At 32.7% G+C, this 64,132-nt stretch overlaps 3 protein-coding genes and 1 long non-coding RNA gene across 4 annotated transcripts; 2 read left to right on the top strand and 2 right to left on the bottom strand.

Moving 5' to 3' along the window:
* Positions 1-15,919: 15,919 nt before the first annotated feature.
* Positions 15,920-18,107, bottom strand: LOC134246672 (uncharacterized). The gene is made up of 3 exons (XR_009987677.1): positions 18,022-18,107; positions 16,241-16,414; positions 15,920-16,002 (listed from the first exon to the last, which is right to left on the bottom strand). It is a non-coding gene; the product is annotated as an uncharacterized LOC134246672 (long non-coding RNA).
* Positions 18,108-25,133: 7,026 nt separating this feature from the next.
* Positions 25,134-36,897, top strand: LOC134246699 (uncharacterized). The gene is made up of 5 exons (XM_062729062.1): positions 25,134-25,160; positions 26,189-26,243; positions 26,674-28,323; positions 29,211-29,282; positions 36,587-36,897. The coding sequence occupies exons 1-5, from the start codon at positions 25,134-25,136 to the stop codon at positions 36,895-36,897; spliced, it is 2,115 nt and encodes a 704-aa protein (XP_062585046.1).
* An 8,842-nt stretch (positions 36,898-45,739) lies between these two features.
* LOC134246707 (uncharacterized) lies at positions 45,740-48,922 on the top strand. The gene is made up of 4 exons (XM_062729073.1): positions 45,740-46,091; positions 46,583-46,752; positions 46,906-46,985; positions 47,844-48,922. The coding sequence occupies exons 1-4, from the start codon at positions 45,888-45,890 to the stop codon at positions 48,905-48,907; spliced, it is 1,518 nt and encodes a 505-aa protein (XP_062585057.1). The 5' UTR covers positions 45,740-45,887; the 3' UTR covers positions 48,908-48,922.
* LOC134246719 (uncharacterized) lies at positions 46,994-50,388 on the bottom strand. The gene is made up of 4 exons (XM_062729079.1): positions 50,022-50,388; positions 49,399-49,632; positions 49,081-49,222; positions 46,994-47,761 (listed from the first exon to the last, which is right to left on the bottom strand). Exons 1-4 carry the CDS (start codon positions 50,111-50,113, stop codon positions 47,012-47,014), a joined length of 1,218 nt encoding a protein of 405 aa, XP_062585063.1. The 5' UTR covers positions 50,114-50,388; the 3' UTR covers positions 46,994-47,011.
* Between the last annotated feature and the right edge of the window lie 13,744 nt (positions 50,389-64,132).

The following is a 64,132-nucleotide window of genomic DNA, read 5'->3' as shown; positions in this document are numbered from 1 at the left end:
AATTTTCATTTGATGACGTCATATTTGTGCAGAAAACGTCAAACAGTGAACTTTGCCACTTTTTATCAAAATTTAGCATTTATTTCGTCTTTGATTCAAATTTTTGCTGTGGCCACATCCTTTGAACAAAATAAAATTCACACCATGAAAAAGAAAATTAAAAAATGGACAAATGGAGTGTTATTTTATTTGTTCTAAAAAGGGGTGTGGCCACATCGAAATATTTATTTTCGTTCGATTCAAATCTCTTCGCATCGACCACCAAAGTGGAAATAATGGGGGGTTACCCATATTTATCAAAAAGAAACAAGATTCTATATTGCTTTTGTAAATGTTAATAAGTTTTTAAATGCAAATGTTCTATTAATTAAAGGTAATTTTGTGTTGTGTTGCAAACAAAATACGAAGTCTCTGAGTCTTTATAAGCATGACTGCATGAAGATGCAATAATGGTGACTCATTCCTAACCCAAGACTTTTTAGTCAAGCGCAGCTGATGGAGGTTTACATTGTCATTGATTATGCTGAAATATTTTTAAAAAAATGGATACTCTTTCCCCCAAATCTTACTTATTTTACAAACAATGTATTGATGTTTTATCTCCATTATCAATATGTAATCAAAAGGAGATCACCCGAGAAACTTTATTGTCACCAAGTCATAAATAGTCCCAGAATATATTTTTAACATACACAGTTACATCGGTAGCAACTACCAGGATGTATATATAAACTGAACAAGAAACATATTGACGCAAGCGTCAAAAATCGGCCGCAAACCAATTAGTGCTTTCATATTACAATTAGAAACTATAAATTCTTATATTTATCTGTTAAATATATATCCCTATGACATTAAACATTTGAATGCGACATTCCAGGGTTTTGTTCAGTACATAATACCTGTACATTGCTACATGTACAATGTACGAGGGTTGTCCCGTAAAATCGTGGACTAAGCGTTTTCTCGAAAAGTAATGGGCGCACTAAGCTGAAAATTTCAGTACATGTAATTGTTTATTTATTATATTTAAGTGCATGATAGTTTTTTTGATAAAGTATAGGCAAAAATAAAGAGTTTATTATGCTTGAATGTGCACGGGGTAGTGTCCTACGGCGCACGGTCAAAAAACCAAGTTTTTATTAAAGAATACACAATTAAGTTTGAATTCAAAATAAAAGTTCTAAATAGATAAGATTTGGATTAAAATTATCCTAATTCAATTCAACAATCAATTTTGTAGTCTTTGTAAAAATTTTAAGGCATTTCGTTAATTTTTGGCAGTTTCTCGAGCATACGAAATGGGAAAGTGGTAAACACAACACACGAAAAATAGCGACGTTTTATGACGTTACGGCGCACCGGAGAGCAGTTCAGTTTTAATTTGATGTTGTAATGACACTTTAGAGACTTGAAATGACAATAGAAAAAAAAGATTATAAAAATATCACCATATCTTAAGTATACAAATGAAATAGGAGTTTTCTTAGCGAAGTCTTTTTGATCGAGTCCCTGGGGAGAACAAAACATACGGCAAAACTCCTAATTTAATAGCAAAAGACGCTGTCACAGTAGACCGCCCATAAGAAATTTTCTATTTGTTGAATGGTGGTGAGAATATTGTCCATAACTTACTAATAAATCTTCAGAATATCGTATGAGGGTGCCAATTGGTTCTTCGACTGTTTATGGAGACTAAAGAATGTGTTTCAATAAAATTCCTAAATTTAAGTCGGACTCATCCAACTCCATTTTCAGCAAAGATAAAACGTGACGCTGTTTTAGATTTTGACGTTATAATCCATGCGCCGTACGATGATACAATACATGGCATAAAATCTCATAATTTGTTTATTTATGCACATATTTATCTGAAATTTGCTGTGTATATCACTAAAATATGTACTAAATAATAATGAAAATTTCAGAATGCAGTGATGTTTATTTTTCACACTAGACAAATTGTCCACGATTTTACGGGACAACCCTCGTATTTAAACAACTTACACATAGTCCTCTGCGTCCCCGCACTCAGTTTATTTGTACAAACGAACTCTGACGAAAGTTTGATGTTTAAGTAGTTTTAACTCTTTGCCATCAAAACCCCCAAATTGTTTTGGTGTGAGATGTGGCGGGAAAAGGCTTGGCATATTATAAAACGCGCTTTGTCCTTGTCTGTTGGAGAAAAATCTCCTAATATTCTGTCTGATAATAAATAAGATTAAGTCATATTTTTGAAAACTTTCCGTATTAAAAGTACATTGTATATTTATATTTACACGTCATTTTAAATTATATATACAACAAATCCTGTTGAAGCAGAGAAAGTAAATTTGTTTATACATGTATATAACGCGGCTCTTGCTTTAGACTATGCCCTACATGTCTGCTTATTATACCCCCCGCTTGAAAAACGGGAGGGTATATAGTAATCGTTAATTCCGTCCGTCTGTACGTCTGTCCGTCCGTCCGTCTGTCTGTCCCGTCCGTCTGTTACGCTTTGGGGTACCCATCTCTTATCCGCAACTCCTCTCATACCACAGAATGGAATTTGATGAAACTTTCACAGAATCTTTATTACATATTGCCATTGTGCATCTCCTATTTTACTTTTTGATCCGGTACATAATTTGGATTTCCCGGCCACAGGAAAACATGGACTTTTTCACCAGTTATAACCATATGGGAGGCGGGGGGTATCATTTAGTGAGCTCATCGCTCACAGTACATCTAGTTTCTCCGCACTTCAGTTACGTCGGAGTTTGTCAATCAGGATTAGATGAAACATTTAACCCATTATTTATAAAATTTTAATTTTATGATTATTGTGTGTTTTTGTTTAACATTTTAAAAAAATCTTTCTTAATATTCTATTACATGAATGTTAATATTTTTTATTCAAATTGTTCTAACTCCGCAGAAACGCACGGCGACTTAAAACTTTCATATCATATAACCGACCGCCTCCTGGCGGCCGGTAAAAATTATTGCTTTACCCCTTTACAAAACACAAATTGTGCATGTCGTGAAGTCTGCATCGACTGGCTTCATATACGATAAAAATGATTTACGTTTGGCTGAGTCAAGATACAAGCGCACAAAGCAACAAGTCCTATCCGAAACCAACATGCATTTCAGAAACTGCTGTTTGCATTTCAAGAAGACCGCTTAATTTTAAAAAGTTTATTATTAAAAATATTTTCCGATCCGAGAGTTTATAACATATGTAGGCCTAGCGAAGTATTGAACCTAGAAAATTCGAGTTGAAAATTCAAATAGATTTATTCAGAGACTTATACGTCTTTGATTTATTGAAATAAACAATTTGCAAAACTATATTGATTTTGGATCGCGTGTAATTTTTGTGATGGGCCTTTATTAGAACAATACAATGTACATTGTAAAAACGAATAACTTACTACATGTACCGAGGTAGTGACAGCTCTGAATGGTTGCAGGTAATTCCAGTCTCGCCTTCATGCCACATGAAAAACTAGATGTACTGTGAGCGATGAGCTCACTAAATGATACCCCCCGCCTCCATATACTAGTAGTTGTAATGGCAAACTCTATGTTTTGGTGTGGCCGGAAAACCCAAAATATGTGTCGGATCAAAATGTAAAATAGGAGGTGCACAATTGCAATATGAAATAAAGATTCTGTGAAAGTTTCATCAAATTTCATCCAGTGGTATGAGAGGAGTTGCGGATAAGAGATGGGTACCCCAAAGCGTAACAGACGGACGGACAGACAGACAGACAGACGGACGGACGGAATGGGGGGGGGGGGGTTGGATCCCCACAATATCACTGTATTGAATGACGTATGACAAATCATTGCTGATCTATCACAAATAACAATGTAGATAACTTTAGTGCTTGTTTATAAGACAATGATATATATGCAATCTGAATGAATATGCCAATAAAGAGACTACAGGGATACAGTAATATTTAAAAAGATATTAATAATTGAATTGCATTTTAATTTATTTTTAAAACTCGGTATGATAAAAATTAAGAACATTACTGATGTTTCGTGACTCGGTCTTTGGATTAATTCATTATACCGGTATGTCCCAATTGTATTACATGTATCATAAACGGATTGAACTGGTAATTTTACCTGTCTGTCATTTTTGTTTTCTTGAAATAACGTATAGAATATAACATCATAGATAGGGCGTTTTCTCTGATTCATTCAACATGGTATGCGGGGGTGGGGGGGGGGGGGTATGGTAAGGTAATATGTTGCTTGACATGTTGTCAGGATATGAATTACAGTGCCGAAATGTCTCATATACTGTAATAGGTTTTCTGAAAAGAAGTCCTAGATAAATTAGTTTCAAAAGACACAACGATTTTTTTCATCCCGCATATATTTTGAAAGAACATCGGCGTTGTCACATGACAAAGATTCATGATATTAGCACGTGAAGTTATTTTCGTTTATTATACCTCTTCTGAATTTTACCTATATAAAATTAAATGACTAGATCTGAACAATTCCATAGAAATCGCTGTAAATCAGCTAATATTCGTGCGTTAGTTTTTGAGCTAATCTCTTCGTCGATAGCTAGTCATGCTAATCCTTGTGCGTTAGTTTGTTTTTTTTTAGCTAATCCCTCTGTCGAAAGTGTTATAGATGAAAAGTATATATTTTGTTTTTGGTGTGAGCTGGGCTCTCGCTTGGCTAGTGAGGGATGGATTTTTAACTTGGTTTTCAGCCTCTGTGGTTACTGGCCTTAAAAGAAAACAAGTTGTATGCTTTTACTAATTTATTAAATTGAGAAACCGCAACTCGTTAAATAAAACAATAAATTTTACAAAACATTCTAAAAAGAAACAAATTATTAATGACATTTAACATAGGTTTAGTTGCGTTAACTTTTCAACAGTATATAAATATGATTAACATAAAGATGATTGAATTTTACATGTACGTACCTTAAAAGAAAACAAGTTGTATGCTTTTACGAATTTATTAAATTGAGAAACCGCAACTGAGGTTTTCAGGGCTCGCACGGCCATTATATACCCCAGGACCGGTTTCCATGCCAATTTTACAACTTGTTCACTTTTTCAGTACCCATGTGACTTGACTACATGTGGTCATCTTGTGATCAGTGTTTTCGTAATTCTCTTAAGAAATTAACCTTTGCCAAATTTAGAATTTCATATTTGATATCTTCAATTCAAGACATATTCAAAGTCAATAGGTTTAACCAAAATTCACACAGTTATCACCTGAGAACACTGACCACTTACATGAGGTATTTAATCTATTGATAGCGATTGATCTTATTACTCAATCTCCTGGTCCGAATACACAGTTTGTAAATAAGTATAAGATAATAAGCTGACAACATCTTTCAACATTGCCCAAAAAGTTATATAACATCTGGCCTTGTACTGGTTATATTGAATAACACATTGAAAATCAATAGATATTGGATTTGTACTCAACTTTCATAAAAAATGGAAAAATAACACAAAAAGTCTATATTAAAAGCTAGGCATGCTAAGTCGCGGTTATCCGTAACCCTCTAGTTTTTCAATAAATATAAATTTTGATTTTATTCAGTTATGAGAATATTGATTAGTTATATAATCTGTAAATATTAATTTAATTAAGCCCCCCCCCCCATTTCAACACGCACATGTTGCAGTGTTTTCAAAGAAGAAGAAGTGTAGATTATTAAATAAAAAGTGGTACTGAGAGAAGTTTGATAATATTTTTCATTTTGATTATATAACATTTTTATCGTTCATTGGTGGATTTATTTCAATTAAGTAATTTACATTAAACTAGAGGTACTGTGAGCAATGAGCTCACTAAATGATACCCCCCGCCTCCCATAATGTCGATGTGTTGCTATTATAATATATTGTTTTACTGTAATGTGTAAAGAGGAATAACTCGTCCTATCAAATATTATCCAGAAGCTTCTATCATGTGACGTCATAGGTAAACAAAAAATGGCAATGTCCATGTTTTGCTATGGAAAACCTAAAATACGTGTTGAATAAAAAAGTAAAATAGGAGGTGCACAATGGCAATATGTAATAAAGACTCTGTGAAAGTTTCATTAAATTCCACTCAGTAGTATAAGAGGAGTTGCGGATAAGAGAAAAAGCGTAACAGACGGACGGACGGACGGACGTACAGACGGACAGACACACATTTGGTTATATATTGGGTACATCAAGTCCAAGTCCTATTGGATACTGCTTATTGGATACAAAAAAAGTGTACACACGAGAGAGCATTATTTGGGTAGTTACTGTTCAAATCCTATTGGATATTAATCCTTGTGTCCGTATTTTATTGGGTTTTTTCTTTTTGCTTTTAATTCATTCCAAATTTATTATATATTTAATATTTGTTGGTAAATCAGGCAAGACTGAAAACCTTTGGTTTCGAACCCATATTTTTGTCAATTCCTTTGATATAGCTCTTTTATTGTAACACCTAACTAATTTGTTCTTAGCAATAAGGATAAACACCTGTATATTTCAAAATATCTAATATTAAAATATATGAATACCAAAGTGCAAAAAAAAAAAAATGAATTGTGCAAACACAAGTCAACACATCTCAGAATCTGTTCAACCTTTCTTGAATAACAAAAATAAGTATTTAAGGAGAAACCTTTTTGAGTCATGACCAATTAATAATAAGCAAATGCCCATAACATGCTGGGCAGAATGAAGGTATCCAACAGGCATTGGACAGGTGTCCAATACCTGTTGGGTTGTATTTTGACGAAGAGATTAAATTACCCAAGAACAATTGAACATGTGTACATTGTCCAATTCTATTTGGGTTTCTTGAATCTCCTCATCAAAATACAACCCAACAGGTAATGGACACATGTCCAACTCCTCTTGGATATCTACATCCCACCCAACAGGTAATGGACACTTGTCCAATTCTTCTTGGGTTTCTTGAATTGCTTCATCAGAATACCACCCAACAGGTAATGGACATCTGTCCAAATCCTTTTGGATATCTACATCCCACCCAACAGGAAATGGATACTTGTCCAATTCTTTTGGGGTTTCTTAATCTCCTCATCAATAAACCAACCCAACAGGTAATGGATACCTGTCCAACTCCTCTTGGATATCTACATCCCACCCAACAGGTAATGGACACTTGTCCAATTTTTCTTGGGTTTCTTGAATTGCTTCATCAGAATACCACCCAACAGGTAATGGACATCTGCCCAACTCCTCTTGGATATCTACATCCCACCCAACAAGCAATGGACACTAGTATAATTCTTTGGTTTCCTGATTTGCATCATCAAAATACCACCCAACAGGTAATGACATCTGTCCAACTCCTCTTGGATATCTACATACCACCCAACAGGTAATGGACACTTCTCCAATTCTTCTTGGGTTTCTTGAATTGATTCATAAGAATACCACCCAACAGGTAATGGACATCTGTCCAACTCCTCTTGGATATCTACATCCCACCCAACAAGCAATGGACACTTGTCTAATTCTTTCGTTTCTTGAATTGCATCATCAAAATACAACCCAACAGGTAATGGACACCTGTCCAACTCCTCTTGGATATCTACATCTCACCCAACAGGTAATGGACACTTGTCCAATTCTTCTTGGGTTTCTTGAATTGTTTCATCAGAATACCACCCAACAGGTAATGGACATCTGTCCAACTCCTCTTGGATATCTACATCCCACCCAACAGGCAATGGACAATTGTCTAATTCTTGGGAATCTCCTCATAAGAATACTACCCAATATGTAAAGGACACCTGTCCAATTCTTCTTGGATATCTTCATCCCTTCAATAGTATATAAATTAAAAGTTATTGGACATTCTTCTTGGGTTACTCAAATTTTTTTTCATAAGAAAGAAAACCCAATAGGTATTGGACATTGGTTCAACTCCTCTTGGATATTACATCCCAACACTAGAATAAAATCCAACAGGTAAGGTTTACTTGTCCAATTCTTCTTGGGTTACTCTTCATTAAGATAGTCAAATTGTAAAATTAGACTGCAAACCCGGACGGACGGACAGACGGACGGACGGACGGAATTAACGATTACTATATACCCTCCCGCTTTCAAGCGGGGGTATAATAATAATTGGTTTACGTGCTATTTCCGTTTAACCATCTTCTCAAGCCCTTAGCTAGCGAATATGGTGGTTATCTTGTTTTTTAACTTTTATGATTTTAATACTTTGGAAATCTTGTGTTTTCGTTTTGCTCTTTTTTTAAAAAATAGGATTTTCGAGTTTGAGTATTTTTTTTTCTTTTTTTCTTCTTTTTTTTTTTGCAAGTGAAAAAAAATTCTCTGCCCCCACACTTTCAAAGACGATGCTACGTGTGCCTGCTTTGCATCAATTTTGTTTAAAAGTCGACTATTGTTGTTTCTTTCCTAAATATATATTATGCTCTGTGTGCGTAAGATACATACGTAGCCTTCAATATTGTCACTATTTTTCATGTATTACATGTAAAAACTGTGTACATATCAAATGTTCAGGAAATGCCATAAATTAAGGAAGTGCAGCGAACTCTTTAAATGACAATATAATAAATGATGATTTAACTACAAACATATTCATTTCTAATTAAGAATTTTTTTTTTTGAGCATGCTGTTTTTTGGTTATTAAAGAACACTTGTCTATTCTTTGTCAAAATCTCTATTTTTTAAGTTTGTATGCCGTAGGACCATATAATAACTTATTTAGGGATATTAAAATCCGTTTCCTCCATGACTATACCATAGTATATATTTTACTACAAAACTTCAGTTTTACTGAGATATGATAGATTAGCACTTTGTGTTGGTGTTCAACTTAATCTGCCCCTTATCTTCATTTAAAAGGTGTTGCATGTATCCACGGTTATTCCACTCAATCATTATTTTATAAATATATAACAAAAAGTTCTCATTTCTTTGAATTACAGATAAATTAAAAAAAACAATCCATTTTTCAGAACTTCTTAAAAAATTCAGAGAAACATTGTCCTGAAATTTTAAAATTTTGAAGAATGGTCTACATTGTTGGAATTTTATTCCATAAACGTTTATGTGTTATTTTAATGCAAAACGTCAACGTCACGGCGTTGAAGCACATAACGTCAACGTAATGACGTGACAGCATTGATTAAGAAAACAATGCTAAATTGAAACGGCTGTAAAAAGAAAACCAGAAAAGATATTCTTAAAAATTAAAATGTTTTACAATATACAAATCTTCGAGTATAATTTCAGCAAGTTTCACTTATTTCGATGACTAGGCGGATTTTTGCACTTCGTGAACTTAGCTCTTTGAAGTTTCAATAAATTTTTAGATAAAATAAGATCTTTAATTAATATGTTTTGAGAAAATATGTCTATGCGCGTTTAAGGTCATATGCAACGTAGTTTGAACTTTTTTGGATTCTTCCCTGGAGTTGAAGAGTTCCACTAAATGAAGGACCTGTGTGCAATATTTTTAAAGTCTATATATATGGATTTGTACACCTCTTCTAAAAAAAATTTCGATGAAAAAAAAATCTGGAATTCATGTTTTATAATTTTTATACATTTTTATTTGAATAATGAAAAAATTTTCAAAATTCGATATCTTTTCAAAACCCCTGGTAACACATGCTGATTTTTTGTCTAAAAACATGTAATGATATTATAAGTTTAAATTTAGAATATCTTGGAAAATTATCAGTAGGTAAGGTACGTTGTGTATGTCCTTAAGAAGATCGAGGTCCATCGTTCATCGTTCACACGCATATAGTTATCAGGGTGGGGGGTCTATTCACTTCTTTCTCATCCCTCATCCAGTCCTGTAGCTTTCGCTGAATATTCAGCGAAAGCTACAGGATTGAGACTCGCAGTATCTCTTTTTCGCGATTCAAAACAGCTTACCGCGAGAAAAATCGTGCTTTCCGATGACAAATTACATGAATTATACAGCTTTTTTCCGCTATTGTACTCTTTGCTTTCTCGTGACATATTTTAGCCTTTACCTCTTTCGATCCGTTAGCAATCTAAAACCTGTCTTTTCTTTGCTTATCATCATGTTCTGTCTACTATATTCACATTATACTGAGATAGTCATAATTAGTGAAATTTATCGCCGATTAATAAGTGGGCGGGTAACTGAATATAACAATTTCACTCGATTATCAATTTTGAATGAAAAAAAATTATCTTGGATATGATTTCTTTTGACATTATTACACCTTTGGAATAATTGTAACAGTTTTAAATTTCATAAAATATTTCTTATATGTCTCTGTTAGGAGTAAATTAATTATTTCATAATTGGTACAAGAAACCATTCCGCAATCCTAGTACCGTAATTATGTCAAGTCTATAACTTTTTTTTAAATGTTGAAGAAACATGGTATTTTATGAAAGGACGAAAATAATTTGGGAATGATTTTTTAGTTATTATTCAAATATAGCATTGAATCTCTCTCTTTACACCCTCCCCTTACATTACGTTTCTGACATAGCCCTGTTGCTGTTTACCATGTTTACCTATCGTTGAAGTTCAGGCGTGCGTAATAGTGTATATACACTGTTTAGCCCTGTTGATGTTTACCATGTTTAGGGCTATCGTTGAAGTTCAGGCGTGCGTAACAGTGTATATACACTGTTAGTACTTCTTTAGTAATCCCAGCTAGCCCACTCGGCGCTACTCCCCAGGCTCATATTTCCCCTACTACCGACTTTGGTATAGACTATGTACTAATAAGTAATTATCTTACTCGTTCAAGTTCATTTATATTCACTCAAAATCATTTCAAATACATGGTACATGATGAGGATAATGAAAAACTATATATTTACATCAATGCAGGTCAGAGGTTCAAGAATATATGAAGTACATAATCAGAATATGAAAAGGGAGAGAAAGAAAAAAAGAAAAACACATATGAAACATGTAATTATGAAGTAAGCGCGGGGCAAAATCATGGAAGATAGACTAAATCATGTATTTTCAATATAAAAGTTCCTCACTGTGAACAATGATCCTTAATAATGACTATATGTGTTAATTTTGTAATTATGTATTTTGTCCTTTAATTAATTTTTTTACGTCGATGAAAAAGTAAAAGAGTGATGATAATATATTCATATTTTCGTTATTTTTCACCTTTCCATTAGGAATAAAGACAGACGTAAGAGGAAATTCGATTTAATTCAAGTACTAATTATAGCATAGTGTATATTGTTTCCATATATGTACTGGTATTTACGAAGATAACACATGCGAAAAGGGAATCTTTTGTAATTCAAGCCGTTGGTGATAATTTCTTATGTGTTATACATGTATTCCATTTTATCATTGGACTTTCAATTACGGCAAATCACTCACCAAAATTCAACATATATCTTGGACGACATATCTCACACAAGAACCATTCAGCTATATGAAGATTAAAAACATGTATTTAGCCGCAGAACTGTAGCGTTATGGTTTAATATCTTAAGATTTGACATAACGCTACAGACCCTGTAATGCAAAAAAAAAAACGTGTAATAAAAGTATTTTTCGCACTGTTGGGGAGAATTTCTCAACTTTCCAAAATTTGTAAATCACCAACCTGTCCATGCATAATGATTCTAGACACGTTTTTAATAAATATGTATATTTCAGACGCCTCCAAACCCTTTATAACCGTTTCTACAAGCAAAAAACTCGTTTGTGCTAGAATTTCTTTAATCTCTCAGACAATTCAAAATCAAGCCAGTTTATCGCGCACCTGTACGTAGACTTTCACAGAGGCGACAATAAAGGGTTGAGAAGTGTATAAAATATATAGATAAAAGTAAGGGTCGTTTAAGAGAACACTGTACCAATTGTTATTAATTATAACATGTTAATCAGTTAATGGTTGCTCTTTTTGAAAATATAAGGCTTAATTTTTAATTAAAATGTAATATTACAAAACATCCCAGAGGTATGTATAATGTATGCTTCTGATCATCTTCCTCCAACTTTAAAACATATATAACCAAACTAATATATACATTTGATATTGCATTAAATCGGAGGTTTATATATTTGACTTATCTAGTTACTTGCGTATAAATATGAAAAATCAGCAGTAATGCATTTCCGTAAACGAGGATCTACAATACAGGTCGGATTACAAATATCTTGGTGTTATATTCCATGAAAGCTTACTTTCCAAAATAATGCCGATACGTTGTCAAAAGCAGGAGGACGTGCTTTCGGAGGGATGGTTTCCAGAATTCCTCAAAATAAAGATATAGGGATTTCAACTTTCGAAAAAACTTTCTGAATTACGTAGCACCAGTTTTGGACTATTGTAGTGAAATATGGGGTCTTCGAAACTATCACTGCATTGAGATGGTACAGAATCGCGCACTTTGTTACTACTTGGGGATTCACAAAATTACACCGATACCAGAATTACATGGAGAATTCAGTTGGAAGCTGCCTTTCCATAGACACTGCACTAACGTAGTCTGGTCCCCTTCCCACAATTCCGTTCGCGCACTCTCTACATTGAGGTCAGGCATCGGTTGATTCACTGTTAGACGTTGCGCAATTTCAAAATGGCGGACAAAGTAAGTAACCATCTCGAGAAATAATTGCTCATACCTATTTGTTTTACATCATGACAACTTATTTCATCAATGCTGACTGTTAACCAATGTTGTTTTCTATTTATTTTTTTATTCATTTGATTTATTTTGCGTAAATTTACACTGTAATCACTGGATTAAAAAATGTTTACATTTTTAGAACGTGGAGGTAGTCAAAATTGACCCCCAATATTTCCTTTGTCGTGGACCGACATCAAAATTTTATTGTCTAGTCTAATGTATATATGAATGATCTATGTTAGGATATACAATGTTTTATATGTCGCTCCTTATTTAATACAGTAAAAGCACCCCAGATTTTTTATCATAATTCTATCAACAATTAGCATGTGCTCTGGCCTACTATTGCATATATTTGACATAAAACAAAGGTTTAACGCTTCATATCGTTTGCATTTTGCTGTCCATGCAATCATCATATAAGTTGAAAAGGGGGAGGGATTAAACCCCTGTGTATTATTTTGTTTTATTATGATTCCCCTAGCTGGTACCGTAATTTCCTTCCACTTTATCCAGCATAATATTTACATGATAGCATGAATCTAACATGTAATTTTCATGAAGGCTTGTGGAAGTGAATCCCACCACTATACAGATGTTTAGCAGTTAAAGGTGGTGCTAGTTTGGTAGGTCACCACAATCTATTAATATCCTTGCATACATAATAATTTTTCATACAACTGTAATGCCAACTTGCCAAGGCAATACATTTTGAAAAATGTACCAATCCTTTTTATATTGTAACAGGTTCATTATAGCTTTCAGATAATCATTAATATCTCTATTTTGTATGGGTTTTTTTAGGCTTTTCCATCGTTCATTGCATTTCATAAAATTTACCAGGATACTGAAAACATTTAATCCCCTGTATTAAAGACATGATGGTCAGCCAAAAGAGAGACGGAAGCCCAACAGGAACAACCCCTCTACAGCTTACAGTTTAAACTTGAAGAGTAATTCGTTTAAATTAATCTTGCACACCGTATAATGTTTGTCCTTTTCTCCAAGTCATTGCGTGGTTACAATCTTATTGTAAGTACAAATGAACAGACAACAATGATATTACCGTGAAACAGATTTATCAGTTCAAATGATATTAGCTACAAGGAGAGTAAGTCAAATTAATTATAAATTAATTATTTTACAGATTTACAAAAGGAATAATATGCAAATTAATATGGTGTATATCAGGACTCAAAAAGCAAGTCAAAGTTCATACAGTTAAACTTGTTAAATACAAATATGCGATGATGAATATTGTGAATTCACACAATAGGGAAGTTATTCTTGTATTCTCAGCAATATAAATTAAGCAAATTCCTTATATATAATGAATAAAATGGATGTAAGGAATTTTAAAAGGATATAGGATGTAATTTCTGTAAAACTGAGTTTTACTGTATTAGGTAATGCTTCTTCGCTTTATGTTCAGTTTACTATATTCTGTTTATAGGTCTGAAGTGTACCAGTTTTCTTTTACCTGTGCCACTTGGTAACCCCGCTTTTGTCAAGGACACGTGTACTTGTTTGCTGTCCCGAGGGTCTGGATCTCATACCGGATGTCCGACCCATTTTGATGGGGGGGTATTTAACTTAGTACACATACAACTCTCTGTTATCCTTGGGCTTTCAATAAGGTGTGGTGTTCTGAATGTTACATATTAAAGCATCCCTAAATCACAAAGCTTTCATTCACTGTTGTAATATATATGGGAAAAAATTTGGGAGAATGTCAACGAGTGTAATAAATACTCATTAACAGCATTTCGCACAGCAAAGAGGTACGACTTAGGTCATTTCATCGTCGTCAACAAAAATTTAAAGTTCTGATTTATTAATTTCTTAACAAATGAGAATCTATTTGCCATTTGGGATACTTTAACTACGTACATGTAGTGTCGAGAATGCCACACTTTTCTGAAAGTCCAGTGATGATAGAAAATTGTACAAACTTTAAAATTAAAAAATGTTCTTTTATTTTCAAAAATTCCCTTATTATTTTACATCAAATTGAATCTGCATACTTGGCATAAAAGTTTGGAGTGCCAAAAGCTCCATCATGACTATTTTATGTTATTCCTCCAAGACACGGTCAAGGTCAAATAAGTCCTTACTTCAGCCTAGCCAAACGGAGGCAAATGTAACAAAAATACATGTATATCTTATAGAGATTAAAGAATAAGATGAATTAATTTCAGAAAAGCTTTTGGTACCTAATATTTATTTCTTCAGATCGAATGATTTCAACAAAATGGCCATCTGACACCTTTACCAGATTAAGTACCTGGATACATGTAACTGGCTGTCCCAGAGGGTTTTATGAAGGCAGTTTTACTCATCATATTAAAGACACCAGGATGGACCACACAAGTTCCACATTTAATGCTGACATCATTTAAAGCCACCTTTACATTTTACAAATTTTGTACTAAGAAGAAAACGGAAGAAAATACAATTTCGCCAAGCTGGCCTGCAGGAAAATATTGTATCTACCGGCAACCGCAAGGAGGGGTTTTTCCCATTGGTAAAATAATGCAGAAATAGATTTACCGCTATTTCTAATTATAATTAAATTTTCAAGCAAATGTAAACAAACAATTGTAACCATTACACAATCAAATTAAATCAAAAGCTGTGGATTCAATTTTTTTATTCACAAAATACTTAAAATTTGCTGTCACAGTGGTGCATATCAATAAAAAAAAGAAGATAAAACCATTTTTTTTAGGAATACCAGAAATATGATCACTATAAATACTTTGTAACATTTCATATCTTAGGCTTCAGTGGTGGATATATACAGTATGATGAAACCATGAATCCATAGCATTCAGATATTCGCCGCATTCTTCCTAAGGTGACTTCACGGCCGACAGAGGTTCTATTTCTGTTGTCCCAGTGACTGATCTACATCATCTGGTTATCCTACCATCAAAAGAGCCGTTTATCTTATTTCTGGAACACCTCTGCTTGACAATAAGTCGCAGGTTCTAATTTTCGCAAGAGTTTTAATTTCATAAAATAATTAAAAATGAAAAAAAAAGGGTAAATAATGACATGTTTTTTTTGATATTAGCCTTTTTATCAAGTCTGTTGTTTTAGTTTATAAAAATTGTCTTTGTATTTTAAGGAATGCAAAGTTTTGATGACAATGCAGAGTCAAGATATTGTGACAAAGACATGGCCAGTCCAAGAAGACCATCCAGTGATCATGGTGTTCCACTCAATTTTTCAGAATTATGTGTCAGATTGAAATTCATCTTATGGTACACAAAAGCAATCAGGATATTCTTCTGGATCTAAGAAGTGTTTGTAAATAGGAATGAAAAAGATTTTACTCTTCCCTTGTATACTTCAGATTGGAACCTGAAAATGAGAAATGACCATGTAAATGCATTTTTTTAAATTGGTAAACAGTTCATGTTACTTGTACATGTAATATGATAAGCATGATCTGAATTTTATTATACCTTGAAATTTTTCTTTACATACTGACAGACTTTCTTAAAGTATTTTCATACACTGAAATCTGTATGTCAGATTTAAAAAATGTTGAATCAATATTTTTTTTCAGGTCCAAAGTATTGACAGAACCAAAGAATACCTGATAGTCTGCAAATGGAGTGATCATTCTGATTCATTGGATGAACCAGGCAACACTGATTATCTCAAGAAATTTTAGGCTAGAGACTCCATCTTCATTCATAAATGATTCATGTTGACATTTTCTCACGGGCTTTTGTTTCATATCTTCTTTTCACATGCAGCATCAGTTATCCTGTAGTGTCAAGAAGTTTTATATTCAAAGTAATTGATTCTGAGACTTATTTAAAATCTGTTATTAAACAAGCTGTAATAAAATCATGATAGCAAAAAGCACAGTATTATTTTACTTTGCATAGCAGAAGTCTTAATTCATGAAAAATAATAGGATTTACTTTGTCTATTTTAGACAGGTAGAGCTCTATTTTTCTTTTTTTATTAGCTGCAGAACTGTAGCTTGAAAAAAAATATTGGGGGCAAACCTGAGAGCTACAGTGCCACCAATTGAAAAAAAACTATATATATTGCGCACAAGAAATGTTTCCTGATTTATTTCTCCATGTTTTAAAACTGTCATCTCAAAATATTACTAACCATGTGTTCCTTACATATTCTTTCACTGTTTTCACAACAAAACATTCCTTATAATTGATGTTAGTAGCCCTCCTGGACCTGAAATTGAGATCATCGAAAATTTGGTCTATTTATACTACCATTTTGGTTTGCATAGTATTTCGGTCTTGCAAATGCTTCATGCAGTCGTAAACTACGAGAGTACTTGATACTAAGAAGTAAGGAAGAATTAAAACAGAAGCAAGCACAAATTTTGTATAATATATATATATATTTTCAGTGGGTGGCACTGTAGCTCTCAGGTATGTCAAAATATTTTTTTGGAGAGCTACAGTTCTGCAGTTATTCTATCTATGGAATCATCATTGTTTGAGGAAGGAGGACTAACATTTTTGGATTTCAAGTGAATCAGCTACATTTTTATATCCACAAATGCTTATTTGGATATTTTATAAGTCCACAGATTCATTTAATTATTATTTGGTTAACCTTTATAAATTATGTCCTATCCACAAAACAAATTTATATATTTATGTCTGTCCTATAAAAATGACCTCCACAGTCACATCAAAATAATTCCACAGCATTATACAATTTAAAAAAATATATAAAAATATCTAAGACAAATATAAATGTATGTGTATTATTTGACTTATCGTCAATAATTTGTAAAATATTTAGAAAAATCTTGCAGTAAAAATCAAACTCAAGATTATAACATGAAAAAATTTGTTAGGTGTAACACCTTCAGAAGACAGTTTCTGACTGGATGCTTTGGATAACAGTTTGAGATTGTGAGTGTGAATTGTTGTGATGTGTGTAACAAGCAAAATGCAAACAATACAGAAGCGTTAAACCTTTGTTTTATGTCAAATATATGAAATAGTTGGCCAGAGCACATGCTAATTGTTGATAGAATTATGATAAAAAATCTGGGGTGCTTTTACTGTATTAAATAAGGAGCGACATATAAAACATTGTATATCCTAACATAGATCATTCATATATACATTAGACTAGACAATAAAATTTTGATGTCGGTTTGGACGACAAAGGAAATATTGGGGGTCAATTTTGACTACCTCCACGTTCTAAAAATGTAAACATTTTTTAATCCAGTGATAACAGTGTAAATTTACGTAAAATAAATCAAATGAATAAAAAAATAAATAGAAAACAACATTGGTTAACAGTCAGCATTGATGAAATAAGTTGTCATGATGTAAAACAAATAGGTATGAGCAATTATTTCTCGAGATGGTTACTTACTTTGTCCGCCATTTTGAAATTGCGCAACGTCTTACAGTGAATCAACCGATGCCTGACCTCAATGTAGAGAGTGCGCGAACGGAATTGTGGGAAGGGGACCAGACTATGCACTAACGCTGTAACCTTTCTTTTAACAAAGTTTCCTAGGCAGACGTCAAAATATTTAAACCTTTCATACATGCATGCACAGGCAATCTCTGTTGTATAAAAAATGCCATGCGTAATATTTGTGTATATATTTCATATATTTTGTTAAAAGTGACATATAGGTCCGATGGTCCATCTTTTTGAACGAGGCTGTCTTAATTATATATTTGTCTACATTTTAAACGTCTAAGTCTACAATTTTATTTCACAATGAAATGGAAATATAAGGAATCACTGTCTAGTTTGAAGAGTATATGCCAGGGACATCAACAAAAGTGGGAAACATGGGATAATTTAATATATATTAATGTACATGTATACTGAATGTGAATTTTTTTGTGTTCTTTTCACCCGAGTTGGATTTCACGGAAATTTAATCAAAATTCTTGGTTTTATCTTATTTTCATAATCTCAAATTATATTTGATTAATATCAAAGCAACTAGAGTTTGGAGTTAAGTATACTCATCCCCTTCTGCTAACTTCCGAGAAACAATATCTACACGCCCCAGATATATATTTAGATATTCCACCCCCATCACTTATTGCTTTTTACTTTTGTAACGTGAAGCGGTCACCCATCCAAGGGTTAAACAGGCTCGCCTTTGCTTAACTTGCCTGAAATAGAGGGAGACTCTACCGCATCACCAGAAAAGCTAGCTCACTAGTGAGGCATTATAAGTTCCCTAAATACTGTCCGCTACACTTTTGAACAAACTGACATTTAAAATAAAATATGTCCAGAGTTTAAAATCTATGAAAAAAAAATAAACAGATTTAATTGTTGATTTCAATTTTAAAAACAAGCAAAACATGCTTGCAATCTTTTGTATGCTTCCTCAGTTGAGGTAGAAATGATATCTATTTATATTATTAGAAACCATAATTTTAAAATCTGAAATTAACATTTTGAAAGTACATGTATACAGTGCTCGAAGACGGGACTGGACGACTATTATTATGCAATATAAATAAGAAATGGCAGGTGTCAGTATTTATGCGTGGATCCGAATCCTGTAATAATTTATATACGTACACATGTGCGTATATGTATACCCCTCGGAAAACAGCCCTGAGGGTGAATCTTACAATAGATTTTCTATCCTCTGCATGTGTATAGAGTGGTTCGAACATTCTCTGTGCGCCGAAGTAAACAATGGTTGAATATATGTGCCCCTCTATCATACCTAATATATATGCGATTTCCATGCATTAGCAATATGGGATTCAAATTATTTATATAGAATAAAATGTATAAAATTTATTCTATCAAAAAGCAATGTAGCATGTTTTTACCATCTGGCACAACACAAAACATTTGATAATTGATAGTTAAATCTTTCAATTAAAAAAAAAATCATGGAAATAAAAAATAAATAAACTGATGTTTCAAGCACGTGGCATCGTTTTTCAAACGGGAAGTTAGACAATTGATTTTTATTTTTTACTTACGTGCACTGGAAAAGTTGACAAGCAAAAAAAAAAAAAAAAAACCAAAAAAAAAAAAAATTGCCTAAACTCGAAAATCCTATTGGGGGGGGGGGGGTGTTAGAGGCCACTTTTTCAGATGCCAACTTCTTTCTGTACCATTTTTTTTTTGCATACAATTCTACATTTCCCTTATATTACTTTACCGTTGTACATAGTATTAACCGGGGGGGGGGGGGGGTAACTATACTTCAATGAACATTTTCAATAGAAAAAGTAACATATGCTTGTAACGGTAAATTAATCATGAGAAAAAAAATATTAAAATGAAAATAGACCAGATTGAGCAGTTAATATACATTTGATATAAGAAAATTTAAATATTCAACAACAAAAAATAAAATAAATCTACTGCTTTTGGGTTATCATCTATTCGGACTGAACACTATGTCAAAAGTCAATTCGGCCTTTTAGTGAACACTTGGTCAAAGTCGAATGAGTGCTTTACAAGAAGACCACCTGTCTGGGATGTCATGGAAGTAAGAAGTTAACTTTATTTTAACAAGGGTTAATTCACGCAAGTTTTTAAATCAATTTGATTGATTTAGCGTGTGTGAATTACTCCATTTACATCATCCAATGTCCATTGGAATTCTGCTGTCAGTCAGTGTCTGAAGAAAGTTTGTGTACGAAACTGATGGTGATGCAAGTATTACTAGCCTATTACATATTTTCTTTAGAGAAGTGGACAGGCTTTCGCCTACATCCAGTCCACTTCTCTAAAGAGAATAGCCTATTACACTGTATTAGCATGCTATGAATTTAATTGGGGGTTATTTCTGGCAAAATGGAATCAGGGTGCTGTCATATGTGGTAGATATTACCACATAGAGACTGGAGATTTTTGGGGTGTATACATGGTCAAAAATGAAATTTTTATCACGTTTATTAGTTTACTGTCTTACCCAAGGGAGGAGGAATATGTTTTGGCATGGAATATTTTCCCCACAAGTTGCAACTTTGTCAACTGCAACTGATATCTATCAGTTAGATCATAATGACACATTGTGCCTGTCTAAGGTTAATCAAGTTCAAGTTCATTGTATATTTATGAATTAATTTAATAAAAGTCAGTCTTTGGGAATAAATTCAAAAAAATTAAGCCCCAAATGGGGGAGGGGGGTGTACTTTTATGGGGTACTCACAAGGGTGGATCTGTTCAACTGCTGCAGTGGTATGAATGTGAAATCTCTAATTTTTCTTTTTTTTAAAAACTGTATGAACCAAAAATTATCACATCAAAAACAAAGAACCAATCATACGATATGTATGGAAATACCTTATTATGGAATCTTAATTTATTTTTCTGTATCATGTGAATAATTCATACCTGGTGAGATGTTATTATAATAGTATTTGGATTAAATGATCAGGAATTTTGGTGCTCTCTGATTGGTATAGACACCATTTCCTGAGACGTACCTCGATCAGAGTGACTTCACCTCATATGTCTACATTCGGGGGGGGGGTTGGGGTATTCATGTTTTTCCTCTTAATCAACCATAGATGTGTTTACAGTTTTTTGACCAATCAGATTGCATGTTTTTAAGCATGTGTTGTGTGAATGTAAACATGTGGACACACAGTACCAAGGAGATTAAACACTTTTGATAATAAAATAAAATGGTGGAAGTATTGATTGTTTAATAATATTGTTTTCCATTTTTAGCTAGTAGTTGTTATAAGCTATTGAAGTATAACAACATGTGAAAGTTTTGTTACACTTTGCATTTTATTATGAGTGTTTTTATTTGATGTAGACAAGAACGAAAATGTCAAAAGTGTGGTAAAATTCCTGATCATTTAATAAAACGGTTATTGACTTCGGCCTCGGTCAACCAATACCTTGACCAGGTCTGTATAGTCACGAGTAGACCTCATCAAAATTCAATAATTGTATAATATATATATTACGTCAAATATGAAAGCCCTATCATATGTCATTGAAGAGTTAATTCAATGTAGCACCATTTTTTTAATTAGGTCAAACATGAAGGTAAATATCAAGGGGTCAGAAATCATAGCATGTTCAGAAATATAATGCCACAGTTAATGCACATGTATAATATGAAATCCCTATCTCTTCTAAATAAAAAGTACCATGGAGAGTTTGATTATTTTTGAAAAGTAGGTCATACTTCAAGGGTAAGGTATCATGGACAAAATCATAATTAAATACATACATGTACTAGTTCATTAAGAAAGGAATTGCCTCAGGTAATGCATGTATAATCTGAACATTTCGAAAGCCCTATCTCATCTCATTCAAAAGTTTTGACCAAGGTTTTAAGTTTTTGTATAGATGAACAGACCAACAGACTTACAGATGACAGATGAATATTAAGATACAATTAATAAACTCTTTGTATTCGCTAAAGTGGGTAGGACAAAAATCAAGAGAACCATACAGTAAAAGGGATTGACTGACCTTGACATGATGATGTATATGTTCTGGATAAAATTTTAGGGTCTTCTTTTAATTAATTAACAATAAATGAATAATTTATATTTAGAAAGTCTAAGTACCGAACAGAAAAAAAAATCAAGTTTGACGTGCATGTAGATCTATTTTAATTAAAAAAGCGATATTGATGCAATATCGCCTGACTGCACCATGCAGGATGAAAATTCAGTTTTCTTATAAGGTCATACCCAACATATTTTGTTTTGTTATATAGTTTGAACTTTATTAGGTTCTTCCCTGGAGTTTAAGAGTGAGTCTACACAAAAATGACTTTCATATATAAACTTAAATATAAATTCTAATATTAATTATTATGAACATAATTTATGTAAAACCTTAATTGATTTGTTATCCAATGTAGTTTTAATAGTCGAGCTGGTGGATGTGATCATGGTGATAAATTTCAAAAACTTACTAGTAGTAAATAAAGTACCGTAGTATATCTATGAATGCTTTTATAAAAATGTTGTCTTATTTCATCATGTTCATTGTACCTGTTTTTTGTTTGTTTTTTTTTTTGTTGCTGATATTAGAAACATACAGATGCAATTAAATTTCATTCTTATTATTATTCTAATTCATTCTAATGATTATTGCAAATTTATTTCAAACATTTAGGTAATTTTTCTTTGTGTGATATAAAGTGGTGGATCAAGGCATGTATATTTTACCGATAAATGTTTTGATAGTTGTGGTGGATTCAAGGGGCGTGGATAGATATATTTTTAGATTTTTGTAATGTGTCAAAGGAATCAATAATGATCATGTGATGATTATGGTTAATTGATTTAAAACATTTAACTTATATTTTATATGTGATCAAAATCTAATCTTATAAGTGGTGGATCCAAGGGGGTGGATGTTAATCTTTTTAAAATATTTGTGGTGGATGCAGGATCAAAGAATATTAATGATCAATGATTATGGTTAATTTATTTCAGACATTTAGCTTATATGTCATGTTTGATCATGATCTTAATTTTAAAGTGATGGGTCCAAGGGGGGAGTGGATATTAATTAATGTTATATAATAGTTGTGGTTGATCCAAGGGGAGCTTCGAGTGGATATTACTTTTAAATATTTGTGGTGGGTAAAAGAATATTAATGATTATGGCTAATTGATTTCAAACATTAAGCTTTTATGTCATGTGTGATCGAGATCTAAACTTATAAGTGGTGGATCTATGGGGAGTGGATATTAATTTTATTTTGTTTAAATATTTGTTGTGGATCAAAGGATATACTGTAAATCATTATGGCTAATTGATTTCAACATTAATCTTATATGTCATATGTGATCAAAATATAAACTTGTAAGTGGTGGATCCATGGGGAGTGGATATTAATTTTATTTTGTTTAAATTGTGGTGGATCAAAGAATATTAATGATTATGGCTCATATTGAGTTCAAACATTAGGCTCATAATTGTCATGTGTGATCGAGATCTAAACTTTTCAGTGGTGGATCCATGGGGAGTGTATAATAATTTTATTTTGTTTAAGTTTTTGTTGTGGATCAAAGGATATAAATGATTATGGGTAATTGATTTCAACATTAAGCTTACATATCATGTGTGATCAAGATCTAAAGTTATAAGTGGCGGATCCATGGGGAGTGGATATTTATTTTATTTTGTTTGAATTGTGGTGGATCAATTAAGGATATTATTAATTGAGTTTAAACATTAAGCTCATATGTCATGTGTGACAAAGATCTAAACTTGTAATTGGTGGATCCATGGGGAGAATATTAAACCCCACTGGGTTTTTGTGGGTTTTTTCATGGGGTAATTTTATGTACATGTTTCCTCATAGGGGTTTTTATTTTCGACACTAAATATCTCAAACACCGGCAGAAAATGTTGCATTTTAGCTCACCTCGACGAAGTCGAGATGAGCTTGCTATACCCCCGGCGTTTTAGCAGGTTAAAGTTTTAGGAGCAAGTCCATTCCCAAGTAAATAAGCCCTAGCTGAACCAAACTTGCATGGATGATGCATCTAGGGATGTACACTACCAGACTTGCTTCGGATGCTGGATCTGACCTATACTTTCTAGACAAGTGACCAGGTTAAAGTTTTTGGAGCAGGTTAAAGTTTTTGGAGCAGGTCCATTCCCAAGAGGAAGCCCAACTAAGACCAAACTTGCATGAATGATGCATCTAATGGACAAAGACTTGCTTCAGATGCTGTCTGACCTACATTTTCAGGTTGAGTGACCAGGTTAAAGTTTTTGGAGCAGTTCTATTCCCAAGGAACTATAAGACCTACCTGGACCAAACTTGCATGGATAATGCATCTAGGGATGGACACTACAGACTGCTTCATGCTGGATCTGACCTTCATTTATGTATCTAGGGATGGACACTACCAGCCTTGCTTCCGATGCTGGATCTGACCTTCATTTTTCATTCCCAAGTAACTGTAAGCCCTAGCTAAACCAAACTTGCATGGATGATGTATCTTAGGATGGACACTACCAGGCTTGCTTCAGATGCTGGATCTGACCTACATTTTCATTCCCAAGTAACTATAAGCCCTAGTTAAACCAAACTTGCATCGATGATGTATCTTAGGATGGACACTATCAGACTTGCTTGGGATGCTGGATCTGACCTATATTTTCCATACAAGAGACCAAGTTAAAGTTTTGGTAACAGATCAATCCGAATGAACTTGAAGTCTTTGATATCTGCAGTTTTAACACTAAATGTGTATATGCCATGTAGAGGGTTAAGCACAACTTGCAAGAATATTGTTGTTGGGATGAATACTTAATATTAAGAAAATATGATGTAGGATTTGCATTACTTAAACTGATAACATTCGTCGAGGTGAGCGTCGTAATCTTTGATTACCTATGTTTTTATGCCCCCCTTCGAAGAAGGGAGGGCATATTGCTATTGAGTTAAATCAAAGGGAATTAACTGTCCGTCAAAGGTCGGTAGGTAATTAATTAGGACATCGTCCATTTAGTTTCCGTTCATTTTCTTTACAACCGCTGCATATACTGACATGAAATTTGGTATACAGGTTTATCAGGTAAATATCTAGGTCAAATTCTGTTGGGGTACGATCACACCCTTTTTGACAGAGTTATGCCCCTTGGACTTAGAAAAATTCCATTTATTTGCAGTTTCCGTTCATTTTCTTTGCAGAGGTTGCACAAATTGAAATGAAATTTAGTATACAGATGTTTCAGCTGAATATCTAGGTCAAGTTCTGTTTTGGGTACAGTCGCACAAATTTTTTTAGAGTTATGCCCTTTGGACTTATGAAAATTCCACTTATTTGCCGTTTCCATTCATTTTCTTTGCAGAGGTTGCACATATTCAAATGAAATTTAGTAACCAGACAGATTTTTTAGATTTAATTTTTATTGAGTTAAATCAAAGGGAATTAACTCGTCAAAGGCAGGAAAGGGTAATTAATTAGGACATGTCCCACTCTTACATTCTTAAACTAAAAGAAGAAAATGAGTTCTAAATACACTGATTATTAAGCCTATACATATCTATGTTGCATTCAATTCCATTGAATCTGAGGCTAAATATGGATCGGATACCTTAAGGTATTAAAGTTAAAATTTGTGAAAATGCAAGGATGTGTCAATCAAACCCGCCAAAAAAATAAAAATTTTAATAACTTTTCAATGAAATAAAAATTTTCATTAATTTTTGTGTGAAATGCTATTAAAATATATGTCATAATATCATAGAAAAAATATTAACTTCAAATCTGTGTCCAAGTGCCTTTATGAAAAATCCAAAATTTCTAGGACTCCTACATATAAATCAGACCTATCTTTTGTTTCAAAATTTGACACCCAAAAAACAACTAAGAGGCGAGTATATACTGTAACTGGAAGAGAAAACACTTAATATGAAAACAAACTGTAAATTGGAACAAATCTTTAAAAAAAAAAAAAACTAGTGAAACGATAAATAATTATATTAATAAGAAATCATGTTAAAAAGAAAGCATTTTCAGGTTGTTGAAATTTGTAGGAAGATGTGAAAGTCCCTTTTTCTGTAGCTATATATACATTTATTCAATTTCTTTCATTAAAGGAATCAAGTTCTGGAAATACATTGCCAGTAGAGGATAAAACTACTGAATCAACAGGTATGTCATACATGTTGGTTTTTGAGTTTATTTGCACATGTAGTTGCACATGAGGAATGGCTCATTGAATACTTATTCAACCTTTGTATAATTTCCAGTCTTATTCTTCATTTAAAAGTCTCCAGACTGTCATGGGATTGGAGGCCTTGAATAAAGGATACATTGTTCATTCATATTGTTGTTAGTCTGTGCTGAGATTTATACAAAAGACATTGTCTAATTTAGATTGAGATTTAAGAACATGTGCAGTGAACCTAATCTACTGAAATTTTTAAATGTTTTGGGTACTTATAAGCTAAGAATCATCAAACTCAGTCTGTCATTGATGCATTTTTTGTCCTCAGAATGTGTTAAATAAAAAGAAGGTCGTTAAATATCACTTTGTATACTATTTAATCTCTCTTATGCCATTTTTGTATATGTTTTTCAGTTCAAAAGAGTAACACTAACAAGAAATCAAGACCAAGCAGACCATGTCCTTTTTGTGGGACTTTTGCCTCAAGACTGACTGAGCATATAAAAAGAAAGCATAAGACTGAAGAAAGCGTCAGAGTTGCACTAGAACTACCAAAGGAACTAAAGGACAGAGAATTCCAACGATTTAAGAGAGAAGGAATTTTTAAATTTAATTCAGATATCCTGATGGATGATAATCCAGATTATAACAATCTTTTAAATGAACGAAAACAAGGTAGTGAAACTTTAGCTATGTGCTCTCTCTGTAAGGGATTTTTCAGCAAGAAGATTATTTGCAGACACAAGATAAAATGTGTTGCAGCAGAAAACACAGCTGACTATCCCTCCACTTGCAGTGTTAGGCTTTTGAGATCAAATCCAGCTTTTTCTAATTCCTATAGACAGGAAATACTAGAGTGCTTCCAAAACACTAAGATTGGGACACTGATCAGGTCTGATGAATGGATTCAAAGATATGGGTATTTTTCTTACAAAAATTTTGAGGGATCCGAAAAGAAAATGGAAAAGAGAGCATCACTGATGGCCAACCTGAGGCGACTGGCTCATCTCTACCTAGAATTTAAGAAAGTTTTAGCTACAGTCGATCCGCCCATTACCTCTGAATCATGCAGTGAAATGTTCAATCGGGATGCTGTTGAACTCGTTCAAGATGCCATTATTAATATGACTACAAGGGATGATAATACTGTTAAGGATGCATTAAAAAAAAACATGAGATACCTCATACAAGATGTTTGTAAGGTAATGAGAGCGAATTACCTCCTTTCAAAAGAAGATGACAAAGCTGATGAGATGAGCAAATTCCTCACAATTATGCAAACTGTTTGGCCTTCATTCTTTGCTGCATCTGAGGAAGCATGCTTAAAGAAAAGACAGTCTCATTTGAGAAGGCCGGAGAGATTACTTCTTGAGGAGGATCTTGCAAAACTTAGGGATTATAGCAAAGAAGCAATGGAGCAGTTGGCATCTGATGTATATGAGATCATGGAATATAATAAATATAGCCAGCTGAGAGATGCTGTTGTGTGCAGATTGACATTGTTCAATGCACGGAGGGGAGGGGAACCTAGTCGTTTGACACTGAAAGAATGGAATGATGCTCTTAGTGAAGCCTGGATAGATTCCGGTAAAGTTCAATTGATTGAAGATGCGATTGAAAAAAAGCTTTTATGTGAAACCAAAATAGCATATATACATGCATCGAAAGTGGCCAAGCTTGTGCCCCTTTTAATTCCCAAGGACTGCTGGAAAGCAATGTCAATTCTTACTGATGTGGATGTACGCAGAGGAGCTGATATCAATGTAAAGAATAAATTTGCATTTCCAAATACAAAGCACTCACTGAATCATGCAACTGGATGGACTTGTGTAAGCAAAATGTGCAAAAAGGCTGGATTAGAACGTAGTATCAATGCAACAGACATGAGGCACTATGTTTCAACAGTATATTCTCTGCTGGATGCATCACCCCTTGACAGGGAAATGTTTTTCAAACATCTTGGACATTCCAAAAATATTAACGAAAATGTCTACCAATGTCCACCCGCTTTGAAAACCATAACGACCGTTGGGAAATTTTTTAATTCTTTAGAAGGGAATATTGGTAAGTGGATGAATGTATTTTCTTATCATTTACCCGGTAGAATGTTTATCTCTTAAGCTTGTGTCAGTAAAAAGTAATATTGATATACACTGTATAATAAAAAATTGTTTATTTTTACCTCTTCTCACCAGGGACCAGAAAAGCTTATGTGATAGTAAAGTGTCTTCCATCTATCAGTCTGTCTGTCAAGCTATAATGCAACCAATTGCTGATTATTTGCTTATATTTACATTTGCCATTGTCTTTCCTTATATGACAATACTAAAAAAATGAAATTCAATTTTCGATGACATGCAGTTGGTCACATGATCAGACTTTCTTGCGTATGGAAAACAAACTGCACATGCAATTTGGAAAGTTCCGACTGTGACGTCACATAACGTCATAGCAACGTTACGTTGCATTTCAAAATCTAAGTCTAAATAATGCCTATATTTGTTTGTAAAATGAATGAAAACGTAAAATATAAATATAAGAAATAAGATATCATTTTTAGAGTTTCATTGGGGTATGACATGAAGTCGGTACATGATCAAATCTACTATAACGCCCTTCAGGTGCTATAGAATTTGATCACGTGACCGACTTCATGTCATACCCCAATGCAGCTCTAAAAATGATATCTTATTTCTTAAACAACGCAAGAGATGTTTGTTTATACAAAGTTATAAGAAATGGAAAAATAATAAAATTTGTTAATTGGCATCTACTCTGAAAAACCTAGTGGGGGGTATTTGTCTCTATTGGGCAGTTCTAGTTGCTTTGTAAAGTTTCAAGTCCCAACTGCTACTTTTAAAGGTTTTCTCTTCCTTTGGTATTTTTGAATTACTATATCAGTTATTTTTGTGGTATATCTGAATTATCAACCAATCTGTTATTTATGTCAGAAACAGAAGGCTGTAGTGATGATGGTTATGATGATTCTGCAGAAAATGAAATTGGCTCATGCTTCCAAGATGGTAAGTTTATGGGATTTATAAAGAAGATTATTCAATCTCTCTACAAGGAGGTTATATGATGCGGCGGGGCATTCATGTCCTATGGACATATTTTTTGTTGTTTCAATCACTTGCTATTCAGTAATTTACCTCGTTTTCAAAAAAGTTCATATGTAGAGCATGTTCTTGCATATTGAATCAGCTGAGATATATAATCCATCTCCAGGTGATGAAGGTATATTGCTGCATCAGTAAGAGAGTTGATGATAGAAAAGTTATTAATCACATTTGTCGTATAGCTTGGTTGTTACATTACCATTAACGTCTTTTTTTTTAAGTGAAATATCTAGTTCATATGAAACAGATGTGTCAGACTCTGTGGAATATTTTATTTCAAGCTGAGCAATTTAACTGATGTTAAAGGATTTTTTCAGTATTTATATCAATTTTTAATCGAACTTTAAATCTATTTTCTTAAGTTTAGATCATTGTTAAGTTCATGAGCACAAAGAAGTTTTTATTTTATTAAAATATTTACCAGAAAACTTGTATCACTGAAATCTGGACATTTTTTGAGAATGACCCAGTCTATACACTTGACAAAAACAGCAAAGGCCTAAGAAGAGCAAAGAATTGCAAGAGCATAAAACAGTTTTATATGCTATTTTTCTAAATATTAGTTGTCTTGTTGTTCAAATTCACATTCGGGGATGAAGTTCAATTTCTAGAGAAGTCTAGAAAACTTTTTTTTTTGAAAAAACAAATTGAAGAAGGGCTAAAAATTGTTAAGAGGGCTTCTGGGCCCCTAAGATTTATGAATTTACAAAATACCTAAGAAGATGGTAATTTGAATTGAATGAAATGAACACTCTTTATATCAAATGAATATATGGAGATAATTTGGATTTTTAGTTGTAGTATAATTTTTCACGGTATTTGAAAACCATATACTTGGCTTATTTCTATAATGGCACTCATTCCTTACCTACTATTAAGGATTTATATATGAGCGCAAGTGAGAACATAAACGGTTTTAAGTATAAATATGAAATTATAAATTCTTTAAATTATATGTAAATTTCATGCATGTTCTCGACTGCGCTCATGGTCAAATTTCAAAAATGTTTGTTTTCGAGAGCTGATTTTGGCATCGGGATCGGAATACACATTTAGTTGTTGCTTAGAAGATGTAAACAGACGATGATATGCAGGCTGATTAACACGCCTTCAAAGGTAAATGATTCCATAAAAAATAAAATATATCAATTTATTATAGAAGAACCTTTAATTATGTTTGATGTTTGTTTAAAAAATATTTTAAATGTGATTTAGAACCGTAATACTCTTGACAGCTCTAGGATGTTGAGAGTGTTACAGTGTATGTCGGTCTACGCTGAACATAACATTGTGGTTTTTTTTTTTCAAAGTGCGCATGTGTTGTTTCCGATAGTATAACGAAAATATTACGTCTCTTATTAATTTCCAATTAACTTGTATGAAGTTAATATTACTTTTTTATCTTTGGTAAGAGATAAAACTTTCATCATATATGCATTTCTTGCTACAGAGTTCGTTGAATGAAAACTTTCCAATAGTTCGATAAGTATGGTGGGTCACTAGGGTGTAAATCAACTGGGTCCTATGGTATACATTAGGGTGTAAACCATTCCAAAATAAAATATATATATACACAGTTAAAAAAAAAATAAGAATAAGTTAAGTATTCGATTTATCTTATATAATCCTGTATCTTCTTTCAGACATATGTCCAGTTTTTACAGCAACAATTTGCACACAGAATTATTACATTTATGGCTTATGAAATAAGGACATTAAGGTAAGCATATTGTGTTCCAATATACAAAAAATATCTTTCTTTGTTTCCTGTATAAAAAAGCATATTCCAATTAATTTTAATATCAAATTGTAACGGGGGTGGTTATTTTCAAATTAAAAAACATCCTAAGATTAAATTTAAATATACACATAGAAATGTGGTTTTATATTATAACTGAAAGAGGGTGTGATCGACTGTTAACTTTTTTATACAAAAAAAATAAAAGCATTAACATAGAATTTAAATTTCCTAAAACAAAAGAAGGGGGTGGCTGGCCCTTCAAATGACATTTTAAAGGAATGATTTATCTAAAAGTAAGATTTAGGTTTGGAGGAGGTTAAAGAAGAGTCTGACACACATAGTATTAGCACTCCCCTTTGACCTATTCCCAGTTTGACTGAACAGTGACAGTGTGTAGTAGCCTTCAATGAATAGTCCAGTAGATAGTTTAATAGTCCTCGTCAGTCTGGATATACACATGAACATATGCTATAAATGATTTGCTTGTCACATTATAAAATCCTAATAATTTCATTTAGAGCACTCACAGGTAAATGTTTAACAACATCTTCTCCAGGATATCAGTTTAGCTGTAAGTTTATTTGTTGTCTCTCTCCACAAGATTATAAATAAATCTGCACTACAAGCATGTCAAAGAGATATTTCAGAATTAAGGGGGGATATGATAAATAATGATAGCAATGATGAAAAACTGATTTTTTTTTTCATTTTTAGCAATTATTTCTTTTTGGGACAATGGTAAAATCAATTATCTGCTGTTTTTGTGAGATTTTAGCGCTGCCAGATAGGGAATAGTAGACACTGTTTTACGGGTTTTTTTTGAACATATACCTTACCAAAGAATTGCAGCGTGTAATTACTATAGGATGTCTGGCTCACATGCTGCAAAGATTTACAGACCCTAAACCGTGCTACTACACCACTTGAAGGTCGGTTCGGTCCTTTGTGCACGGAACGGTACGCTTTGTGAACGGAACGGTTCGTTTTGTGAACGGTACGGTACGCTTTGTGCTCGGAACGGTTCGCTTTGTGAACGGTACGGTACGCTTTGTGCATGGTACGGTTCGCTTTGTGCACGGAACGGTACGCTTTGTGGACGGTACGATTCGCTGAATGCACGAAACGGTACGCTTTGTGGACGGAACGGTTCTTTTTGAGAACGGTACGCTTTGAGAAACGGTATGCAAATGAAGTGGGCGGAGCCTGTTAGTTTTAATTCTTGATTGGCTGCTAAAAATTTATTCATTTTAAATATTTTGAAGTACTTAATGCATGTATATAATTATATTTCAGCTATTAACAAATTAATTTCTCGGTTTCAATTTAAACATTTTACACTACAGCGGTGATGGAGGAAAAATGAAAAAAAAAAATGAAAGGAAGAAAAAACATCATCCCACCGATGTCTTTGGCATTATGTATATATATATGTATTACTATATATAGAGTTCGTAAATATTTCCGTTTTTAAATTTTTATATGCTGACCCTTCATTTGAAAAAGGAAAACAATTAAATGAAATATTTTTTCACTTTAAAATAAAGTTGTAACATAATTAAAAGGAATCAATATATACCGGGTATATACTTGTTCTATACATATATAACGCTAAGCACATAGATTGTAGATCTATCGCTTAAACGTTTCCTTCAGAAGAGAAATATCAGTAAACAAAATAAATACAAAAATCAACAGCAGACACAACGAAATTAATACAATAACTTCCGAGCGCTTTCTCGAAACAAGAAACATTTTTTCACAGACAGGTATTTATGTTTTCAATAATCCTTTCAGTGTATTAAGTAATTATTTTTAGAATTTTTTTTTATTTTTTTAAAGTTATTCTATTCTTGTTAAGTCTGTAAAAACAATGTCGCGAGAGAGAGAGGGGAAAGATGAAAACCCCTTTAAATACATGTACTTTTCTGAAAAAAAAAAAAATAATAACTTGTATTTATTCTCATTCTTCGTTTTATTTACATCGCCAAAGTCACTATTAAATCAACCCATTTACAACTATTGTGCAATGAATAATCCGTTTCTGTACATGCATGTTGCCCGGCATCACTTGTCAATCAAATTGGCATGACGCTAGGTACCCAAAAGCTGGTACGCAGGAAAATTTCTCCTGTGATTTGAAAATTTTTTTCGTCAGTTCATAGTTCACACCTGTTAAAAAAAAATATTGGGTCACTACCGGAGAGACGGGGGGGGGGGGGGGGGGTTTAAACACCTTTCAAATTACCGGTATTTAGTTCCGACCACATCAAGTGTATTAAATCGCTCAACAGACATCCAGCAAACTGATCTTCCAGGTTTCACCACAACACTAACAAATTTACCCCTTTTAAAATCCCTTGTCATACAAAAATGAATACCTTACCCTGAATAATGTTTTTTTTTTAACAAAAGCACAATTTAAAGTTGTATAAGTATCGCCTTCTAGGGGGGGGGGGGGGGGGGGTAACAAACATAATATGGCTTAAAAGAGGATTGATATACATTTTTTTAATTTCATTTTATTTAGTAAATTATCTTTTTTCAGACACTTATAAAAATGTTTCCTGTAGATTATGATTGATTTTAAATTACAACAAGTTATTTTGAGATTTTTAAAAGAACTTTTAACCAGCTAATTCTTTTGTTTTAGAAAGGGGATGGAGGTACAGTGTAACAAACCTTATAAATCTTATTTTTTCGCAAACTGTTATTTTTTTCATTTTTCCTGAGAAGTATTTCAGAATAAATAATTTTTCTGCAGTTTGCACATTTTATTTGCAAGAAATTGGCTGGGTTTTTTTTGTATGCAGCGTGAAAGTCGATCACAATTTTCTTAGTAAAGATTATTATCTCTGTCTGTTCAGTAGAATTCTTCATGTTTACCGATGAAATTTTAATCCATATTTTACATGATTACAGTTTTTCAGTGCAAGTATAACTGCACCAATGATTCGCCTATGTAAGAATCTTAACAGAATTAATGTGAGAGTCTAATACGGATTTTTTTTAAATTTGACAGTTTATATATATTTTAAAATTCTTACAAAATAATTCATTAGTAAAATCACGCATCTGAATGTACTACATATGAAGCAATTACAAAAAAACGATCTTGTCTCCGAAAAGATTTAAATTAATAATTTAAATGAGCAGAATTAAAATCAAAAGTAGAGACAACCGGGAAATTTAAATTTATGAAAGTGTGTTCTTTTAGTGGTATTATAGTCAATTGAATTTTTTTTTTATTTCAAATACAATTATAGGATTATGAAACATGAATTAATGTACATGTATACATTTAAGGCGGGTTTTTTTCCCCCGGGCACGAGCACAATTATATTAAATTTTTGGGGGCATCTTATAATATTATTTAAATATCTGTATTGTTCAATTACGAATATTTAAATACAGCCAATATTTCAAAAGAAAATTGATTTAATTTGCTAAAATTTGTAGAATAAAAAGAAAGTTTCAAAGACGCCGACATTGTTCGAGGTCCACTGTGCCCCGTACGTGTTTTGGGGAAAAAAACCGGGCCGTACTGTACCTTTGACCACAAACACAACCAGTTGATTTAATTTATATCAAATAAGGAATCGTCTCACACTCTGTCTAGTTGTTTTGCAGTTGTAGTTTGCTTCGAGTAGTTTCCTTACTTTTGAAGTTGAAGATCCAGACGCTTGATGCATGATAATAGTGTTTCGAACAGGCAGACACAACCTCCGTCCCCTTTCACAGGGCCGTAGCGAAAATAAACCAAAATGACTTATTTTGGTCATTATACGATTAAAAATCATGGGGGGCGTGGTTTGCATAATTAACCAAAGAACGGTACGGTTGTTTCTTGCACGGAACGGTACGCTTTGTGGACGGTAGGTACGCTTTGTTCACGGAACGGTACGCTTTGTGGACGGTAGGGTACGTTTTGTGCACGGAACGGTTCGCTTTGTGCATGGAACGGTACGCTTTGTGCACGGAACAGTTCGCTTTGTGGACGGTACGGTATGCTTTGTGCACGGTACGGTACGCTTTCTGCACAACGGTACGGTTCGTTTCTGAGGTGTAGTAGCACTGTTTGGGGGTCTGAAAAGAAACAAGGTCAACTCTTTCTACGAGAAGTCGAACCATGCAAATTACCATGCTAGAGGATAATGAGGATGATCTTTCTAAAATTTTCTTCCCCAAATTTTATCAAACTGCACATCAAATCAGCACCAAAGACTCATCGCTACTGTATTGTCTGCAAAAAAGAAGCAAATCATCGCCATCGATTATAAAGTCACTTCAGACAAAACCCCAAGTATTTGTTGAAAAGGGAATTTTCATTTCACAGAAAAATCGTTGTTGCAAAAAGCACATGAATGATAAATACTTCACATCAGCAGCATTGAAAAATGCAGTCATCAAAGGATTTTGAATTTTTTTCACGCACAGATATACTGGATCTTTTAGTAATCTTAGGCAAGAATGAAACAAATCTACCCATTTGAACTTTATGTGTCATCTCTATTGACAGAAGATAACTATAAGGATCTAACTGGGGGCAAAAAAAAACTTCAATGCATGGTTAGTATTTGTCAACCGTGAGAAATACTGGAAACAATCAGTCAGGACATGCCTTGGTGTATTTCTTATGAAATTAAGGGTTGGATTGGCGAATAAAATTCTGGCCACAATATTTGGATTAAAGACAACTATGTTCAAAGAATTACACATGCAGTGAGGAGAACGCTCATGGAAACATTTGTTCCGCACACAGTGGGTTTTCAACATATCAACCATGATGACATGGCCACCAGTCATACCACTCCAATAGCTCAGAAGTTGTTTACAACCCAGCCAGGCCAAGCTGTTGTAGTCCTTGACGGAACATACATCTTTATTCAGAAAGTCAAAACTATCGATTTCAGAGAATGTCCTTCAGTATGCACAAGCATAGACCGTTGGTCAAACCCATGGGCATTTTGGAACAGATGGATATATATTATCAGTATTAGGACCAACTTCCAGATGGCCATAACAATGATGCAGCAATCACAAAGCATGCCATTACAAACAACGTGGAAAACATGTCATCTTGGTTTCAAAAAGATGACGTCTTCCTTGTTGACAGAGGATTTAAGGATGCTGTGAAGTTTTTAGGGAAAAGTGGTTACATGGTAAAAATGCCCATCTGTTCCCAAAAGGGTTGAAACAACTTTCCACCAAAAATGCTAATCTCACACGCCTTGTAACAAAATGCCGATGGGTTGTGGAGAGTACAAATGCTAGGATCAAACACTTTCTTTTTTTTTATAAGATTGTACCCCAAAACATATTCCAAGCATTGGAACCTTGTAAAAATTATGTGTGGATTGCTGAACAAATATAACTGGGCATTTAAATTTACCAGCCAGAAGATGATAAAATAGCAGAGAAGATGTTACAACGTTCACTTATGGAAAATCATTGAAACTGTTTGTTGAAGAAAACAATTTGGCTAGACGAAGATCTGCATATAGAAAACTCGATGGAGAATCATTACAGGACTTTCCAAGACTATCTCTAGATATTTTGAGATCCATTACCCTTGGAGTCTATCAAATCAAGCAAGCACCGAACTATGCACGGGAGCATATATCAGAAGAAGGAAATTTTGATTTGTTGGTCTGCAAAGAGAGTGAATCGCTATTGCAGGTTAAGATCCAGTCAAGACATACAAAGGCTGCAGTTCACACTCTCTGGATTGACTACTCTTGTGGAACTGATCTCCCTATTAAAAGGTGGTACTGCACTTGAAAGTTGGAGCCAGAATGGTCGGGTGCTGCGCTCATGTAGCCAGTGTCTTATGGATTTTGGGATAGAGTGACACGACAAAGTTTAGAAACTATCTCATTGTCCTCAACAGAAAAAGTCTTACATTGCAGAGAACATGAAACTTAACATAATTGTGTAGATGCATGTACCTGGTATAGAAAGAATCTCTCTTGTTTATTGAATATAACCATTGTTGTAACTTAAACTCATTTTAAAAATCTTTCTAGCCTCTTGAGATCTACATTGAGGGACATTGTGATTAATCATGAATGTAACTGATTTCACTTTTTTTTAGGTTTTTAAAAAACATGTTTAAAATATGTAAAATCACAAAGTAAATTTTTCTGTATCAAAATATTTGAGCATACACACCTGTGAACTCTATATACTTTGAGTGTATAATGTATAAGTATACAATAGAATGTGATCAGTCACTCTACATACTTCGAGTGTATAATGTATAAATATACAATAGAATGTGAGCAGTCACTCACATACTTTGAGTGTATAATGTATAAGTATACAATAGAATGTGAATAGTCACTCTACATACTTTGAGTGTATAATGTATAAGTATAAAAAAGAATGTGAACTCTACATACTTTGAGTGTATAATGTATAAGTTACAATAGAATGTGAACAGTCACTCTACATACTTTGAGTGTATAATTTATAAGTATAAAATAGAATGTGAACTCTACATACTTTGAGTCTATAATGTATAAGTATACAATAGAATATGAAAAGTACTTACATATTTTTTAGTGTATAATTTATAAGTATGAAATAGAATGTGAACTCTACATACTTTGAGTCTATAATGTATAAGTATGCAATAGAATGTGAACAGTCGCTCTACATACTTTAGTTATAATGTATAAGTATAAAAATAGAATGTGAACAGTCACTCTACATACTTTGAGTTTATAATGTATAATTATAAAATAGAATGTGAACAGTCACTCTACATACTTTGAGTCTATAATGTATAAGTATACAACAGAATGTGAGCAGTAACTCGACATACTTTGAGTGTATAACGTATAAGTATACAATAGAATGTGAACTCTACAAATTTGAGTGTTTAATGTATATAAGCATACAACAGAATGTGAGCAGTCACTCTACATACTATGAATGTATAATGTATAAGTATACAATAGAATGTGAGCAGTAACTAATACTTTGAGTGTATAATGTATAAGTATACAATAGAATGTGAACTCTACATACTTTGAGTGTATAATTTATAAGTATAAAATAGAATGTGAACTCTACATACTTTGAGTCTATAATGTATAAGTATACAATAGAATATGAACAGTCACTCTACATACTTTGAGTGTATAATTTATAAGTATGAAATAGAATGTGAACTCTACATACTTTGAGTCTATAATGTATAAGTATGCAATAGAATGTGAACAGTCGCTCTACAAACTTTGAGTCTATAATGTATAAGTATAAAAATAGAATGTGAACAGTCACTCTACATACTTTGAGTTTATAATGTATAATTAAAGAATCAAATGTGAACAGTCACTCTACATACTTTGAGTCTATAATGTATAAGTATACAACAGAATGTGAGCAGTAACTCGACATACTTTGAGTGTATAACGTATAAGTATACAATAGAATGTGAACTCTACATACTTTGAGTGTTTAATGTATATAAGCATACAACAGAATGTGAGCAGTCACTCTACATACTATGATTGTATAATGTATAAGTATACAATAGAATGTGAGCAGTAACTCGACATACTTTGAGTGTATAATGTATAAGTATACAATAGAATGTGAACTCTACATACTTTGAGTGTATAATGTATAAGTATACAATAGAATATGAACAGTCATTATACATACTTTGAGTGTATAATGTATAAGTATAAAATAGAATGTGAACAGTCACTCTACATACTTTGAGTGTATAATGTATAAGTATACAATAGAATGATGTCTATGATCTTTCATCTTTTAAAATACACTGTAATTAATGAATTGTTCTATCAGTATGAAAAAATAAGTTGTTAATTCAAAATTACTTTAACCATTTATGTAATTATGGAGAAAAATGAAATAATATAACTTTAACTATTAGTACTTGTTTCCTTATTATTATCTCTCAGTTGTTGCCATGGAAACAGAAACTTAAGTTTATTATGATTCATTAATGTAAACTTTAATTTTTTTTAATTTTGATTAATTAAGAGATGAACTGAATTTTTTTTTTTTTTGTAAATGTTCTTTAAATGATACAGGTGCATTTTTGAATCTATGCCAAATATAGTCAGATTCCAAGGTTTGGAAGTTGAAGGCTGTTTCCATGGAAACGAGTGGGTTGAACAATTAAAGATATACTTCATGAGTTACTTGATGACCTCAACATCTACCATGATCAATTAAAAAAAATTTCAAGTAGGGGCCTAAACTAGCCCTTAACACATATAGCTCTTTTAACCCCCCCCCCCAAAAAAAATTACGTTAAATCAAAACAAAAAACAAAAATAAAGTGCCGCGCCACATCATGATACGCCCTTCAAATATTGTTCAATAATAATAAATTGGTTAGGATGCAAGAAAATCAGGTAGCCTTGATTAACAGATTGACACAGATTTCAATGATTTAATTTCCATTTCTTATCATACATCTCTAAGAGACTTGCAGTGTAGGGATTGATTATATCAAATACATCATATTACTCTAAACTGGTTGTGTTAGAGCATAACAAATATCCATCTGCAGCTTATTTAAACTTAAATTGTTTATTGCATATTTTATGAAATAATAGAAATGCTACAGTTTAATAATAAAAAAATCAAACATAAATTATAATTTCTTCAGACTATAAAATTCTAAGTGAGACATGACTGCAATTTGTTGCAAATATATAAAAATTGAAATATATATATTTTTTCAATGAACATTTGTATAATTAGTTTTAATTATATTATACAATACTAATTTAGTTTTAATCATACACTAAAACATAAATTTGTTTTAATTACATTACACCAATTGGAAGATCTTTATCTGGACTATAGCCATTAAGAACTCGATCTTAATTAACACAAGCAACTATGAGGCCATTTCTTTTTTGCCCAACTCCCAAGAGATAAATTAAGATAACAGCTGCATCAGATCTAGAGATGCTCTTAGCTCCTGACAATAAACTCATTAATTTCTCTCTAATTTGACATGCAAGTTTCTGCTATCAAAATTCTTCTTGACCAGTGCTTGATAATTATGCCCATGGGACAAACTTAATTCCTCTCAAAGCATAAAAATTTGTTACAGATTGCTGTAAAGTATATAATGAACCAGAAGTCTCTGTCGAGACTGAAGCTCTACTGGTTTGTACTTATAGCAAAGGAAGAGGAAAGTACTTAAGCAGTTGGGAATTGAAACTTTACACTAGAAAAAGAGAATAATGATCCTTGAATAAGTCTCTTTATGTTCTTAGTGTAGTCTACTTGCATGCCACATTATATTATAATCAGACTAAAACTGTATTTGAAGTAGCATTTTGAGAGTAACAGAAATTGATATCTTTATTAACCAAGGTAATAATGTATATTGAAGTCAAAAACGGATATAAAGAATTATGTACCTTAGTGTAGTCTACTTGTGTGCCAAGTTATATTGAAATCATACCAAAACTATAGGGGGAGTAGCATTTTGAAAGAATTTCACAGAAATTTCTACTTTTAGTGACAATGCCAACAACATTCGTTGAAATCAAAAACCGATAAACAGAATTGTGTAGTTTAGTGTCGTCTACTTATATACCAAGTTATATTGAAATAAGACCAAAACTGTAGGAGGAGTAGCATTTTGAAAGAATTTTACAGAAGGCTGTTTCCATGGAAACGAGTGGGTTGAACAATTAAAGATATACTTCATGAGTTACTTGATGACCTCAACATCTACCATGATCAATTAAAAAAAAAATTCAAGTAGGGGCCTAAACAAGCCCTTAACACATATAGCTCTTTATGAGAGGAATGAAACCGAATAAGGAATTCACTTATGTAAATTTCTTCATGACAGCGACCAAACTTACAGGCCATGAAGAGTAAAGGAGTTCTGGGGATAAACAAAAAGTTAATGTTTTGTCACACCAACAAAATTTGCCAGATCTCTCAACCTTGACTTGTTTCATTCCCAAAATTAGAAAAAAACATGTATCAGAAAGAAAAAAAAACAAGTACAGCAAATCATAGGATCTGCCATATTCCAGTATACGAAGGGTTATCCTCAAGAATGTGTTCGAAAAACAATTAAAAATTGAATGAATATGTTACGTAAATGTGTTTTAATTAAACAAGAATATTTTCGCTAAATCATTAAGAATAAGTCATAGAAAAGCGTTTTTTAGGTCTTTCCACCTTTCTGTGGAAAGACCTCTTGAAATGCTTATGTTTTTTATTTTATTTCTCACCTTATGTTTTGACACCGTAAGACTTATCGAAAAACTTTATAGTTCTTGATACTGGATATTTAAAGTTATTCAGAAAAATGACCCCCTATGTTTTAACTTAGACCCTTTACGCAGTTATTGGCCCTTTCACCGTTAAGCTTGTTATCGCTACTCCTCAGAAACCGTAAACCGTAGAGACATAAAACCTTCACCATTGTCTTCAACTAATTTAGGAGACTTTCAATCTATTCATTGCAAAAGTTTTCTTTGACCCCTTCAATGAGTAACTGCCCCTGAAAGTTTATAAATTTTACAAAAAATAAAAAAAATTCAAAACGAAAAGTCGTAGAGACATGAAACCAACTGCATACCATTCAATGACCTTTTGCCTTCAAATTCATTTCAAGTTCAAAGGTCAAGGTCATTCCAAATTTGAGAAATAAATTTCTCTTAATAGCTCTTATGTCCTTAAACATATACGATCTATCTTATGTCTTTAATATGTACTTTTGAAACTCTTTAGAAGATATAAATCTTGGCCCCTAAGATTGACCCTTTTAAAAGTTGTTGCCCCTTGAGCTAAAAACCCTTGTCATCGCTACTCCTCTAAAACCGTAAACCGTAAAGGTATGAAACCTTCACTAATGGCTTTGCCTAATTATGGGGACTCTTCAATCTATTATTGCGAAAGCATTCGGTGACCCCTTCAATGAGTTATTGCCCCTTGAAACTTTTTGAATTTTACAAATAATTAAAAATTTTCAAAACAACAAGTTGTAGAGACATGGAACCAACTGCATAAGATTTATTGACCTTTGATCTTAATATTCATGCAAAGGTCAAGGTCATTCCAAAATTGAGAAATTAAGCTCTTTTTATATCTTTTTTGTCTTTTAAAATATACAAACTGTCTTAGCATCATTAATAATGTACTCTTCAAACTATTTCAAAGATTTCACTCTTGTTCCCTAATATTAACCCTTTTAAAAGTTATTGCCCCTTGTGCGAAAAACCTTGTTATCGCTACTCCTCCGAAACCGTAGACTGTAGAGACATCAAACCTTCACTAATGAGTCAAGGGTCTTTATGCCTAACTTCAATGTATAAGTGCAAATGGATCTGATGACCCCTTATATGAGTTATTGCCCTTTAACTTCTTTGTACTTACTATTAGACCTTATAACTTGAAAACTATTAGTCATAGAAGCATGGGGTCAATTGCATTATGACCCTTGACCTTTGACCTTGAATATATTTTTTTTCATGGTCAAAGGTCAAGGTCATTAATTTTTTTTTTAATTTTCATTTTTTTTCTATGCTTTAAGAGAGTTCTGGTTTCTTTTCCATGGAATTTAATTTTAAGGAGTCAGGTATAAAACAAATTTAAAATTCAAAGAAGGTGGAAAGACCTCTTCTATTTTTTTTTTTTTGTTTCTTTCCGAGCCCTAATGACATTATTTATTGAACGCCCCTCGTACAGCTTAATATTTACTTTTTCCCTATTTGACTCTTACTTTACCTTGTCCAGGGGGGTACTCTGAAGAAAATTGGTTAACAAAACATCTAAAGAATGCCAAATAACAGATGTTGTTTGTGCCAATGATTGTTTTCAGAATGGAAAGGATTGTACTGATACATGTATGAAAGTAATGGACTTTTACTTAAGTTCATTTACCCTTGATACATTGATTTTATTCCTTACTGAAAAAAAAAAAATCTTTTTTGAAATTTCGTTTAAAAATGTGCAATAATAGCACATTGCAGTTCTACTCTTAATATAATTCCTGACTTTTACTTTATTTTTACTTCATTTTCTACAGAATTTTGGAATAGCAGAATTCATGTGAAGATATATAAAAGGTAGCGTTAAAATGTCTCACGTTTACATTTTCTTAGCATAGGATCAAACCAGATTAGCTAAAATATATGAGTTTGTGTTATATATGTTCTGATTTTGATGTGTTTTTTCTCAAAACGATACAAATTTAAGGGAAAATATCTTAAAACCACATTTTAATTCAAAAGTAATATTTTAAATGGAATCTACAGAATGAACAACTTGCACGTTATGATAGAAAAGACATTACATAAGAAAGATGGAATGTTTCCACTAAAGAAGAGAATTTTGCAATTACCGAGGCTCAGAAAAAATTAATGACGTGAAAAGTGTGAAAACAACATCCAGATGTAACACTTTTATTTATTAATTAAAGATTTGTGAGTAGTGATGGAAATTAAATCTACATTATGTGAAGCGTGAAAAACTTTCCCATTTGTCTCATTGAAATCAATGCATTCTACAGATTTATCTAACAGATTTTTTATGAAGTTTTTGATATTGACAATGTAAATTAATTAACATATACTGTAGATTCCTTATTTTTTTGCAAGTGTTTTTTTTTCTTTTTTTTGCGAACTGGCTCTTTAACATCAAATCGCAAGAATTGTTATTCGCGAATGATCAGTTGATCAACAGACTTTACATACATTTCAGCAAAGTTAAAATGTAAGCGAGTAACACATTTTCGCGAGTGATGCATCTCGTGAAATTACGCAAAAACAATTTTTTTGCGTACAATTAAGAATCTACACTGGTTGCAGTCCTTGATTTGCTTGGACTGAGCTAATTCTTTTTTATTTTAGACAAAAGCTACAATGTACAATTTTATAATTATATTCTGCTTGAACACTTTCTTATCAACATCAAGAATAGAAGAATACCACATGATATTCTACCATCTAATGAAAATTATAAACTTTATTGCTTGTGACTCTAAGAAATATTAGTTTTTTGTTGAATATTTCTTATGTTATAGATTAAGGGTCCTTTACATGAATTTAAAGGAAACTAATTTCTGAGCAGGAATCAATACTAGGGATCTAAAGATGTCCTCTGCTCATAACTAAAGTTATTGATTGAAGTGACAAAAGGCATATATAAGTATGGGAATCAAATGGAATTCCGACCAGATAATCATTTTTGAACTTTATAATTAAAAAGAATCGTCATTTGTAAGAAATCGAAATCCTATTCAGTATTTATATGATGATGAATTATTATTCATTGTCATCTTAGTTCTTGTTTAAAAATATCATTTATTTTGATAGCTTCAAAAAGTCTCAGGCAATTAAAAAACAACTGCAAGTCACGAATATTCTTAATATCATTATATAATACAATGTACATATACTTTTCGCAGATATTTTAATTTCAAATGAAAACGTGTCATTTATTTTGTATTTATCATTGCGTTTATTCGCTTCGCGGGAATATTAAGGAAATTTAGACATTATAAAAAATAAAGTTTGATAATTTACCAAAATCTCAGATAAATGTAAATTATAATTAACTATTGTATAAAGATAAAAGAGTGTATAACGCAAAAAGGTGCATCAGCACCATGGCGTCACGTGATTTTTATTAATAGCAAAATATCCCTTACTTAAAAAAACTTACAACACAACAAGACCCCGGAGTTAAATATTTTTTTTTGTTTTTTTGAGTTTATAATTTAGTTGAAAAACATCTATTTTCCCTAAAAAGTGCTAATAGTATCCCACTGTCCTGTCAGTTAAATAATTATTCCACACATTTGCACAAAACCTTACCAAATATTTTGAATTTTATACATATGAACCGAGATTATTCGTAAAACCATGCTTAACTCAGTATTCTCTCGGCACTTTCCAAGTATGTTAGAAGGCAAGCTTTCAATCTGTACAAATCTTATGTTTTGTAATATCCAGGTTTTTGGTGTTCTGTTGCGTATTTTGACAGAGGAAAGGCCGACCGGGTTACGTTACTATATTTCTGACTGTCTTCGAGCGAGAATAAGTCAATGAAAATAAATTAGCATACCTGTATAACTCACTGAACTCTTTATGATTTTCACATAATATTCACGATATTTGCTTTAAACATTTTACGCATCTCTGTACATGCGGTCTTATCCAAATTCTCTTTACACGACTTGAACAATTCCCAAGCTACCTGATGTACACACATGATGTCATCGGTGGTAGATTTTAATCAAAATGACAGATACAGCATAAAAAAATCAAAACATTTTATTTTATTAATGTTTACACGTTTCTATTCATTTTCTAAAATTGAATTACACCTCTATATACCAATATTACGAAAGCTTGTGTTTTTAAATTGACGTCATGTTACCTACTATGAAGTCATAATGTTTCAATGATTTAGTCAAAGTAGAATATTCTGTATACTTTCGTATTACCCCTGCGTTGATTAAAAGCATTTGATTCAAAAACAAATCATTCATACAATAATCAAAATTAGCCAGACATGTAATATAATACAAATTTCCCTTTTTGATTATAGGTTTATTTAGCCTATAACCCTTTCTTTGGAAAAAAAAATATATATATATATAATTCATCGATCCGATATTTAAATGAGATATGATTATTCAGCCAATCAAATAATTCGATTTATTCTGCCCGCATCTGTAACTTTCATGAGACGCCATATGCATCACAAACAGAATGCGGCGAAAATGTGATACGTGATATTTTTCAACGATGGTAAGAAGATGTGTGTGGGGTACTTGCAATTCAGACGAAAGATATCCCGAAAGATTAATTGGAGTTCGATTAATTCCGTTTCCCCAGCCTAAACAGGATCAAGAAAAGTGTTTAAGATGGATTAAAGCATGTGGTCGTCCTCATCATCAACTAAATGTAAACAATATTGACGGAAATAGAAACAAAGTTGTGTGCAGTAAAGTAAGTATGTGTAAAATGCCAAATGCAGGTGGTTGTGGCTTGTGCTGTGGTGTTATTAATTCAGAGTGAGAGACATTTTATCTGTTTATGTATTACACATACAGACTGTATGTAGGCATAATAAAGATGTCGAAATTAATACCCGGAAGTACTAGGCTATTAATATATGTAGCATAGGTGAATATTTACTCAACGAGGGTGTCAAGCCCAGATTTGGGATGGATCAGGTTATTGCTAAGTTGCATATATAAACTATTTTTAGCATACACTGTTTAACGGGGCCATCACAATCTTTTGACTAAGCAATATAGATATATACATAGAGAGAAAGAGAGATTTTGCTGGACCTGTTTAATACAAGTACCCTTAAACTGTGTACTGATAGTGTAATACACATGTGAGGCATAAGCTTTGATTAATGAGAAATGAACATCTCAAGAATACACACGCATTATTTAAATTTGTTTAATATATTTTGTGTATTTGAACAGCACTTCATTGGGGAAAATAGACCAACTCAGTCATATCCAGATCCTATTCCTGCATGTGGAGGTACATGCACTCCAAGTCGACCCTTACCAAATAAACGGAAAGCATGCAAGTCTTCAAAACCAACACCAAAGGAAAAAAAACAGAAGCTGGAGGAAGTATTTTTGGATAAGTATGAATATTTTCATCCTTCAAGCTTCATTATTATACCCATATGCTTTATAGAATTTTTCTAAGAGTAGGAAATTGATCAAATTATTTATCAGATACATGAATAAACATTGAAATTAATACACAACTGACATTGTGACAATGTGTCTTTTAGGGAAAACTCGGATCCTCAAGAGCTCAATGAAACTGAGTGCAGTGGAACCTTTGAGCAAAGCACACAGACAAGTGAAAGATGTAAGATATTTTGTAGGTTATTTTATTTAACTACCATAGTCTTTCATGAAGTTACTCAGTTTTGACAACATTGTTTTCATAAAGTCAATATCGGGTTGTATGCGTTCTACAAAAATACTTTTCTGTGTATATACAACTAAGTCACAGAATGTAAAGCCTGTTATCATGAGTTGCCCTTGAATCTGTGCATAGTAGTTATGATTTTTCTTTAAACTAATGTTGTTGCCATTTTTTCTCAAATAAAAACCTGGTAAATCACATGCCTCATTTATGTGCCTGTTTCTTACACTATAAGGACTCTTCACTTCTATGAGTCCAGAATTCCCATTATCGCAAACTACACCATCTGGTGATGCAGCTAAAAAATTAAATTCATTATTAATTACTAATCCACATTCATGTAAATGTCGAGAAGGAAATGTTTCGAGGTATTTGGCTTTTCCATCCTGTTCATGTTTGCGACCGTAATCCATGGCAGGGGATGATTTAGAAGACCTGTTGAAAACGTCTCTTAAAAATGAATCTGAAGGCCTTGCTTTCCTGTGCATCACCTTCCCAAAGTTTGAAGCTGTTAGCCTTCCCTTTCTGTGCTGATACCATTCACAAGAATTGTTTTGTTTCCTTGTATCAATCTCTATTTTTTTAAGTTCCTCCTTTGTCATTATTTTATTTAAATTTACAAATTCTGGAGGCAAACTAATGGGGGATTTATGGTGAAGGGTAGTGTCTCCACACCCTACACTGTCAACAGGTTCATGATGTTTAAGATTCCTAGTCTGTAAAAAAAAAATAAATACATTCAATTTATCAAACATTGATTATACATTTCATGTAATACATAAATTTTATTTATTTCAGTTGTGTCTCCTTTGGAATTCTTGTCCATGACAGCAGAGGTACAATCACTAAAACTGAAAGTTCAAGAACAAGAAAACATCATTTCTGACCTTAAAAAACAGCAGATAAAGGAAGTAAAAACAGAACAGTTTGGTGTGAACCATGTTTTAAATAACAAGACCAATCATAAAAACTTATTTAAACACTATGCTGGCATTACCTATGTTCGCTTTCTGGCACTCTTATCTTTTTTGATCCCTGACAATTTTACCTTGAGTTATGAAAAAGGACGTAGTGATTTGAAAAATCTGTCGAATGACGATGGTCTATTTCTTACTCTTATCCGCTGTAGACGTGATTTTAGTTTGGCAGATTTAGCAACAAAATTTGGACTCAAAATTCAGTCTGCTGGAGTAGTTTTCAACACTTGGATTGACCACATGTATTTCAAATTTGGACAATTATCAATTTGGCCACACAGAGAAACAATTATAAAGAATATGCCATCAAAATTTAAGAAAGATTTTCCAAACACTTTGATAATCATAGATGGCACTGAAATGAAAACCCAAACTCCTTGTGCACTAGGATTACAGAGCCAATTTTACTCGGATTACAAAGGCAGCATAACCCTCAAATGCCTCATTGGTTGTGATCCTCGTGGTAGTGTAATGTTCATTTCAGAACTTTTTACGGGGTCCATTTCAGATAAGGCTTTAACTAAGGACAGTGGTTTTCTGGAACTTTTAGAAATTCTAAAAGACTGTGGACACATTCTGAATGGAGATGCAGTGATGGCAGACAAAGGCTTCACAATTGAAGAAGAACTAAATAAACTTAATATAAAACTCAACATTCCACCTTTCATAAAAGAAGGAAAGCAAATGACATCTGGAGAAATTAAAATGACCCAAAAAATAGCCAAACATAGAATTCATATAGAGAGATTGATTGCCAAGATTAAGAAATTTTTAATTGTAAAGCATGATATACCAACTTCAATGTTTTCTAAGATTAACAAAATCTGGTCTATCTGTTGTTTTTTAACACTTTTTCAGGACACTTTTGTTAAAGATAAGCATTAAATCCTTGTCTTCTAATTTTTTCTTGTGTTATTTTCTCTATGAAATATTCAGTGAAACTTGCATATTGGTGATTGAAAAGTAAAGGGGTCTTGATTTTGATATGAAATTGTAGCTTTTAAATTCATGAGCGTGATTTTATAGACTTCTTTGTCATCTTCAATACACTGAATTACCTGATATGACAAAATGGAGCCAGTTTGAACTTCTCCAAAGTGTGACTGTGATTTCGGTGCTTCTTTAGAAATCATGTATTCCAGCGGTGTACCTTTTATGTTTAGAAGCTTCTCTATGTCATCATTGTCTACTCGTGGAAGTCTTCAAAATTTAAGAAAAAAGAGACTGAATATTACATGTATTAGTGCAACAAAATGTGTAAAATCATGTATTTTAGGGACCCATTAGAAAGTAATACATTGAATACAATGATACTTGATATAACCGTTTATTTTTTTTTATTTAATGTACACGTGTAGAGTCAAAATTTGAATTACTTGTAATTTTCGTCAAAATGGCAAATGACTGGTTTCCTCTTCCTTTTTTCTTTTGGCCTGGCAACAACAACATGGTTTAAGGGTACAGGTTTTATTTTGGTACCCCGGGGAACATGCCACTGTTGTGGTAAACTAGTGCAACTTTGGTGATCAGGTGCATTTTTGAAATTGTGCAGTTTTAAGCCTTGCAGCGTTTTAAGAAGTCCAACAATATGTGAACAGTGACCATCGAGTCTGTAAGGAAAAGAAAGTCCTAATTTGAGGATAAATATACTATTCTTACTAATAAAGTGTTTCTAAAAGTGCATTCACTTTGTTTTGACCATAGGCACTTGGTTACAGGATGGTGTATTTTGTGTATTATGTGTTTTTCTATGTGTGCCTAAATACCCTCAATAAAATAAAAATAAAAATTCGCCGAAATAAGCACGTTTTAACGTGCTAATTTCGGCGAATTTTTATTTTAATGAGGGTATTCAGACACATATTGAAAAACACATAATGCACAAAATACACCATCCTGTAACAAGCGCCTATGTTTTGACGTTTATCAGCAACTATTATGAATATTTTTCCGTTAAATTTTCAATTTGATTTATCAAATAGTTGTGAAAAAAACCTACCCAGCTTTGCATTTGCAATACGATTCTGTCAAAGTTGATTTTTCGACATTTATTTCGATCTGCAGCGAATACGGCGGCTGTGACTTTCTCATGGATCGCCAGCATTTTGCATCAACTCGTATCCTATTTTCAGGCTTTGACACTCGAATATTATGAATATAACCTTGTGTGAAATAATTTAAACCCTTCTCTAACACTTTTTGGGATAAATCTTGACTTCGATCAAGATACGACACCTATATCGTATCTGGAACATCTACCACCGAATCTGTTGCCGAGGCTGAATCGCTCGCCATGTTGAATGTTTGTGATGCACGTCGAAGATGACGTAAAGGGGCGGGGCTTAAAGATAACTCTCGGAACTATGAATTGAGAATACGAAACTTGAGCTTACTTTCAGTTTTTTTTTATCAGATTTCATTTTATTTGAATAACTTGAACTCTTCAATTTTCCTTAAGCAAGACCTCTAAATATAATTCTTGAGAAAAAATTATGCAATTTTGAAAACCATTTCAAAAACAACTTGTATATTTCATAATGCCATTTTTTACTAAAGTATTTGCCTGAAACATCTTTATCGTACAATGTACAAGATACATGTAAATGTTAAATGTTAAATGTTAAAATAAAAAAAAAAGCAAATGAACGGTTATGATACAAAAGCACTTAACCAAACTATTAAGTGTTCACTCTTATTAAAAAAACTACACAATAGAACGGTTTGATATTTTCAAATTATCATAACCAATGAGTCTTCACAACAATTGTTGAACGAATACCATTTATGTCCGCTAAAAACCAATGTCCCGTGACGAAACTAAAAAAACAATAAATCCGCGTTTTGCAGCACGTGTTTTGTGTAATCAGTATATTTTGTGACCATCGTTATTCTTTAACAACTGGAAAAACTAAAAAAAAAAAAAAGCACAGACACATGGGGAAATTGGCCATTTAGGTAGAAGGGAGAGTCGTTAGACTGTTCATATCTGGATCGTCGTTTCAACACTTTTTTTTTACTTTTATCTTTGTATTTCTTTGTCCTTGATATTACTTTAAAAATAAACAACAAGTATAAAAATCCATTTAAACACAGTTTTCTATAGATTCTGTGCCATTTTTTTTGGTCGAATTATCGCAATTTGAAAGCTTTGGACAAAGTTTAAATTAACCAAACCGGAAGTGGTCTAAATCTTCGTCCGAAGTCAATGTTTTGCATCAAAACCAGCTTGAAATATTGTTATACATAGTCATCAACCACTTTAGAAGCATTTTAATTAGCACCTTTAGCCGTATAGAAATAACACCAGTTGGTCTCCATGCAGTCCAGTATCATCTCAAACAGTCTGAATTATTCATAAAGAGATATACTTACATGCGAGACGCCCAAGGAGGTTCTAAATGTTAACCAAAAAGCATCTGTTTAAAGCATTGGCCTACCAAATCATAAATTAAAACGAATGGAGGTCTTATTCTATAGCGATTTTTTAATGTGAATTTTCATTTAGAGGGGATATCATGTCCTTGACACTTTGCTTTAAAGTCTGACGAGATACTTGCATGAAATTTTGGCAACATCGAAGTGAAATATGCGTCATTATTCATGAAATAACGATTGTTTATTGTATGCATTTGTTCTCTATGGCTTAAAAAATGTAAGCTGAACATATAGAAGTTTGATTCAGTTTAACAATTCGTTAATATATAAAATCCATCTTTTTACTAAGAATCCTTGTTGTCTTTTTTCCAACAAATAAAGATCGACTAGTTAAACATACTTGCTTAATCATTCATTCATCATTTACCGACAAAAACAAGTTTCTTTAATATATAAAATGGATAATATAGCAAAGCATACCTATGAATACTTAAAAGAAGGTGAACATCATAGAGATTAAATTCTTTTTTTTCCTTATTAACATTATTAACACCGTTCACGATAACTCGGAAGAGCGCTCTAACTGTTATTAGTAAGTCGTGAGTTCGAATCTCGGCCACGACTGACTTAAGTCGAAAAAAATGGGTAACACCTGTTTCTCCACATTGAGCTCGGAGCTTTGAAATGTAACTTAGAGGTCCTGCAGATGATACCGAAAAATCAGAAAAGGCCGATGGCACGACAGGTTTTTGTCATGATAAAGATCTCTCACAGGCATTGATTGCCGAGTAAAGGACAACATGCATGCAAAGCCCCTCAGCGATTTATTGTAACGTCTGTTTTAAGATGAATCGGACGTACGACAACCTACAATAAAAATCCAGGCCAATCAATCAATCAAACATCATTTAAGGAAATTTAAGTGTTCTTTTACGAGAGAGTCAATTGACAAAAGTGTTTCAATTTCTACGATTTAATTGGCTTCTAAATGTGTTGTTTCATTCTCCACAACATCAGAACTTCTATGTACAGAACCATACGCATAATTTCCTACGATCGGACTACATGAATTTTTTTCGACGAATGTATAGATAGTTATCCTACGCTTACAATTGCCGCTTTAAAAAAGATGGGGAAAAAATTAAAATGAGAAGATATTTAAAAAAAAACAGCTTTATTCATTTTAAAATATAATTTCAGATCATTTTGTTGTAGGAAATATTAATTATACATAATTATTGTTGTTTTTACATATATCCATATCTAATTCTTTTTCTCTGTGAAAACTCTTTGAAAGTCAGTTGAGTTGATTTGTTGATAATTTTACCGGAATGTAAATAAGGCAGGTGAATAGGTAATGAGCTAGGGAGGACTAAAGTGCATGCAAATCTCGTGCGCATCTCTCTCTGTGTCTAAGGCTAGGGAGGTCAAATATGCATGTAAATCTCGTGCGGCTTCCTTTGTGTTTGACGTCAGTTGGTGAAGACCAAATTGAAATTGGCAGGGGAGTCCTCGTGTAATTTAAATATATGTCTACATTTTTAAAATCTTAATCTACAATTATTTCACAATGAAATGGGAATATAAGGTATCACTGTCTAGCTAGTGTAGTATGCCAGGGACATCAACGATAGTGGGAAACATTTGATAATTTATGTATAATGGGCTTCGTCCGTTATGCAAGTTATCACATGTTTCCCACTATCGTTGATGCCCTGGCATAATATACATGTACTAACTAGACAGTGATTCCTTAAATACACCTGAAGTAGACGAAGTAGATAAGCAGGAACACATTTACAAATATACAGACTCACAAGATCCCAATAACAATATGAAGAGCAATATTTACATTAAATATGTTTTTGCATATAACGTGAATGGAAATCTATTGCAATCAAAACACGATAACAGGGCCAAGAGGTTAAAGCATGCGTTTAGTTTGACATCTTAATCGTTGAACGCCGAGGAAGTGCCACGTCATAAGCGAAAATAGAAGATCATGCTCAAATTGAACAGAAACTGTTACGTTGGCTGATCCTTTAACTTTTGCTTACACGACGGATAATGCGTACTATATAATTCAATTTTGTTTGTAACCCAGCCTCTCATTGGATGATTTCCGATAAGAAACGCAAATTCTTCTGTTAAATCTGGCTTGGTATGGGGACACACCCCATTGACAACCAGCTGAATCATCTGTACATGTATCCATGCAATCCTCTCATTTCATGTACTCAAAATTCATGGAAAATTCCAGATGTAAACGGGCTGGTGGTTGTGGCCAATTCTAGAATATATTGATCTCCTTAAGAAGAAGAACTCCATATGAAGATTAAAAAAAAAAATGATCAAATTTTACAGCTATTTATTTGAAATTTTCTTTGCCAAACGATAGTTATCAACTTTAGACATCATATCTAAATAAAAAGTTATATTTGGTGTTAATTTGTTAACCCAAGCCTCCTTAAAAATGAACCTTTAACTTCAAACAGCAGCTCGATCAAAACTCATATAAAAAAGACATGCCTACTAGGCCTATGTATCAGTTATTACCTCCCCTTGCTTCCAGTAACTTCTGTTACTGCGGTTTATTATTTAACGGTAAATTTGAACTCGAAGCAATACAACTTTAAATCCACAGTTGTTAACTTATTTTGAAATTAAATTATAAAAAAATGACTCTAACTCTTGACCAAAATATTCACAAGATGAAATACAACCGAAAGCCCACATTTTTATCATGAAAGAGGCTTCATTTAAACCTTGAACGACTTTTTTGTAGAAAACTTATGAATTTTCGAAATGTTGTCTTTTTACAAATGTAAATAAATTGATAGCTACATAAAAAATGAATATCATAGTTGTTATTATACTAGTATATAATTGAGATTAATGTAATGTAGTCTTAAATATACGAGGGGTTATCAAAAAGTTCGTGGACTGAGGCTATAAAATAAATACTATGTAGTCTGTGCTTTTGAAATTTATAAGGAACATAAAACAACAAAAAATAAAGAAATATTGAAAATTTTAGCTTGATACGTTCATTGTTTGCTAAATTATTATAAAATAAAAATGACATCATATGATCACCCGGTGCTGTCGCCGTTTAAATTCATGACGACCTACAACGTCACTGTTTTTCATTGTCAGCTTCTTCTACCTTATACACTGATTTTGATGAGATTCCCTAGAGCTGAGTAAGGACTTGAATCCGTCTTGTTCATATGAATTTTCAGTCATGTACAGCGGGTTTCAATGTATATTGTATTGCAAATGGATTTTTACACTGGGAGAGATCCTGGCTTGATTGTGCCTTCATATTTTGATTTTTGAGGTTCAATAGCTACAACACATGATCAACGTTATTTTTGGCATGATTGATTTTTCACACTTGACTTCAAATCGACATTAATTTTTCATCATTTTTCTCTTTGAATTTATTTTGGCATTAAAAATCAAGAACTCTGGATGCAAACCATTTCTTCGTAGCAAGTTTAAACATTTCCTAGGCCTATACTAGTTTTTTCAGGGGCAAAACTTCAAAGAATGTTGGAAAAGGTAACATCTCCCCTTTTTTGATGTCATTTTCAATCCTTAATTGTTCGGACACTCCATGTTAAGATTTCATAGAACTTCCAGAATGAGGCAAAAATTCCACATTTTACGGAATATAACTGTCCCGACGCATGCCTGAATTAAAGGGATTTTTGGAAGTCAGATGTACAAATCAAACGAATTTTTTCTCAGTTACACTTAGGTCGAAAAATGTCGTTTTCGAGGTTGCGCCGCCTGGACATACCATTGCTTTAGAAAACATTACTAATTTATTAAAGAATAAAATTTATGACTTGTGGTTTTTTCTATAGATAGAAAAGATGATGCTAAATAGATATTTTAAAATTCATTGATGTACCTAAAGCGGTTTTAATTTAATGGCGCTAGTCCACAAACTTTTTGATATCCCCTCGTATATGCACATTCCTTAATCTATTTTTACTTTAAAGTTAAAGGTAAGCAGTGTATATTATCAGAAATAGCAAGTATTTACAAATTGTAAACACAGAAAAATAACTAGAAATACTGCTTTCAAGAATTTGCTTTATATACAATAAAATGTACATTTTTTTTTCAAATCACGCAGGTGTGTATTAAACAATTTTACACAAACCTCAAAATGTTATGTTATTTTTTTATCCACACGATAAATAATGTTATGAAATTCAAATCGCTTAAACAATTTTTTTTTTTCGAATTTAGTACATTTTTTTTTTTAGAAAGAAAAACAAATTTTCGAATCAGTGGGAATGCGGATAGTTCGTATTCAAACACAACATGATTCAAAGAGAAAGAGAGCTGCTTTTATAGTGAAAAATAGTTAGCATTTATATAAATAGGTTGCTATATACATGAGTATAAAATAAACATATTACAGGAAAACAGAGAAAAAAATTCTCACGTAAGTCATATTTTTTTTCCTGTCAATGATTCTTCTTAAAACAACAGTTTCTTTTATTTGCAATATTTTGTGCGTATATTTTTTTCTGTACAAAATAGTTCATTTACACAGCTGATAAGTCCGATTTGGGTTTAAAGAACAGGAAAACAATACAGGGAATTTATACATTGTGACATGATAGTTACTGTGTTGGTTGATTTGTATGCTGAAACATAGTACTAAGATTAATGTAGCTCTCCTAATCCCGTTATCAATTAAATGTATTGACAAATATTTAAAAAAAAAATGTCCAGTATTTCTTTCTGATATATATAGTTACATAAATTTAAAAAATAACAATGATTTCTTAAACAACGTATACATGTAGAACATGAACGTATTTGTTATACAGTGTATTATTTTTTTTTTCAAGCGTGATGGAAATTTGTTAAAGAAAGGGGGCAAATTTGTACAGTTCTTATTATTTTGCGTTATTCTTTTTACGATTTAATGGGAATATGTGGTTTTTATGGTACACAGTGACATATATAATTTTTGTGTGATTTAATTTATGAAATATTGCCTTCAAAAATACAAAATTTGTTCATTGTGAGAAAAAACTTGCATCTATGATATAATTGAATCGCACGTAAATTATGTATATCGTAAAATGCGTATTGTTAATTAAGTGTAATAAAATTTAGTGGAAATAATTACATGGAGTCGTTTCTCTAAAATAATACAAAAAAAGATTTAGTACATCTTCCTTTATGATTTTCCGTAAATTCACGTAAAAATAATCATGTATGAGTAGCATAATATATTGCCATTCAAAGTCACGTTTGGTACTTCGTCATTATGCACGGTAGAATAGTTAACTTTAAGTGTCGTATTAAATCCCGATAGGTAGCGATAGTTTACTAAAATACTATAGTTTATTTCAGTAACATTTTTTTTAAATCATCGCCTGCGTGATGATCTGATTAGAGCTCCTGTTCTTGAATCACAGAGCAGGACCTGATCGTTACGTCGCAGGCTCAAATCCACTGTGAGACATGGAGACTTGTTCTCAAGATGAGTCCGTTTCAACCGAGCTTCTTAATATGTTTTAAAAAAAGGTTTTTCAACGTTCAATAGTCCTGTGTGCTGATTATATGTAGGCAGCTCTCTGTGGGTAAGCGATTGTGTCTCTCTTTAGTTATAATGAAATATATTGAGATAACGGATAGGGACAGTATTTAAGCTCAAAAGTTCATCAGAGCAAACACGAATCCGGACCTCTAAAACATCAGAAGTTGGACCAGGTGCAATGGAGGAGTGAGTATCCCCCGCCCAAAAGTCATATCTGTTGTGTGCTAGGTGAAATGCTTCGCAAATTGTATGTGTAAATAATGGACTACAAAAATCTAGATAGGGACAACAGACAAAAAAATAAATAAAATTAACACCTTTCCATGTTGGAAACTATTTTTTTTTTTTCAAAATTTTAAATTGAACAACTACTATTATATATTTACTCACATATTATTTACGCAGGTGCAATCAATATAGTGAAAAAAAAATCAGATAATTTTGACATTAAAACTTTAAAATTATAACCGAAATTTTGGAATTAAGAAGGAAATGCAGATAACGAGCAGTATTATATATCAAAGTTCATAAAACAAAACAAAATAGGAGCTGAGCAAAAACGGACCCCCGAAACATCAGAGGTTGGATCATGTGCCATGGAGGAGTGAGCATCCCCTGCTGACCGGTCTCACCCGCTGTGTGCTCCTTCTCATGATCGGTTTTATATTTAGCTAAAATTAAGCCTTTAATCTGAAATATTAAAAATGAATAGATAATAAACAGGGACCTTTTTGTCTTTGTCATTTCTTCCGTGTTGACACTCAAGGTTACATGTTAGACCAGTCATGTACGTACTGTACATTCTGCTGTGTCTTTTTTCGTTTACCGAATCATACGGTGAGTAACCGATTTTAAATACCACTGACTGTCGCAAGTTTATTTTGAAGTCAAATAATTAATTAATATCGTTAATATTTCACTCTTACCAAAACAGCGATAGACTTTTTTCCCACATTAATCACTTAAGTATTTCGTTAGGAAAACAGTTAACTTACAAATGTTTATGAAAAAATTGTAAATCTGTTTGTATATTTTGTTTTTTAATAAGGTGATCTGATTGATTTTATGAAGATTTTTTTTTTACCATTCTGAAAAATTGTTTTCAATTTAAAAAAAAATCACCTGTAAACATCTTTTGACGCTATTGTTATTATTTTTTTTTTATTTTGATTTCGTCATAAAAAGGATAAAAAAAAAATGAAATTGAAAATTATTATATTTTTCAAAAGTCAAAAATGCTGCAGAAATGATCCTAGTAAAAGAGAAAAAAGTTTATCAGGTTTTGTAAAACACATCAGACTTTGCAGCGTTTAACTAAGTGAATCTTAGAAAATTGCAATTCTCAATTTAATACGCATTGAGTAATTTACATGTTTGTGTGAATATGCAATGCTTATCTACTGGGTATGTGAAACATTAAAACAATTGAGACTTCAAGGAATTCGGAAGAAATATTACAATGCAATCAAAATTGAAACTGTTGATAAATGGTAATTCAATCTTGTGCAGTATTTTTCTCAACGATATATATAAGATGAGAGGGAAAACTGCTTTTCAGTTCCCCACATCCGCAAGATCCTCTCGCAGAGTGCACAATTACATAAGATTTACATCACTCCACTGATAAATAGAGGATGTCTATATTGTGTGATTTGATATTGACTTTATCCAACGAATTGAAATGGTGTACATATTCGCGGAGCTTGCCGAGCGAATATACATTATTTCAACGAGTTACATGTAGATAAAACCAATATCAAATCACACAATTATAGATATTCTATTTATCTCATACGCCCTTTGTTTAAACAAAACTTTGAGACTTCCCCTGCGAAACTACATGGATGATTGCCAATTCAAATTGATGACGTATATCTTGATGACGTAGCACCGCTGATGTTGCCATGCATCGAAAGAAATTAGATCGTGTTCCTAATTTAGAATTTTTGCAATCTGTGTCTTTGAAAACATTATATGACAATCAATGGAACTTAATTAACATCAAACGATTTCTGACTGAAATTTGTAATGACCATGAAATAGTGAAAATGAACTCTTTGTACAGTGGCAGTATAAAATGTGCTAGGCAAGGCTAGGGGCTTACTTGTAGATTCATTGTTGATCCATGGTGAGTTACACCCACATTGCTAGGTAGGCATACGTAGAATAATATAAGAAGCATTATTGAAGATGTTAAAGGAACCTTATAACAACTTAATTGCTAGACTTTACCTTCTCCGAAAACAATTTAAAGGAGGGGGGTAACATCCGTCTTCAAGTAGCCAATACTGGTTCCTTGAAAGAATAACACACTTTTTTGACATACATGAGTCTTTTTCTTGCTTTTAACAATGTTATCGCTCTTTATCATTCATTTTATGCCTCCTCTTTCCCTACCTACATATCAAAATTAGACAAACTCACAGGTATGTTGAAAAAAGTTTATTGATAAAAATATAATAAAATTTTGATCAAATCAAATCATAAACTTGTACAATTTTTTAAAAATAATTCCAGTATAACAAAATGGATTTCAAAATGTTGATATGCAAATTACAGTTTCCTTATACAAAAATGGATTAAACATTGTAAAATTGTTAATACAGTTCCATTGTATCAAAATGGATGCTACAATGTAAATTTGCAAATGAAGTTATAGTATCGCAAAGGAGGGATTTGTCAATGCAAAGGAACATCAGTAATCCGCAAACATATCACATATAAAATCAAAAGAGTAGAATAATACAAAAATTACAAGAAACGAAATATCTGCTTGATATCCACAAAAATGCATAACATAATGAATATCTATAAAGCATGTATCAAAAAGTATCAGATAAATGTATTTACACAAAAATCGACTAGTGGCAGCAGGTGGGGTAAAAAAGCCCCACCTAAAAATGACTAGGATCTAAAAAAAAACAAAACATGTAAAACTACAATGACTAAAGACAACAAAATATAAAATAAACTGAAAATCAAAAATGTGAAAAGGGAGGTGGGAGGGAAATTGAAAACAATACAGACTGTACTTCTTTGGTAAATTGATGCTACAAAGGAGACGCTATCTTTCAACCAATCAAAATGCGCATACGGAGATATCATGATTAAGGGGCTCCCCATGGGAAATATTTACATGAGGTCTCCTAAAGGTTCAGTATTTCATGAAATAAAACATATAAAAGACTTATCAGTACACTCGTCTGCATAAAATCATTTATACATATAAATTGCATTTATGCCTCCTCTTTCCCTACCTACATATCAAAATTAGACAAACTCACAGGTATGTTGAAAAAAGTTTATTGATAAAAATATAATAAAATTTTGATCAAATCAAATCATAAACTTGTACAATTTTTTAAAAATAATTCCAGTATAACAAAATGGATTTCAAAATGTTGATATGCAAATTACAGTTTCCTTATACAAAAATGGATTAAACATTGTAAAATTGTTAATACAGTTCCATTGTATCAAAATGGATGCTACAATGTAAATTTGCAAATGAAGTTACAGTATCGCAAAGGAGGGATTTGTCAATGCAAAGGAACATCAGTAATCCGCAAACATATCACATATAAAATCAAAAGAGTAGAATAATACAAAAATTACAAGAAACGAAATATCTGCTTGATATCCACAAAAATGCATAACATAATGAATATCTATAAAGCATGTATCAAAAAGTATCAGATAAGTGTATTTACACAAAAATCGACTAGTGGCAGCAGGTGGGGTAAAAAAGCCCACCAGTTGAGAGGATTTGTAAAATCGCATTCATTTTATTAGGGCAAAAATTCTCACAAATAAAAGTTTCAATCAAATAAGTTCTTGAAGCGAGGGATCGTGTCAAAACCGGAAGTGCTAGTGATAAAGCATCTACCCGTGGATAAAGCAAAAGTTTATCTAATGGCCTGTATCACCAAAACGTATGAGACAAGAGGCCCATGGGCCACATCGCTCACCTGACCACCGTGGCTAGGAAAAAGTAGAAATTGGTTTATTATTGAAAAGTTTAAAACCAAAAGTAGTCCCATGACCAATCAAGGCTTTGCTATTTTTGAGAAGATGATTTTTAAAAAAATTTCTATATAAGTCTATGTAAGACTTTGATCTGCCCTTGTCGCCCCGCCCTTCCCCCGGGGGTCATGAATTGAACAAACTTGAATCTACACTATCTGAGGATGCTTCCGCCAAAAAAATATGATTAATTATAGCTTTTCCATTCTTGTGAAGAAGATTTTTAAAGAATTTATCTATATATTTTTTATGTAAAACTTTGGACGGCCATTGTGGCCCCGCCCTACCCCTGGGGGTTATAATTTGAACGAACGTGAATCTACACTACCTGAGGATTCTACCATATAAATATGATCAATTATGGCATTTCTATTCTTGAGAAGGAGATTTTTAAGGAATTTTCCTATATATTTCTGTGTAAAACTTTGGTCGGCCATTTTGGCCCCGCCCTCCCCCCGGGGGTCATGATTTGAATAAACTGGAATCCACACTACATGAAGATGCTTCCTTATAAAAATTATCAATTATTGCTTTGCTATTCCTTTTTAAAAAGATTTTTAAAGAATTTTCCTATATACAGCTTACTTCACTTAAATTGAACCAAAAATGTAAATAAATGCTATCGGGGAATAATAATGAGGTTAAAGATTGTCTTATCGATAAAAAAGAAATAAACAATTTTATTTAAACTTTCAAGGACTAATATTCCATGTAATCTGTACACTGTTACAGGTAAACGATGACAAAATTAATTTGTTCGGGTTTGTTCTTTATTTTAAGATCGGGAATGAACTTTTAATAAAAAAAAATGGTGGCTTCACGATTTCGCTTATATTGAATTATAAATATATTGAAATAATTTGCATGGTCCCCTGAATTTCAATATATCGGGAGTAGGCTGTATGTCTATGTAAAACTTTGGTTGGCCATTGTAGCCCCACCCTAACCTCGGGGTCATAATTTGAATAAACTTGAATCTACACTACCTGAAAATGCTTCCATATAAAAATGATCATTTATGGCTTTGTTATTCTTGAGAAGTAGATTTTTTAAAGATTTTTCCTATATATTCCTATGTAAAACTTGAATCAGCCATTGTTGCCCCGCCCTAACCCCCGAGGTGTCATGATCTGAGCAAACTTGAATCTACTCTACCTGAGGATGTTTCCACATATGTTTCATCTTTCCTGGCACAGTGGTTCTTGAGAAGAAGATTTTTAAAACATGCCACCAAATTTTCATTAATTCCTAATTATCTCCCCTTGAATGAGGGTGTGGCCCTTACTTTGAGCAAACTTGACTCCTCTTTACCAAAGAATGCTTTGTGGCAAGTTTGGTTGAAATTGGCCCAGCGGTTCTTGAGAAAAAGTCGAAAATGTGAAAAGTTTGCAGACAGACGGACAGCTAGACAGCTAGACGGATAAACAGACGGACGCCGGACAAATTGTGATCAGAAAAGCTCACTTGAGCCTTCGGCTTAGGTGAGCTAATAAAGGTTAGTATTGCACAATTCTAGACTGATAAAGGTTAGTTCTACATACATCTCATAGGTAAGGGTTAGTCTTTGTAGAAATTTTTAACTGCCTGGCCTACGTCAAGGATGGTCGAAATTACATTTGTTGTGCTCCTTATAGGAAGTTTAATTGTGACGTCATGAAAAGAGATATAAAGCGACGAAACAAGCTTTTTTGAATGCTCTTTCATTTTCTATTTCTTACATTCAGCTTAAAAATTTATATTTTTATACTAGTCACCTTACAAACAGCTGATACATGCGATTTGACGTACATTATATTACATTTTCTACATGCATTCAATTAATTTGTCACAAATAAAAAAAATAATATTACATTTTAAAACGACGATAAGATCATATTTTAGATCTTGGTCACTAACATACCTGAATAGTTTATCATGTATCAATCAGAGATACGAGGGGTGTTAGAAAAGTTCGCGGACAAGTTCTATTGTGATCGCGCTATTTCCATGAAACCGGTCAAACTTTCCAGATATAATCTTCACATTTTTTCCAATAAATATACAAGAATTTGGTGCTCTCTGGTGATTATTGAAAAATATACGGCATTTTTATTTTGATAAATCTTGCTTCACGGAGCATGCTGCATTGTGACACGTTTACATCACAAAGACTCTTTATCAAAATTAAAAATTGCACAATTGTAGTGCCAAGAGATTTATGATATTTTACCTGCCGCTAAAGTATGCAGGAAACGTCACTGGGAAAAATTTTGAACTAAATTGGAGGGTATATGGCTGTTTTATAGCTGTTTATAAATGATCCACGCGTAAGAACACAGCCAAAAATCGGAACGTCATTGAGCGTCATGGAGCAGTGCACTACGTAAAAATTATGTGTGCAGACAGGAAAATGTCTAAAAAGAGACTAAAATGTTTAAGATGCTGCCGGGAATATCCTACACATACAAAGAACAAGTTTTCAAGTGGTTGTAGTTTCATAAGAATGGAAGGAGAAACATTTTAAATGATTAACTACATCGATACTTCAATACCCCTCTATCGCATGGACGTTGCGTTTTGCCTATGTTTTGCATAGTTTCCATACCTGATTGATTGAATGCACAGCCTTTTTATTTTTTAAGATCTCAATAATATCCGAAACAGATAAAAAGACATTATGGTTGAAAAGTAACATGTCTTGATATAGATATTCAATTTTAAAGTAGAAAAAATGTGAGAAAAATATAAAGAAATTAAAGATTCATAGAACTGCGACAAAGCTTAAAGGGTTGAAATCTGGTTGTCACGTCGCCTTACGTCGTGATTGCTCCGTGGATCCCATAACCCCATAGTAAAAATAGTTGTAAAATTTTAAGATTTTATTATATTGACCTGATTTTTTACATACCAATAAACAAAATGTAAGAATTCATTCAGTCATAGGTCATACTTCACAGTAAACAATAGATTTTCTGTAATTCAATGTGTCCGCGAACTTTTCTAACAACCCTCGTATATGCGGATTTCATTATACTACTCACACATGAGTCTAGCATCTGCCCAGAAGATTTGTGGTAGTTCTTGCAAACAATGCAAGAGACTGGTTTTATGATTTTTTTCTTATTCTAAATTAATTAAGACATTCAATTGTATCCCTATTT

Source organism: Saccostrea cucullata, unplaced genomic scaffold (assembly GCF_032062105.1).
Source record: "Saccostrea cucullata isolate Sc308-1 unplaced genomic scaffold, CSIRO_AGI_Scuc_v1 ctg1852, whole genome shotgun sequence".
NCBI lineage: Eukaryota > Metazoa > Mollusca > Bivalvia > Ostreida > Ostreidae > Saccostrea > Saccostrea cuccullata.
This window is presented reverse-complemented; position numbering and strand designations above follow the sequence as displayed.

Bases quoted from the DNA above. Each gene is read 5' to 3' on its own strand.
- LOC134246719 (XM_062729079.1), bottom strand. From the start codon at position 50,113: ATGAGAAAGTCACAGCCGCCGTATTCGCTGCAGATCGAAATAAATGTC. The intron at 49,633-50,021 runs GTAGGTTTTTTT...TTTTCCTTACAG, and splicing joins TATTGCAAATGCAAAGCTGG to ACTCGATGGTCACTGTTCAC. The intron at 49,223-49,398 runs GTAATTCAAATT...TAAATTTTGAAG, and splicing joins CATTTTGACGAAAATTACAA to ACTTCCACGAGTAGACAATG.
- LOC134246699 (XM_062729062.1), top strand. From the start codon at position 25,134: ATGAAATTTGGTATACAGGTTTATCAG. The intron at 28,324-29,210 runs GTAAGTGGATGA...TATTTATGTCAG, and splicing joins TTCTTTAGAAGGGAATATTG to AAACAGAAGGCTGTAGTGAT. The intron at 29,283-36,586 runs GTAAGTTTATGG...TGTTTGTTGAAG, and splicing joins TGGCTCATGCTTCCAAGATG to AAAACAATTTGGCTAGACGA.
- LOC134246707 (XM_062729073.1), top strand. From the start codon at position 45,888: ATGGTAAGAAGATGTGTGTGGGGTACTTGCAATTCAGACGAAAGATAT. The intron at 46,753-46,905 runs GTATGAATATTT...TGTGTCTTTTAG, and splicing joins GAGGAAGTATTTTTGGATAA to GGAAAACTCGGATCCTCAAG. The intron at 46,986-47,843 runs GTAAGATATTTT...TATTTATTTCAG, and splicing joins CACACAGACAAGTGAAAGAT to TTGTGTCTCCTTTGGAATTC.